General features: G+C 44.8%; 1 protein-coding gene and 1 long non-coding RNA gene across 5 annotated transcripts; one reads left to right on the top strand and one right to left on the bottom strand.

Annotated features, from left to right (window-relative positions):
- Positions 1–11,526: 11,526 nt before the first annotated feature.
- Positions 11,527–40,231, top strand: LOC146181934 (uncharacterized). The gene is made up of 3 exons (XR_014700030.1): positions 11,527–11,626; positions 24,745–24,793; positions 40,055–40,231. It is a non-coding gene; the product is annotated as an uncharacterized LOC146181934 (long non-coding RNA).
- A 4,034-nt stretch (positions 40,232–44,265) lies between these two features.
- Positions 44,266–58,205, bottom strand: LOC146181933 (uncharacterized). 4 transcript variants are annotated; one of them, XR_014700311.1, is made up of 4 exons: positions 57,635–57,653; positions 48,769–48,810; positions 48,221–48,269; positions 44,266–44,449 (listed from the first exon to the last, which is right to left on the bottom strand). XR_014700311.1 is itself a non-coding variant. In XM_084576933.1 (4 exons), exons 1-4 carry the CDS (start codon positions 58,101–58,103, stop codon positions 44,282–44,284), a joined length of 315 nt encoding a protein of 104 aa, XP_084433059.1. In that variant the 5' UTR covers positions 58,104–58,205; the 3' UTR covers positions 44,266–44,281. The 4 variants fall into 4 exon arrangements, 2 of the variants coding, with proteins under 2 accessions (XP_084433059.1, XP_084433060.1); XR_014700310.1 differs by lacking the exon at positions 57,635–57,653 and adding an exon at positions 56,382–56,454; XM_084576933.1 differs by lacking the exon at positions 57,635–57,653 and adding an exon at positions 58,048–58,205.
- Between the last annotated feature and the right edge of the window lie 13,884 nt (positions 58,206–72,089).

The following is a 72,089-nucleotide window of genomic DNA, read 5'->3' as shown; positions in this document are numbered from 1 at the left end:
CACGCCATTCCATGTAAAGTTCGCTGAATCGGTGGCGCAAGCGACAACGTTGTACTCAATGACCAAATTTAGGATGCGCTGCTATCGCTGTCTTCGTCGTCCAAGGTTTGAGCCTTTACTGTCATTCTTCTGTGAACGGCACATTTCTGCTAGATGGCCTTGTTGCCCACTATGAAAGCTCTGGCGCTTTTTAAAGCGGCAAGCTGTGGACTTGTGCCCGTAGTTTCCACAACATCGACATTGTTTCTGTGCACCAAAGGCCTGCTTCTTTATATTAGGCTTAATGCGTTGAATGATCCTGTTTACCTTCCCTTCTTTGGGGTTACATGTCATGCACTGGAGTCGACTTCCGCACTTTCTGTAGCTAATGCGTGAGCCTCAGTTTCTTGTAAAGTAGGGTCTCTGTTCGCCAGCAGCGGCTTTTGTACGTTCCTCGACCTGACGCCGCATACAATACGATCTCTGATCATTCCGTCCAATATCGATGAGAAACTGCAGTTATGCGCTATTTGTCTTATGGAAAATATAAATTACTGCACCGACTCCTCCGACTGGTTGAAAACCTTATAACTCTCCGAGATTTCATGGGGCTTTGGGTCGTAGTAACTGTTTAAGGTATTTAATACGTCCTCATATAGCTCAGCAAATTTGGCTTTAACGGTGCAACTTTGCGCTTTCAGTACGTGAAATAAACGAAATGAAATGAAACTTTTCCGCGTAGCACTGCGACGGTCTTTGTGCCTAGAGATGCAATGAGCAAGGCCCTTTTTTGATTATCTTCACTGATGCTATTGGCCTCAAAATAAGCTTCCACTTTGACGAGGTAATGTTGCCACTTATCTTTCTCACTGTCTAACTCCGGTAGCTTACGGCTCATTGCTGGGGCCGGGCTTGTATCCTTCCCGCTGTCATGTGCTGGGTCTTCCTTCAGGTCTGTACACGTCACCACTGTTACACGTGCTTCCAACCGGCCACAGCGCCAGTAAACAACCACCGCAGACAGCGTCGCCCGGCGAATGACACGTTTTTTATTCTCGGCTTGAGAATAAGCGTCTGATTAGGAAAGCATTGGAGAGAAAGAAAGGTAAAGCGAGAGGAGGAAAAAGGCGCCCCGCATGCGCCGGCAGCCAGGGGTCGGTTATCAATGCCAGCCTTCGCCGAGTCGAACTTGACTATCAGCAAAAACATTCACTGATCACGTGTTAAACACAGAGGGGTGTGCTATATAGCGACTCTGTGAAGAAGCATTTTGTGTATACACGTCTATGCGAATTCGGTGCAGGCAATTGCGATGGCACCTGTCCAGTCTTTGAGCCAATCGAAATACACCAGTAGGGCCAGTTTTGTGCCAAGGGTTGCATTGATGTTCCGGAGCACATCAAGGAGAACGCTTGCACAGTCAGCATTCAGCAGGCACCAGTCTGGCTGAATCCCTTCTTATGAATGAAAAGGGATTTCGCCCTTATGTATCTCCATGCGCAGTTTCCGGAACGTCAACGGCGTGGTCATTGCCTGCGATGCCTCGATGAGCAGCTCACCACTGCAGCCCACACTCTCAGCCTTCAGCTAGTAGCCTATTTACTTCTTTAACACGAATTTCTCTTAAGAAATGTACCAAAACCGCCTTTTTTTACGAGGCAGTCTTTTTTCAATGTGCTTCATGATTATGAAAATAACTCACATAAGTGGGTTCTGGATAGAATTTGCGCCAACATTAAGAAAAATAAATGGCCTTGAGTGTGACTTTTGCGCAATGCAAACAAGTGAAGAGTTTTAGAACGTTCTGAAATTTGAAGTATTTTTGACAAAAATAAACTGAGCACTGAAGAATGCACATACATTGCTTTGTTCTACACAACTAATATTTCGTAATTAGATCTCAGACGCTTCAGGACATGAAGTATTGCCATTTATAGCCACACATTCGGAAGGATTTAGCGAAAGCTTGCTTCTGAGGCTCCGAACAATGCATCATACTTTCGAAAGATGACTTTTAGGATCAAATTCTGCGCGAAAAGTTCTAGATTTTCTTATTTCCAATTTATCCAAATCAAGGTAAAGGTTATTTTATCCACGCTTAGCAACACGGATATAATTCCTAAAAAGCCTCTTCCTTGCTCCTTTTCTGCTGTATGACGGAACGCTTGGCAGCGTTAAGATTCAGCGTCAACAGCTGAGTATTTGGCAGGTGGATGACTTTATTGCTCGTTGTTTGTGTTCGCATTGCTGCTACAATGAATTATTCGTAATTAAAGCATGAGAGATGCAGTTGCTCTACGATGCCAGCAAAAACGCCGATTTATGTAGCGAAATTCATGCCACTGGTAGCTGAGGAAACTTTGGTAGAATTGAGCAATGATTAATTCATAAACATATTTTGCTCGAGAGATTAATTGAATGGCATAGAAAAGTTTAAACACCGTTCACGGCTCGAATGGATCTACTGGTAGGTTCATTTTACTGGACCATTCAAAGAGCGCCCGTTGCGTAGAAAATGCAAGAACGCGAGTTTATTTTAACGTAAACAGTCGTTGTTGTTTTGCCGTCTTAGTTTTACTATTTTGCTTGAAGAATAAATTCTGGAAGAAACATAAATGTTTTATCGTTTTTTTTATGCAGTTTTTGAGCCCGCTTTACATCGGCGCCTTCGGAGCCTTTTTCAGTCTAACAGAAAGGTAAAATATCACTGGCCACGAGAGAGTCACGAAGCAAAGATAATTTTCAGAAGAATTTTAGAAAGAGCCATGAGCTCGTAGCCACTCACCCGTGCTCTTCTTTAGTTCTTTTTATTGCAAGACTTTCCATGGGGCATAGAATGGGGCTACCTTTAACCTAAACTAAGTCGTGTAGTGTATTGTGTTCAACGAAACGGAGATAACTCCGGCTATTAATGTTGTCCATTAGCACCATGTGCAACTCTTCTTTTCTTGTAGGCGACAGTCCAATCTCTTGTAGTCGTCTTTTTTTTCTCTCTCTTTGGTTGGAGGTGCTGGTGAAGCTATGCGCATGGTGCACAGAGGAGCTACCCGAAGGTAAATAAACTCCCTTCTCCCCAATCAGGGCCTGCTTTATCCCTTGGGATGCAGCGGCTTTCAGCCAGCTGGAACAGCTTTACCTGTTTTCCAGGGTCTGCCTGAGGAATAGTGCCTTCCAGTGATTGGAGGCTCGTATGAAGATATGAACTGAGGCCAGTAGGAACTGTTGGCACTTCCACGTCATATGATTAGGTAACCTTTGCTATCACAAATTTTGAATCGTATAGAATCGAAATTTTCGAATAGAAGCCATGTAATTGGGGATTCGGAGATGTATGAGTTCGAAGCTTGCAGCAAGGTTTGGCCTGGCATTTAGAGGTGTTAACATATAAACATGGCTTTGCAACTGCGCATACGTACATACATACATACATACATACATACATACATACATACATACATACATACATACATACATACATACATACATACATACATACATACATACATACATACATACATACATACATACATACATACATACATACATACATACATACATACATACATACATACATACATACATACATACATACATACATATCAAACTATTTGCCTCTGTATATAGCAAAAACTCTTAAAAAGCTGCGGTCAAGCTTTAGATTACGCACTATCGTAATCGTAGCTTAAACGTTTTTTCGTCAGTGTTACCAGCCTGTTTTTTTTAGTGTCATGCGGTCCGAGGGCGGTCATAGGAGATACATGTGGAGAAGACTATGCGTGCATCGCAAGTGCTCGTGAAACCCTCCACTACCACGTGCTAAGATATGGCAATCATCTTTACTTTGGAACTAGAAGAAAGGCTACTAACAAGTGCTCATCAATTGCTGGGTGTTCTCATTTTCATCATACAGTCACCAGTCGGGACAACCACCACGAGAATTATATCAGTTCCATTTTTGGGGGAGGATTGGCGGAGGCAAACCAATCCTTATGGAAAATAGGGAATATGACGAAACGTGTCATATTCAAGCCCTCGTCGTCGGCGTCCTGCGTATGCTTTCCCGTCCTCAATGAAGCTATTTGAGTCGTTCTCGCAACTGCTGCTTCCGCTCCACTTCTACGCCCATCATTCGTCACATTGAGGAGCGTCACAACGTGCCGCCCTGCTGGTATCTTTGGTATTATGGCACTGCGGCGGGATGCTGCACACGACCTTTGAACGGCAGGGAAACGTTCCGAGGAGTCACTAATGGCGACGAGCAGTTCTGCAAACAATCAAGGTCGCCTCGTCTACATTAACGACACCACCAATGTTCTCATGCTTCTGGCTGATGCCAGCGCTGAGTTCAGCGTACTCCCTGCCAATGCTGTGGTCAGTACTGTGTCATCTGCAACCCAGTTTACAGGAAACGATCACTCCTCTTAAACATGGTTTGACGGCGGACGCCGAGTTGGCGCAATTTCTCTCATCTGTTTGACGCTGTGCGCAACAAGGTCTGCAAATTATCTACCGGTTCAGTTCTGCCTGGCTGAAACTCACTTTTCCCTGCTTCGCCTTTACCATCCAACTTACCATCTCGCCGCCTAGGACCCAGCATAAAAAAAGATACAACAGAACGGTGTCAAAAATACGACAAAATATTCCGTAGTTCTGACTCAGCGTCAGACTTTCTTGATTTTCTCTATTTAGTGTTCTTCTGTAGTCTGTAGTTCAGCAGTACTTTCCTGTTGTAACACAAAAATTTTCGATCTTAATAAATACATTTCTGCAAATCACAACAGGTTCACTGTCCAAACCCGTACAAAAATTCATTGTGAGAACCGAAAATCTACGGCAGTTCTTTCCTACTGGGTAAGACCTGCTGAGAGAGTTTCCTTCTTTGACAGACGCCTCCGACTAGACAAAACCTAATATGTAGGATGTTGTCCTCCAAATTAATACTGCTTGTAGTCAATCAGCTCATACCGCAGCCCATCACCTCCATCCTGAATAGCTCATTACCCGCCATTAGTTAAAGTACATGCATGGTAGAGATTGGCGTCTCTCGGCCATATTTCAACTGTTGAGCGGTACCTCTGAGCATAGGCCCTAAGACAAACGGCTACTGGTGCCCCTGTGGTCAATTCCATACCCTCAAAATTACCTGCCATCATTACCCTTACCCCTTACTGAACATTCAGGACTTTACGAAGAACGTAAAGGCTGGGTCATATTTTCGAATATGAATTTTCAATAGTGTACCATTAGATTCAAGCTGCTCTCCATGATGTACACAACACGGCCATACATTTGGGTAGTTTTGGACGTACCTCGCCTTGAAACACTGCACTGCATGATCCTTCGTTTTATGAGACCCGGCGTAGTATCCTCGAAAAAAAATCGCATATCACTAGAGGTGGAAAAGCTGTTATTGCCATTTTATTAACGTGCAAGTTTGGAGAGCTGCTTCTTGCGGAAATAAAGTTCTGTTCTCCATTTTTTTTTTCAATAATCCTACGTAACCTTTACTTTTACAAAACCATCAAAACGTGTTTTCTTACAGGAGCTAATTTAGTAAGAAATCGAAAACGTGATTTCCGGAGAAACGCGGCGCAAAAATGTTCTATTTGAGCCTTACATACGGACATGATGCGTTACATTTTTCACACTGAAACTTCTATTTCTTACTAAGGTTACGCTCTGAATTTCATGTAACATTTGGAGCTCTAGACAGCTAGGTGGCTCTTAACGGTTTATCAAAATCGTCCGTAAATTCAAAGACAGTAAAAAAGGAAAAATTTGCTTCCAATTTTTAAAACATCCTCATCTTATATTTATATAATATCCCTTTCAAGTATCCTCAGTACCTAAGAAATATTACGGACCGGAAAGTGATGCGTTATATTGAATAAATTTTAAATATTATGTAGGGGTGTGTTTATTGAGATGTATATAGCCGCTCAGGAGGAACTCGCAGCGGAGTGTCAGGCGTGGCGAATCAGCAAGGCAGCGACCGACTTCTTCGTCTTCGAGCGCGCCAGCACGCGATGCATGGAAGTGGCTATGAAGACGAAGATTACCACACTGCAATTATTCTTATGAAACCGACGGCTTATCCTGATAATTGTCAGTATTCAACCCAATATTCTAGCACCACCCGATAATATGTCGCCCCCAAATCGTTTTCTCTATATTATCTGTGGCCTGCTCTTTATTCCTGGAAACACTGGAGCCTCTATATCAGTCCGTTTTTGTATATGTTATTATTTTGAAATCGGCCAGAATTCAGAAATATAAAACATGCTCAAGATTGATTCTAAAATTCAAATACTTAGCTCTGGTTTAGCTCTGTTTAAACCTGGATGGACTTCTTTTGCCTGCTACATTATTCCCTTATCACTCCCTATCAGTGTAGGGCGCTACATTACTGGGGACGCCTAAGTTCAGCCATAAAGGGTATGAGGCAAGAGTGTACATGCGCTACCAGCCCACATATAAAGTCCCGCCTTAACCAAGCTGTATGGACGTGCCTGAATGAGCTTAGGGTACCGTGAATGCAAAGGGTTCTGACAGGCTGATTCTGATATTACCCTCCCATATGAAAGGAGCGACCCGAGTTGGCAGCTCTTCCTCGCGGCATAGGGGTGACGTGAATCCAAATGTCATAGATTGATTCTAATGTCCCCATCCCACATGAAAGGAGAGGCCCAACTTGGCGTTCTTTCGGGCGCCCACCGACACTGACACTGAAGGCTCGAGCTGGCTGGTGTAGTGACGCTTCCGATTCAAGACCGTAACTTCGGTGTTTATCCAAATTTCTGGAAAGAATCCTTAGTACTCTATAAGCATCTGTCACTAAAAGGTATTGCAATATGCAAACTTAAAGTATAAAATAAATATAAAACTAAACGAATTTTTAAAGTTGCAGTTTTATTTTGCTTCCCCTTGTGGAGTAAACGTCAAAACTTCAATTTATTATTTGCTAAATTCACTTATATTTTAACGTGTAAAATATCCGAATCCTTCGATGCTTGTGATTCATTTGCTGCTTGCTGATAGGGTTGAAGATGGATTAAAATAGAATAAGTTCGCTATTTTTGCATTTTCATGGGAGAATACAAGTGAAGGCTGAACCTTTTGTAGCGAAAGCTACACTACGCCAGGTTTTCAAGCCGTCGGCGTGGCACCGTGGAAGACGAAGAAGAAGGCAAAGACAAAGAAGAAGAATGCTCGGTCACCCACAACTAATACTTTCGCTCTACATTCGGTTCAGTAGCGTTGAATTCATGTCATGTTTTCTCTATACATACTTTTTATTGCGACGTGCAGTGGTATTCAATACAGTTCAATGTATTCTTTCATTTTTCAGTTATTACAAAAATTAGAGATACTATATCTTTGAATACCTTTTTTCTAAATGTGCACATAAGTACAGACATAAGCAAAGCGCTTTACAGCACGATCGTTTCGGTGGAATTTTATATCTCCTTATAGAAACAGCACGAATGAGCAGAGATGACGAGTATTCTTGTCAACAGAGCAACAGAGCTATCTCGCCCAGAAAAAATGCAAGCAAACATAGAGCGAACCCACCGTCGACCTAACCAGCAAATCTTAAACGGCAGTTCAGGTGCTCCGCGGGTTCACTCCATTTTTGCTCCCTCATTCGTATTGTTCGTTTGTAATGCCGCTATCATGTTGAGCTACTATCATTGACTGCTATCAAACTATTATGCTGCAAAGCGCTTTGCTTATGTTTGCACTAAAGTGTAAATTACAAAATCATCTCAAATTATAATATTGTTATTTATTGCAAAAAAGAAGAGATTAAATAATATAATTAAATACCACGCAGCTCGGAATAAAAGATTACTGAAGATAGAGAAAAACATTGGCCTCCACTTGCGTTCTGCCATATAATTGCCAAAAATAACAAATTGAATTTGCACCAAATTTAAGCTATCTTCGACCTACGGCACTAAAGATAATTCTGCTCAGATCGGCCAATGGTAACTTGAACTGATAGGCGGAGGCAGCTGCAGTTTCTTCCAACGAACAAACAGGAGTTTCTTTTGTAGAAGCGTTTTCTTAGGTGCGAGCAAAGAAAGGATTAAAGCCATCTGCCAAAGCTGTAGGGCTTTTTGGGAAGAAGTCTGTTGTTGGCGCGTTACGTACGCTTCTACCCTGAAACTAGATGACTAGCAACCATGTTTTCGCTGGGGTTTTCGTGCATTGACTAAAACGATGCTGGAAATGCTCTCATTTTGCAAGTCTAATGAAAGCTACAGCATTGTTCTTGACGCTCTATAGCGCACGTAGTGCGACGTTTTTTGGCGAGCGTTTCCAGCGTTTCCAAAGTGTCTCTCTGGTTGCTATTGCTCTCATAATATTGCCATTAGGTCAACTATAGTTATTTCGGCGTAGTTTAGTAGTCGCCCTAATTGAAAATCTTTCAAATTCTTTTACTTTCTCGCACAACTCACAAGCGTCTTGCGCTGACATCAACACGAAAAGCTCTGAACAATCAAAACCATAAACTAAAGTACTTCATTTCATAACGTCAAACCTTCAGAATACTTGCCTTTGGATCAACTTCAAACTTGATGACAAAGAGGTAATAAAGATGATGATAAACGACAAAAAACAAAATAGTGATCAGTCAAGCGTTGTGCAAAGACACATGAGGACCAGTAATAAGTAAGAGCCCATACTGCTTTGTGACCGATGCAGGATTGCACTAAAAGTTCTCTTGCCATGCCTTCTCTAGTTGGAACACCTATTATATTTTCTATGCCGTTTGAAGACAACAGGGCTAAGTAGTCTGTAAATGTTCTGTTCGCTTGGCATAAATATTTATATTCAAGTCGCCCACTACAAATATTTCACCGACAGCATTAAACCGCTTAACGACTTCTGGCTGTTTTAAAAAGCCATTTACACTGTTCGCTGGAGAGTAATAGAAAGCTAGCAATGACAAATCCCCAACTCATGACCTACTTCAATAGCTATTCATTCCGCATAGGTACGAGAAATGTCAATGAGCCTTACGTCACATTTAATTGCGAAAGCAATACTACGCCAGGTCTAAAAGCTCGTCGCTTGTGTCGTGTCCGTGTGCGTGGTCCCCTGGCAGGAACTGCCGCCGTGGGTCTCGTTTCACATGGGATGGTTATGTCAGAATCAGCCTGCCAGGCCCTTGGCATTCAGGTTACCCCTATAGGCCACTAAGGCACGTTCATATGGGTTGGTTAAAGCGGGGCTTTATATGTGGGCTGAGGAAGAAGAAAAAGAGAAGAAGAACGCTCGGTCACCCACAGCTAATGCGTTCGCTCCATATCCTGTCAAGCAACGTTGAACACTTCTGATTTTTTTCTTTCACAAAGATAGCAATACCACCATCCCTTTGAAGTTGTCGCGTCAGCATGTGCAAGCTGTAGTAGGGAAGTAAAAATGCCAATTGAAGCCTCGGATGTGTTGATTTCCATGAGGACAAAAACGTCAACAGCTTGAATTGAAGAAATGACAAGCATTTTAAATTCACCCCGTGTTTGCGGTTAACCGCCAGGCTTCTGTCTCAGTTAGAACCAAGAAATCGACTAAAGCTATCAAAATCTGGTAGCACAGAACAAGCGTTTATCATTAGGCTACACATGAGGCTGCGTTTGAAGACTGCCAAATCGACATACAGTATAGAAAAATTAAGGCCGCTGCATGCTACTCCACAGATCATCTGGAAGTCTCCGTCGCTATCAAGCAAAAAATATGAAATATGTGTATATTCAATATCTTTCATTACTAAATATACATGACCACAACAAACTGAGCCAGTGAAACGTACCTCTCGCAACGTATGTTCTGGCATGGCTGAGCTAAACCAGTGCCAGTCTTTATCACCATAATCGGGACGAATCTGCTAGCCAAAAGAAGAGGAAGACATTTGACCCTAAAAACATTCAGCAGCACATACGTAAGGCGGCGGCCAGATTTTCGAACCCCGGACAAATGCGAATAATCTTAAACTACAAGGTTCCTGGGAAAGTTGTAGATCTTTCCTTTTCAGGCGTGTGGCTGTGCTTAGATGAATGTAATGTGTAATAATTCTCTTATCATTATGCTCAGTTGGTTGTGTGACTGCCTTGTACAGGGGGTGGTCCCTGTTTCGGTGGTCCTGGGTTCTTCGATCATGAAAAAAGTGAACCTTCTTTGTTTGAAAGGAATTATGAGACTGTCCTAAAGGCGAGTGGAATTCCTGCTTGAAAATAGATAGCAGAAGCCTAACAGCGTCCTCATGAGTCGTCTCCGGATACATTCACTGTAATTATGTAATCGTATGATATGTGAATACGAACTATTACTAAACTATTTGTCTTTGAAAATAAAATGTTCGTGTCTATATTTTTTGGAGAACTCAGCCTAACACGCTTAGGAATCTGTATTGCAGGGGTGTCTTTTATCAGCACAATGCTCAAAATTTACGCTTACCTAAGGGCTATGTCATAGAAGGTTCTCGCTAACGCTGATTTGTCCTGGCCAAAAAACTACCGCCTTTTTGTAATATGCAATGTTCTGCATGTCTGATATCTGTGCGAGGTAGCTTATCGTTTTCATAAATATAAGCCGTTCTAAATAAATCGTAAAGAGCAAGTTTTCAAGTGATGCTCTCTTTCGCTATAACCGAATTAAAAAGTAGAGCTGGTTTTATACCTCAGACGGGTATGCATAAAGAAATCAAACTATAAACTATTTGCAAATGTTTTGTCTTTTCTACTTTCCCTTTATCAACCTTTATGATATCCCCGCAAGAGGAGTGAGGTCATCATTCACGATCGTAAAAACGCATAAGAAGGAGAAATATATGGCAAGAAAAGATTCAGGAAAAGGAAGAGAGGACATTTGCTATACGCCGCTAAGGTCGCGACGCCAAAGCGATAGCGATTCCCATTAGCAATTTGTGCTTATTACCATACTCATTACCATACCATCATGCGATATTACATGATATCAAAGACCACACGAGGCAGCTTTAAAGAACCGCTTTACCCGAGCAGTGCGAAAGCCCCTGCATGGCCTGGAGCCAGCGTGTTTAACTCGCAATCCAAGGATTCTGCAGGGCCGCAATGCGGTCTCAAATTCCTGTCCGAAATGTTATGCTTGAGTTACAGCTCCTGCAAAACTGGCCATTTCATAAGGTTTTATGGCATTACATAACCAGAGTACACGTCACAGCTGTCCATGTCACCTGTCAAGTATACGCTGTTCAGCAATGCCAGTGATATGCAACAATGCTAAGGCGACAAAGCTGATGACGGATTTTAGCGAAGATGGGGCTATGAACGTATTTACTTTAAATTCAACGTCTGACACTTCAGTGCCATCTGCGCGCCACTTCGATGGTGCTATACCGCCATTTCAGAATTTTTTTCGGTGCTTTTCAATGGTGTTCTTTTCAATTAAATTTGAGGCATCAATTAAAATTGTATGCTTTAGCGAGAAACTGAGCACATGACATGGAATATAATTTCAAGGAGCATCATCTTTAGTATAAATGTCAAAGCCCCAGCCTCAGTCCCTAAAGGTCCTGTTGATTGCCGGATGAGTAGCGAGCTCCTGAGATGAAGTCTACAGTTCTGTACCTGTGTTTCCTCTGTGCATTGGTTGTTATCTCTGAGTAAGAATGAATCGTTTTTTTAGTATATATAGCGCCCTTCAATTTTTGTTAAGAGTAGAGACAAGCGAAACCAGCATAACCTTAAAAATATGAATCCGAAGACCTCTAAACGTCGCAGTGCCTTGAAACCTCAAACCTAGTATATCTGTAAGCAAGCATTTCCCAAAAAGGAGGTATTATCATTGATGAACTCTAATATAGTTATTAAAGAGGAAGAACCTGTGTGTTCGGTTTCTTTTATACTTCTTTAGGACGCACAAACGTTTCTGCAGAAACGGCAGGATGGTTACGAGAAGCCTAGATCAGGTTGCAACGCAGCATCAGGTATCAGATTTCGTGGATTTTTCTTCTTTTGGGTGTTTATTCATAGTTCTGGTAAAACATATTTAGCGCCCAGTATGCGGCCAACCTCATCTTAAAGTCACTTTGTATGCATTGACCTTGATGGTTGGTTGTTCCTGCTATGCATCAGCTACGCCATTTTGAGTTTGTAGTCTAAGTTGCCGACATCACTATAAATGTTCTTGATGAGAACCGGAACTCAGCTTGAAACCTTTATAGGTGGATTTATATAGTTAATTGCGGAATAGTAAAAAATACCACAGTTTAACGATTTAGTCTACAGAGCGGAAACCTTATGGTTGGCTAGCATTGTCGCTTGCCAAAGCAGCAGCTTGAGTTTCTTGGTTATTCATCTTCAGATAACAGCGCGTTGCGTGTTCTTGCTCTTGTGTCTCGTCTGTGTTTTTTGCGCTGTTACCTGAAGAGCATTGTCAATGTCATCTTGACCACTGCTGTTCTCTGCGGTGAGCACGGCGGTAGTCTTCATCAGTAAACCGGAACGAGTACGAATTCGCATCCGTGCAGGTCGTCTCATGCAGGAGCAACGCGTTCTTGTTCTTCCAATACTAACGTCGCCATCTTCACGCGTCCCCGGAGACCGGAAGACACAGTATCACATTTTCGGGGTTTCGTATAACTTTTCAAGAATAGATAAAGCCGCTAAAGACGACGTCCAAAATATCGCATGGAATTACGGAATGAAGTACACGCAGCTTACCGATTTAATAAACTAGTTAGCGAGATAGCAGCTGACCAAGTGAGCGGCGAAGTTTGTCTTTGGGCTCGAGCCGGATTCTGAATATACCGGCAGGGAAGATTTATTTGTGTGTTTATTTTTTGCTGCGAAATATGGGACATATGTAGACCGGAATATGCTGAAAAAACTGTTAGTGGCTCAGCTGCTAGAAACGCGGACACGGCACGTAATTTTGCTACGTAAGTCAACGACTGACGCTGACATGAGCGTGTCGCTGCTGTGCGAGCCTGGATGCTGCAGAACGCCGTACAACAGTATTCCACATTAATTAAAAATGCAACGTTGAGTCCAATCGGCGCTATGTCAGGAGGAGCGCGCAGTTAGAGGCACTGTTGAAGGGCAGAGCTTCCAGTTTAAGGTCGAAGATGGCGCTAAAATGCTTGTGTGCATTCCAGACAGTAGACGCCAAATGATAGTCCGGGCAGTGACTGTTTGGCGGTTCGTATGATGTCATAATATTATGCATGGCAATGGACGTGTTGCAGGACGATTTCAAAGAGGGTGAGATGTGAATGAAACCGGCATGCTTGGATCTCGGTTCGGACAAGGTATTTCCAACCAACGCAGTTGCGTGCGTGCGGCTTTGGTCAAATCTATATCGCGTTTTGTTCAGTTCAGTGCAGTCAGTCGTTCAGTCGTTCAGTTGTGTCCGACTCTTCGTGACCCTATGGACCATGTCACGCCACGCTTTCCGGTCTCTCACTATCTTCCTAACATCACATAAATTCATCTGCAGTGCCTCGAGGATGCCATCTAACCAACGCGTTCGCTGCCTACCCCTTCTCCGGCGACCCTCAACCTTTCCCAAAATCAAATATTTCTCCAGCGACTCCTCTCTTCTCATCAGATGACCAAAGTAGCTGAGCTTTAACTGTTCTGTTCAGGGCCACTTTATTCGTGTGTGAAAGCCCTGCTATTTGCAATTCAGTCAGCTCACATACCCCTTTGTCGTCGTGAGACTCCATGTCCCGGACGAATCAGCAGGCGCCACCAATTTGGGTTTTTGCATTGTGACCGGAGGATGCGATCACAGTCCAGCCTTCCGTGATCCTTCGATACTAAATTTGACACGCTGGCCCAAGGCTACGCAGTATGTTCGCACGGCTTGGTTAGGGTGTTGGGCGCTTTATATCGTTACGAGGAGCACTCCGACCTAGTCGCAACAGTTAGCCACCAGGGACAAACACTGATAACAAACAGAGCCTAGCTTCCGCGTCGTGCCGTCGTTGTTCACTACTCTAGCACATCGTCGTCTCCGAGACTGCGTAGCACTACAATACCCTCCCCCCCCCCCCCCCGTCTCCCGTGGAACAAGCACAGTCCTGATGCGTATATACCCAGGTGAGCTAGGGAATAAAGGGTTTAAGACGGGTGACATGCACGACTTCGGGGTGAGGGATTGTGGAAGGAGTGTTGGGGTGCAAGGCATAATCCCGCAGTGACCGCGGTGAGTTGCTGAAAGACGCGGTAAAGGCCCGCGTAGAGAAGCAGAAGTGTCATGCACGTGCCCACGCGTCCTTCCAGGAGCCAGAGGAACATGAGGGGGCCAAAACGGTAGTGGGCGTTACGGGGCTGAAGGTCGTTCTGGGGCTTTTAAAAGTACTGATAGACGTCAAGCCGATCTCGAGCAATATGACGGGCGGCATCAGAGTGGGCGATGACATCAAAGGCGTAACTGAAGAAGGAATCGTCAAGAGGCAGAAAAGTTCGAAAAGGAAGTAAATGTCGCGGCGGAAACGTAGATAGTTGCAGGTGAATTTTATGAAACGCAAAGAGATGTTTCAGTCAAGATGCGATGGTCGTCAGAAACATGCATCGACAGCATGTCGATCACTGTGCGATTAAGGGGCTCAGTAAGACCGTTACTTTACCGTTACGGTAGGCCGTTGGGAACAATTGTGACGCGTAGCGCATGGGCGCTGGTGATGAGCAACTTGAGAAAGGAAGCAGCGATCGCAATCGGTGAGCAGTTGAAGACGAGCGCCATGAAACAAGATGACGTCATGCAGAAGAAAGTTTGCAAAGTCAGAGGCACAGCTGGTTGGGATAACTCTGGTTATGGCATACCGTGTGGCGTAATTGGTCGCCACGGCAATCCATTTGTTCCATGAAGTCGACATGGGAAATGTCCAAAGTAGGTCGAGACAAGCTCGAGAAAAGGGCTAAATCGGAACGGCGAGTGGTTGCAGGGTCCTTCTAGGCTGATGTGAGGGTGTATTCTGGCGCTGCCACACCTCACAAGCGGCGACGTAGGTAGGAACATAGCGGTAAAGGCCAGACCAGTAGAATCGCCATCAAACATTGTCGTATGGGCGTGACACTCCCAGGTGCCCTTCTCTTGTGGCGTCATGAACCTGCGTAAGAACAGTAAGTGTCAGGACGATAAGAAAAATATCTGCACCATCTGGGCGCACGTTGCGTTGGTATATCTCGTTACGTAGCACAAACACACTGATGGGCGAATAGAAGCTGTCGTTGTACAGATTATCAATAATGGGGCGCTAGCAAGGATCACGACTCTTTTCGACGCCGATGTGGAGAAATTCTGAGATTGGCAAAAAAAAACATTCATCACAGTATAGTCAGGCAGTTTGGGAGGATCAACGGGTCAACGGGGGGGGGGGGGGGGAGGGGCTCAGGACAAGCAGTCCGCGTCTTTATGAGAACGGCTTGACTTCCAGACAACCGTAAACATGTATTCTTGTAATTGATTGTGCCAATACCATGGCCATTAGTGTCGGTGCACAGTTCTGCAGGGGGAGACTGGTCGAAGTGCGCCAGAACAGCGGGAGCGGTGAGGGTGCTAATAAGTGTTGTGAATGCATGAACTTGCTCACGGCTCCACGAGAAATTCACCTTTATCTGCATAATGGAGTTAAGGGGACGTGCTATGCAGCGAAGTTGCGAATGAAGCGGCGGAAGTAGGATCAGGGGCCTAGAAAACATCGCATATCACTTGTGTTACGTAGAGTACGGAACTCGCACACTGTGCGAACTCTATCAGGGTCGGGATGCACACCAGTTGCATCAACGAAATGGCTAAGAATTTTGATACTGCGATGGTCGAAGGTGCATGTTTGGCATTCAGTTGAAGACCGGCGCGGGGGAAGAGGGCCAGAAACGTCGGTGAGGATGGCTTGTGAATGTTGGAGAGAAATGGACAACATCACATCAGTAGCATAAACACGTCGTTCATTTTAAATCATGGAGGATCAAGCCCGTAATGGGCTGGACGGTCACAGGAGCTTTAGAGAGGCCAAACCTTGATTTGGTATAGCCCATCCAGGGTGACAAATGCTGTTTTCTCGCGAACCCGTTCGTGAACAGCTATCAGCCAATAGCTGGAACGCATGTCGTTGGAAGATAGATAGCTGGCACAATGCAAGCATTGAAGGGCATCGGCAATTATTGGGAGAAGTTAACGTCTTTTTTACTTATCTGATGGAGGTGGCGGTGGCTGACACAGTATCTCCAAGTTTGATTTTTCGTTTTGACTAAAACGACAGGGGGCCTAGGGATTGCAAAAAGGCTCAGTAATATTGTTCGCCAGCATTTTGTCGACTTCCATCTGTGTCACGTGGTGCCATAGGTCAGCAAAATCACGTGTGCTCACTGAGGCTCACTCTGAAAAATTTGGTCTGTCTGCGGGCTCACTCTCACTCAGGCTCATAAGGCCCGGACTCCCTCACACTCATGAACTCAAACTCATGGAAGCTGGCGACTCACTCGGGCTCACTCAGACTCATGAACTCAAACTCAGGCAGGATGACGATTCACTCGGGCTCACTCAGACTCATAACTAATCTGGGCTCACTCACTCATCTCGACTCACTCCGTTTTGACTCACACCTCATCTGCACTCACTCACTTCGACTCATAACTCATCTGAACTCAGACTCATCATGGACGCACTTATTTCAACTCACGACGCATCTGAACTCACTCATCTCGACTCACTCATGTTTGACTCACGACTCAACTCACTTCGACTCACGACTCATCTGAACTCAGACTCATCTGGACTCACTCATTTTAACTCACGACCCATTTGAACTCACTCATTTCGACTCATCGGGACTCACTCATCATAGACTCACTCATGTCCACTCTCGACAAGCAACGAGTGATGGTCCTAAAGCTTGTATAGGTAGGCGGAAGGCAGTACAGAGAAAAACGCGAGAAATAAATAGAAATCAGTCGGGCTAAGAACGAAGCCTACACATATCCTTTAGTACCGTAATGGGATATCAAATCGTATCAAAGACCACCCGAGATAGACATAAAGCACCGCTTTAACCAAGCAGTGTAAAAATCTGCATAGCCGGGAAGCAGCGTATTTATATCCTTGTCCATAGTCTGTGGAGGAGTAGATTTCGGTTGCAACGGTGAATATTTAATTCCAGCGCCTTGCAAATCAACATTTCAACCCATATCCTGACCACACACAACCCGAATACAAGTTAGCCAATGGTCACATAACTTGCCGAAGGCATGGTCGACAACGGCGAAAATATATTTTTGGGATAACTGAGATATTAATGACATCGATTGAAATTCAATGTGTGACCTTTCATAGACATCTGCGTTCGACTTCCAAAGTGCTGCATAAGGATTCGAGAATGTTTTCGGCCTTGCTTTTCTTTCTACGGTCTTATCCCATAGCTTTGCGCCACCAATAACAAATTAATAATTCAGCGAGAAACAAAATATTTGACATGGGTAAGAATTCTAATCATAAATCTCATAAATTTATGATTAGAATAAGCATAAGCAAAAACTTCAGCACAAACGACAAAGTGCTAGTTGCAGCCAAAAAAGGTCCTCTTTACGACAGGAGTTTCTGAGATGAAGTCGACAATTTTGTCTCTATGTTTTCTTTGGGCAGTGATTGTTATCTCTCAGTAAGCAAAACCTATTTCCTTAAATATGTACAGCGCAATTTAATGTAGGATGATAGTAGAGATACGAGCAACTAAGCAAATCATAAATATGAATGACAGGGATTCTCTAAGCTTGAAGCGCCCTGCTCAGCACACCTAACAGCTCTGTAAGCAAGCAGCTCTCGGAAAGGGAGCATTAGAATTTATAAACTCACCTCTAGAATATAAAAGTGCAGAACCTGTCACTTGGTATACTTGCATGTCCCTTAGAATTCATAAAAGTTTCTTCGGAAACTGCAGAGTTCAGATGTTGTCAGAAAAAGCAACAGACTAGGTTACAATACGCGATAATTTTCGCAACTCTGTGGTTTTGTCCTGTTTCAGCTAACTGTTTCAGCTAGGTGTTCCTTCCGAGATCTCGCTAATATATTTATCACAGAGGATGCGCCAATAAGGTGTTAAAATCGTTGTTGTTCAATTTTCCTGGTTAAATCTTTCTTTCTGTTATGAGGCATATACGGCTCTTCGAGGCATTAGACTAATTTACTGACACCCCTAAAAAGCATACTTGATGAGATCAGTAGCTGCATTGAAAAAAATTTACAAATAGCTCCATATAACTATAGAGTAGAATATTGCGCTGTACCTCTGCTTTCACTGCGCGTGTGCGTGCGTGTGTGTGTGTGTGTGTATTGTGGGGCTTAACGTCCCAGTGCAACTCAGGCTATGAGAGATGCCGTAGTGGAGGACTCCGGAAATTTCGACCACCTGGGGTTCTTTTTTAAGGTGCACTGACATCGCACAGCACACGGGCACCTTGCTTTTCGCCTCAATCGAAAAGCTGCCGCCGAGGCCGGGATTCGATCCTGTTCCTTGGCAACAGTAGTCGAGCGCCGTAACCACTGCGCCACCCCGTGTGCGTGTGTGTGCGTGTGTGTGTGTGTGTGTGTGTGTGTGTGTGTGTGTGTGCGTGTGCGTGTGCGTGTGCGTGTGCGTGTGTGTGTGTGTGTGTGTGTGTGTGTGTGTGTGTGTGTGTGTGTGTGTGTGTGTGTGTGTGTGTGTGTGTGTGTGTGTGTGTGTGTGTGTGTGTGTGTGTGTGTGTGTGTGTGTGTGTGTGTGTGTGTGTGTGTGTGTGTGTGTGTGTGTGTGTGTGTGTGTGTGTGTGTGTGTGTGTGTGTGTGTGTGTGTGTGTGTGTGTGTGTGTGTGTGTGTGTGTGTGTGTGTGTGTGTGTGTGTGTGTGTGTGTGTGTGTGTGTGTGTGTGTGTGTGTGTGTGTGTGTGTGTGTGTGTGTGTGTGTGTGTGTGTGTGTGTGTGTGTGTGTGTGTGTGTGTGTGTGTGTGTGTGTGTGTGTGTGTGTGTGTGTGTGTGTGTGTGTGTGTGTGTGTGTGTGTGTGTGTGTGTGTGTGTGTGTGTGTGTGTGTGTGTGTGTGTGTGTGTGTGTGTGTGTGTGTGTGTGTGTGTGTGTGTGTGTGTGTGTGTGTGTGTGTGTGTGTGTGTGTGTGTGTGTGTGTGTGTGTGTGTGTGTGTGTGTGTGTGTGTGTGTGTGTGTGTGTGTGTGTGTGTCCGTTTATGCGTACACCCCTCGAACATCTATTAGGGACACTTCAGATGGAAAAGCCAAAGAGGAAACAGAGAATGGAAACAAAAGCAAAATCATAATGTAGTTACTAATTACATTTCAGAATTTTATAACGGACCAAAAGTCGTTTTGTCTCCTAGCTAGTGATTTTATTATTTTAATCAATTGTATTTTCTCGTCATCTTCAAATGTTATTGGGTGGACATTAGAGAGGGGGGGCTTCATTGCGCTCTTGTTAAGGAACTTCTATCTTGGCCTATGATGCGTCCCAAATCAACAGATTTCCTAAGCAAAGTTCGGCTTCTGCTTCTCAAAGTTATATGCATGTATAAGTAAAAAATTCCTTTCTTTGACTCCACCGTATTGGTTTCCTGTTCCAGATGCCAACCAAAAGGTCAATACCCAAAAAAGCTTGGACAATGGTAATGCCATACTTGAAAGACGTTTGCACGAGCTTGTTCGATTGATTGTGCACGTATGACAGAAGAGCTATTTCATTTCTTTTATTGTTTACTTGAGTCATGCCGTAAAAAATGTGAATTGATAAATTGGGTTGTAGGAAAGAATGGATTTAGTATCTATTAAGCATCGACAGGGACACATGACCTCACTTTAAGAAAAAGGAAAAAGGTGGTATTCAGAAGAGAGAGAGAAAGGTGTACCATAGAGAAGCGATTCCTATTAATTTTGACCTCTTGGGGATCCTTAACATGCACTGACATGGCACAGCACATAGACGTCGTTTCGTTGCACCTCCATCGAAACACGATCGCTGCGGTAGGGTTATACAAGCCGAGCGTCTTACACACTGAGCCAAGACGCCAAGTTTCGCTGTACTAATCTGAGCTATGAGTTTTCGGATTATACATATTGCACGCGGGGACGAGTTGGTAGATAAACCAGTGCACAAGAAAGCGCGCGGTCCTTGTGATGGCATTCTGTGCTTTCGGGTAGCTTGCTGAAAACTTATCTTAGGCATACTTGTATAGTGACTCTGTTTTGAAATGTAAACATGATGTTATGGGAAGTACACGGATATAACCGCAAGAGTTCACTGCCGGGCACACACCATCAAAACTAACCCAGCCTAGCTTCTGCATTGTCTGTTTCATTACACCACACCAGCACGCCGTCGTCGTCTCGATACTGCACATCGTAACAGTACTCCCCCCCCACACACACACACACAAGAAGCACAGTCCTGGTGCTTACTATGAAGTTGAAATATATTGATACGGTTTCCGAGGAGCGACATGCACGACTTCTGTGTGAGTTGTGGTGGAAGGATTGGTTTGGTGCAGAGGGGTTGGTCTCGTAGATTCACATCGCCATGGTGCAGCAAGACGCGGTAAGGGCGGGCAACATCCGCCCGAGCGATGGCATTTGAAGCGTAACTGCAGGAAGCGTCATCAAGGGGCAGCGAAGTGTCAATGGAAAGTAAAGGGTCGCACCGAAAATTAGATAGAAGGAACAACCTCCGGCGCTATCATGCCGCGAAGTATTACAGGTGAACGTTACGAATTGTGAAGATACGCTAAAACACAATGGTGGTCGGACACATACATTGACAGCGTGTCGGTCAGTATACGATTAAGGCGCTCAGTAAGCAAGTTCTTCTGTGGATGGTAGGGCGTTGGGAACTTATGACGCATATAGCCCATGAGAGGAAAAGATCATAAACCACTTGAAAAAGGAAGCAGCGACCGCGATCGCGGAGCACTTGACGAGGAGCGCCATGACGCAAGAGTACGTCACGTAGAAGAAAGCCTGCATCGTCGGAGGTACAGCTGGTGGAGAAAGCTCTAGGTATAGCATACCGGGTGGCGTAATCAGTCGCAACGGCAATGCATTTGTTCCCTGAAGTCAAATTCGGAAAAGGCCCAAGTAGGTCAATGCCCACATGAGAAAACGGCTTAGTCAGCACTGCGATTGGATCCAGGGGCCCACTAGGTTGAAGCGAAGCTGCCGTGTGATGCTGAGACAGCTTACACGCGGCGATGTAGCGAAGGTGAGAGCGGTAGAGGCGAGACCAAAAAATCATCGTCGCACGCACTATGTTTTTTGTGCGTGCCACTGCCAGGTGGCCTGCTGTAGAGGCGTCATGAAGTTTAGTGAGAACAGTGGAGCGCAGATGAAGCCAGACGACCAGCAAAAGGTACGTGCCGTCTGGCCGCATATTGCGTCGGTATAATGCCTCCTTATGTAGCACAAATATGCTGACGGACGAATCGTAGCTGTTGCGCCACTGGTCAATAAAGGGGCACAGTGCAGGATCGCGACGCTATTCGGAGCCGATATTAATAAAGTACGAGGTGGAAAAAAACATAGCCGTCGGTAGTATGGTGGGACACATCGGGAGGATCCACGTAATGGTCGCACAAGCAGTCATTTTCTTGGTGTAAATGTCCTGACGTGTGAACCACAGTAAATGTGTATTCTTATATGCTTAAGGCCCAGCGATATAAGCGGCTGGTGGGGTCGTTGGGCGAGGATAGCCAACACAAAGCGTGATGGTGTGTCATTACGCAGACAGAGCACCCCAACAAGAAGGGCGCAATTTAGTCAACATTAAAAACCTGCAAGGCATTCCCGCTCGGTAATTGAATAATTGCGCTCAGAAGGAGATAACAGGCGGCTATCAAAGGCAGTTATACGGGAGAAGTCATGCTGGTATTGTACAAGGATCACGCCAATACAATCGCCGCTAGGGCGGGTGCGCAGTTCTGTGAGTGCGGAAAGGTCGAAGTGCGCCAAGGACAAGTGGAGCTTTGAGGGCAAAAGCAGGGGTTGTGAAGACATAAGCTGGTCGCGGCCCTATGCGAAATGTGCGTTTTACTGCAAACGAGAGGTAAGGGGACGAGCGATGTCTGCGATGCTCCGAAGGCACCTTCCGGCGGTAGACAAAAAATTTCGATGGATCAGAGACGGGTTTGATATCGATGCTTTCGTTGCAGAACGGCAGGTCTAAGCGAATAAGGCGAGTTGAGCAATCGATCAGGGTCGCTTGGCCAGTTAAAAAATTCTAGGGGGCCCTTCGATCACTAAACTGCTATGAGGCGAAATTTTATATCGCGCGGTGGTAAGAAGCCATCCACTACGAAACCTCTTCCTCTCTGTTTTCACTGCCACCTTCGGAATTACGCGATACCATAAGCTATCAGCAAACACATAAAGCCCGCTTTAACCGAACCGAATGCACGTGCCTGCGTGACCTAGGGATAACGGGAATGCAAGGGTCTTGGCTGGCTGAGTCTTATATCACCTTCCCATATGAAAGGCGAGGACCGAGTTGGCAGCTCCTGCCAAACGTAATATCAGGAAGCCCTAAGTCCAGTTAATGCTTGGCCATGCCAGCTGGCAGCTATCACCTCCCATGTAAAGATTTTTTTACGGACAGACAAGATAAGCGAGCATGAGCCATTAAAGGCTAACGTCTTAGAATTCGATGCCTAGTATGGCAATGTGAGGGGCAGCTGTCGATGATGGTGAAACGCACAAGGGTAGTGTGGACGCAAATTGTCATGCGCGCAGTGCACAGTCTCACGACGGCAGCGACAGTTCCATCAGGCACACGAACGACTGACCTGCGGGTGTGACAAACCTGCGGGTGTGACAACCTTCTTGAGACAACGTCGAAGCGAAGAGCGGAGGACAGAAATCAGAGCACTAGCGTCAATAAGGGGCACTGATAGGAAAACTGTCCGCACAGATATCTAAAAGGTTGCTGCGATGAGCAGTGGTCAGCAGGCGGCTTTTATGACAAGGCCTTCAATGCAGCGTTACCTCCGCGCGCTGCCTTGGTTAGTTTTCCGAGAGAGAGCCATGGGAACGGGGTGACGGTGAACAGTGAGGTTGGCACGGTGGGTCTGGGCAGACGGCGGGCGACTTTAGGTGTGCGGGGCCAAAACGTTGAAGTCACGGGAGGGCGTGTCACGCAGAGTTTTTATTAGTGCGCAATTTGCGCTGAAATCATGATAGTAGGGAGCTCGAAGTGGCGCTACGTCACGGTTTCGGCAATTACGAGAATTGTGACCGACCAGTAGGAAGGTAAAACGCATAAGGGCGGTTGTTTAATGTGCGCCATTGTGCCATGTGACGGTACGGGCAACGGGTCGCGGGCGGGAAGGTCGCAGTAGGAGCCGCAGCAGCTACGACTGGAACATTAGGTGCGAGCGAAGGCTGTTCGAAAGGCTGGCCAGAGTTGAAGACCACGTTTGCGTTGAGGCCGTTATTAGCAAATACTTGGCGAACGACTACTTGGATATAGGCTGTAGTAGCATCTGTCGGCCGAGGGATGATTGCAACGGGCGTCATAGCTTCTAGCTCTCGGCAAACAATGCTGTTCAAATAGAACGAACGAGACGACTGCTGCAGTGTTGGGAGATTTTCGTACGAGGATGTTGCAGCTGTGTTTGGCAAGCTGTGAGAGCGGGGAGCAGTAAGGTGGGGCTTTGGTTGCTCGAACTGCTTGGAGGACTGTGTCGACCGTCGTATAGTCAGCAAAGGATTATAGTAAAATCATTGTCTGCGATTCCCTTTAACATGTGGCCCAACTCGTCGGACTCAGACATGACACTGTGCATTTTGCGGTTTAGGGCTAGGACGTCTTGATTACATGAGAAATATTCGGTCGAAGACTGGGCTCGGGATACCAGGTCTTTTTAGCGCCGAGCTAGCGGGCGATCGGCGTGCCACATAGATCCCGGAGTTTCTCCTTGCATATATGCCAGGATGTGGGATCGTATTCGTGCGATGCAAACCAGACGCACGCCGTAGCCGTCAGATAAAAAATGACATTCGCAAGCAGGAGGGTAACGTCCCGATGGTTATGCTTTCTGCCGCGCACGCACGCCAGCCTGCGAAGTCGACGTAATCGCTGCCTACGAAGGTGCTTGGATCAGAAGGCTGCACAATGGCGACGGTGGGAGCTAGTTGTGCCGCTAAAGAAGATGTCGAGTCGGACGGCATAATGCTAGCACCAAGCTGGCGGTCACTATGGACATCCAGACTTGCTTACTTAAGGACCCGAGCAATCTTCCACCAAATGGTAATGTAAGTAGTACATGGAGGTAACCGCCACCGTTCACTGTTAGGGACACGCCACCAGAAATAACCCAGCCTGGCTTCAGCCTTGTCTTCTTCACCACACCACACCAGCATGACGTCGTCGTCTCGATAAGGGTGTCAGTGGGAAATTTGAAAGGGCAATTTTTGATGCACGCGAAAAGCAAGGCGCCCGTGTGCTGTGCGATGTCAGTGCACGTTAAAGAACCCCAGGTGGTCGAAATTTCCGGAGCCCTGCACTACGGTGTCCCTCATAGCCTGTGTCGCTTTGGGACGTTAAACCCCACAAACCAAACCAAACCAATTTTTTTCCTATTCAATTTATACTGTTCATTTGAAATAGAAGGCAGTTCACAGAAAGGGAAAGGTGCCGCTGCGGTTTTGGTTTATTGGGGTAATGTTCTGTCGGACATCCTTTCCGTGAGAGTTTAACAACATGTATTAATATGAATCAACTGTTGTAATATTTGCTAAAATAATCCATATTATTCTCAGGATCAACCGCCAGAATAGGCGCCACAGGAATCGTTATTGCCAGCCTTGGGTAAGCGTCATTCATGTCTTTGTATATTTCGAAAGAAACTTAGAGTGCCTGAACTGAAAATTGACCGTGCCGCTACTAAAACGTGCAGGACGCATTTCATAGGACGCATTTTTAATTCGGAAGATCAATAATTTTCATACAGGCAGGAAATGATTTCTTAAGTTTTACTTTGCAGTATGTCCGGATCACCCAGATTGCATATGTTGCGACCCTTCATTTCCGTACATTGAGAAGCGATTTAAGGTTCCTAAGAGTGCCTCTGCCCGAGCCTTTAACACATTTTAGAGTTTACAATGAAGTGATGAAGAATAAAATAGTAATAAGAGACACTTTAATGACAGCAAGAGATGTCCGACTGGTAGCTAGCCTGGCATGCGGATACTGGTGATCGGGAATTGTGCGGGGAACTTATGATCCGCCTATAAGCGTATGATGTAATATCGTAGTGTACCCCCGGCTACTTTAGCAAGCCGTGTGCCTCGGTCAGCATAGCCTAGTTGTAATGTGAATACAAGGGTCCTAGTAGTCTGATTCTAGTTTCCCTATACCATGCTAAAGCAGAGCTGCAAGTTTCACTGCCTGCCAAGCGTAACGTCCAGCCAGTACGCGCCATGTCAGCTACCAGCTACCATCTGCTAGAAGCATGGTCGTGATCTTTGCCCACAACGGCAAGGCCGGTGCAGGTGACAGTGTCGACGCCGCGTTCTCGGAAAACGCGGCCTTTATTGCTGTGGCTTTAAAAAGGAGGAAAAATAAAACAACGATGAAACAAAAATCAATACGACATAACGCCTAAGAAACAGACGCACATACATAGGGTGACATCTATCTAGGTTTTATGACAATAGAAAGTCACAAGTGGCGTCGATTCTATGAAAGTATTTGTGTCGGCGTTCCGGATCGCACGAAGAGAGCGCTGGTGAAGCCAGGATCCAGCCACCACAAGTCCAGCTGCATCTTTTCATAAGAACCGAATGGGATTGTACACTGATGTAGCGCCATGCACTCTATTCGTGGCGTCGTCAGCGTCGTTGCCCGCAATGCTCCGAATAGCACCTAACCACTGCCCCGCCTGGGTGGCGCAATGGTTACGGCACTCGACTACTGTTCCCAAGGACGCGGGATCAAACCCCGGCCTCGGCAGCCGCTTTTCGATGGAGGCGAAAAGCAAGGTGCCCATGTGCTGTGCGATGTCAGTGCACGTTAAAGAACCCCAGGTGGTCGAAATTTCCGGAGTCCTCCACTACGGCGTCTCTCATAGCCTGAGTCGCTTTGGGACGTTAAACCCCACAAACCAAACCAAACCAGCACCTAACCACTGTGGAACATCCCCGGAGACCGAACTCGCATGCTTCAGTGCGAGTTCGTGAGAAGCCAATTTAAGTCGATGTGTGTAGTTCCTGAATCCATTGTGAATTTAATGACTGCAGTGGGACAGAAAGCAAAGATAACTCATTCTACAGGCGGCTGTACAGAATATACGTAATAGCTACTCGCAGAACAACTGGCTCAGTTGCCATAGCCGACGCGCGGTGACTGAGTGTGCCTGAGTTTGTGGTCTGCGTGTATGGTATCCTGATGCCAATGACTGAGGATGCAGGCATGACAGAGCCAGCAGGTTAGATGAGGCAATGCCCACTGTACTTACCAGACATGTACTCAAGGACCACCCATTTACGTACAGGTCCAGAACTGTGGAGTTCACTCGTAATGCCGTTTATGTAGTTTATATTCGCAATTAAGTGAATCTGCACGGTGGTAAATATTAGGTGACTGCGCACTGCTTTTGCGACTGGCGGTTGGAGATCGCAGTCGTATTGTGTTCTGCAAAGGGGTGAAAAGATTCATATGCCACAAACCGCAGCTGGAGACGAACCATGTCCTGCGGAAATAGTATGCCCTTTGCTAAAGCAGACTCGTGGAGGTGGTTTTCAAAATTACGAGGCAGACTATTATGGCTTTAGCTTGTATAGTGTTAAGCAATATAGTGTTGGCTTGCGAGAGGCTCCGTGAGCAAGATATAGCTATAGTAAACAAATGAGCACATTTTGATCTATAACCTGATAAACGTGTGGTAATCATAAGAGGGATATTCAAAAATCATATCAAGAATTTCTGATGGCGTATTTCGAGACAGAGCGAAAAAGCTCCCGCCATGAAAGTAACATTTTTGCGTACTTTGAAGACGAAAGGAGACGACGCTTGTTTAAGAATAAGGCTTTACAGCTCTTGCTGTCTTTAGTCACGCGTACATGACTCCCCTGTCTTGTCTGGAGCACCACACAGAGGTATCATTTGCATAGGGGAGATTTCAATGGTATGTAGCATGCCAACAAGAACCTCCAGTAAAACAAGATATATTCACTCCCTGAGCGAAGCAACGAGATACATGATACAGGGATGTGCCACCTTTTACCCTTGACATGTAATTGAATCTCTCATAGAGATTACCACACAACCATTTAGAGATTTGTCAACTGATACCAACTGATTGCAAGAATGAATGAATCGCCTCATGTTTGACTTTATCAAAGCTTGATTCTCGTGAAAGGGGACGCCAATGAATATCGACCGCTTACCTGCTATGCGTCTTACACATTTGGCAAGAGCAATAATGTTGTCAACACAGCTATGACTCTTTCTGAAGCTTGTCATTGTTGGAAGGAAATTGCCATCTTTGTGACGTCCAGTTAAGACGCGAATAGACAATTCGTTTCATTCGTCTCCGCACGCAAGACAGTGGAATACCACGGTAGGATTTCAAGTCCATTGATGATGTGCCGCTTTAAGCACAGTAATAACAAAGTGGATACTTCCAGTAGCGCACAAGACGGTCTACCGCACAGGAGTTATAAACGGCAATCAACCCTGCCTTGGCTATACTTCGCGGTTGAGGCAAGGAAGGAACGCGGCCAAGTGCCGGACAGGATATTTCGTTAGTGATTTCCTAGGCAGCTTGATGCACTTCCTTAATAATTCTAGGAGGGCGATAGGAGAGAAGCTTGGAGCAACTCTGGCAGCGCAGTGGCTTCTATTGGAGCAATGATATTTGAGCAGAAGGCCTCCGGTGCTTCAAGTGAAGAATTAGTGTTTACATCCACGCACCCGAGAGAATGCAGTGACGAAGGCGGGCTTCCGATGCTCCACACAATGCTTCGCACCTTCGAAAGAGGCTTTCCAGGACCTATTTTCGAGCAAAATGGTCTACATTCCCTTCCTGCTGGTTTCTCCAAATGCCGCTGAAGTTGTTTTTCTGCACGACTAGCAACGCGAATATCATTCTTGGAAACCTTGTGAGCCTGTTTTTCTGCTGTACGGTGTATTGATCGATGTTCTGCGTAATCAGCATCAAAAGGTGGGTAAGCCTCTGGTAGGTTCAGGATATTAGTGCTAAGTGCATGATCTCGTTCTACTGCAGCAAGGAAACATTTGGATTTCGGTGCGACAGATGCAGTTGATTTACAGTGCCAGTGCTATCTTGCAGTAAATTTCATACCACTGGGAACATGCAATAGTGCGACTAACCTAAACTTAGGTAGGTATATATGTGATCGTTACCCTGAAACTCAATTTCCTCAGACAAGGTTATTGAAGCCGACAGATTGGCTGAGATCTTAGAGACGCCAAGGGCGCTGGGCAATTCTGCTTGGTAGGGAGTTGTTTCGCCGCGCATTCGAGAATTGTGAAATTATTGTGCAGAGCAGTCAAATAGTTGCCGAACTCTGGCGGTTGATATAATGCAACCCCCAAGCAGGATGACTTGAGCTGAAACCTGCCGTTACGATATCTGGCGCGCGGGTTGTGCGCTAAATATCTTGCAGGCGGTGAACATCAAAACATACACGATAATGTATGTATCCAAAGATTCCAGTACACTGCACTTTCAAGCATTTGACAATAATTCCAATGTACTCATAAAGTTGATTCGGTGGCTCGGAATGAGGGATGAAGGTGATATTTTGCGGACAACCAGAATAGCCTTACGGAGGTTCATGCTAGTTGTTGATTGCACTGCTGTGTAGACCTGAAAGACGGAGTGCAGTGGTTAGTTAAGCTTCTTATTAGACAGTTATAGGGAATGATGCTTGAAAACAGCGTCGAAAATCATAGACGCTAACGAACTATGCATGTATTTCAATAAAAGATGGTGCCCATGATTCGAATCATTTGCATGCTAGGTCGAACCGCCAGTCGGTTGATTACTAGCGCGATTGTGCAAGAATAGGTATGAGAAAATCAAGAATTTTTAAAGATGGCCTTCAGAAACGAGGACGAGATCGGTGTAAAAAAAGCGGGATCAACCTGAAAAAGCGGATACATTGGACACCTGGAGCATTCAGAGTTTGGGTGAAGAGGTCTTTTCAACGGCAGTTCTATGATACACCACGCCTGAGGCTGCCCAGCAGCAGTTTCATACGTTCTCGGTACAGAAGGCTGCGAAACGTCTAGCCGCAAATAAAAAAAAGAGCGCTCAGTCACGTCATCAATGCACAAGTACCTTTTTTTCCCCGGACAGTGTAGGTGATTTCGTTCTAGCCGATGAGTTTCTTTGTTGCGGCTTCTCAGGTATTTCGTTTTCCACAAATAATTCAGTTTTGCTGACCTAATTACGGCCGGTATTGTTGGAGCGCTTATACGTATAAATGAGTTTCTTGTTCTGTTAGGCTGTGCTGTGGGAATATTTTATCTCATGTTGATTACAGTTAGGAAAAAGGAGCCTGTCACCTGGGCATGTAGTTTAGTCGTGGTGCCAGCTGCCACAGCAAAGGCGGTTGAAGGCAAGTCAGCAAGTAGCCGCATGGCCGAAGCGCTTCAATCTGCTGAATTGCCATGGTTATAGAATATACTCAAACACACGGTGTCGTAAAAACCCAAGCATAACGTATTCCGACGCAGATTTTTTCCCAAATATAATGCGCACATATTCTGACTTTCCTTCAAGGTGGACAGATTTTACTAGGGCACTACATGACAACGGTGTTTTAGATATCTCTTTAAGAAAGATCCAGGGGGGAACCATTGATGACACCGACTATGGTGTTGCTTGATCGGGGTTAGTAGGAATATAACACAATTCTTGCTTCTACTCTGGTTTGAATGAGGAGCTCAGTCGCGACCACGATGCAGGTATCAACTTAAAAAGATGCAGGCAGTCGTTAATGCGAATTTGAAGGACGCCATCTTCAGCCATAAATTTTATTCCTTATCTCATTTCCAACGAATTGAACCGAGTAATACGATGTCTAAAATCAGCTGGTTAAATGAAAACCGAACGATTGAACTTAGATGCTTTAGAAATGTTGGATGCGTCGAGCCTCAAAAGCGGCCGCCTCGAGAGACACTTTGACGCCACATAAACAAATATCGCATGTTTTTCAGCAGACTTCGTAGTAGAGTTACGTGATGGTAGATGAAGACTTTCGGCTATCTGAAAAGTCATCCTGATCTGTAGGTGGCGGCTTTTTCCTGCTTGCGATGCTAGGATCAGGGGCGTGTTGTAGGAGAGCATCAGCAGAGGAGAATCCTCAGTTTGGTGATGATGGTTAGCGACCGCGTCTCTACGGTTGAGGCGATAGGTAAAGCTTGCAGATCCGGCGCGGTTGCTGAAGTTAGGCCTGGCATTTCTCTGAGAGGCCACTGATGTGGTCCAAAGAAACAAGCCAAAATCTTGCAATGCAGGTAATTACAGTAAATATGAAATGTCAATCAAATAACCACAATTATTCTTCAAGATTCTGATATTATGCGAAAGCGATGTGGCGCAGGTTCTAATCTTCGGTCGCCTAGCTCTTGAATACTCGGCTGAAAAGAGACATACATTAAACCCCTATTTTAATTCTGGTTTAACTCACGTGCTCTGCCGCAGAATCCTCGGCCCCCCTATTTTAATTCTGGTTTACCTCACGTGCTCTGCCGCAGAATCCTCGGCCGCACTTCTACGCCATCATCTTGATAAAATGCGCGGCGGCAAAGGAAGCACCGCAGCATTGCTATCCATAACATTGCTATGCAGCTAGTGCTATGCCTCTGCTCCCCAAGCAAGAAGTCTTATTTTTACTCAGGTTATTAGTCTGCGGATAGTGCATTCACACTGAAGATCTGAGGAACTATCGGAGTTGTCGAGATGGTTTACGAAATAGGTTGGAGAGAAATGATCGCGAATCAGTGATTTGAATAGGGAATGAGGGTGGGCAATAGACGATACATGGCAAATTTACTTTTGAAACGAAATTAACTTACATTACTAAATATCTTGCTGAAGATTTCAAAACCGTATTTAACCCACGCTATGAATTACTGCTCTCAAAACGTAATAATATTATATTACAATTAGTGCTACAGAGCAATTTAATTACTTTTGAATTACTTGTAAACCAAAATAAAACCTCTCTCCAAACATGACGCACACATTATGTCGTCCTTTTGTTCAACTTCGGTCCCAGACAGCTATTGCCAGCCTCTTTGCTATAGTACCCGCTATCACCTAGTTAAGACAACGGCAAGAAAACTATAGAATAGAAGCATGGTCAAAGGTTCATTACTTTCATTGTACTTCAATCAAAAACAAGCGGTGAAGCCAGCGTTTTTCTGTCCCGGAGTTGTCTTCACCGTTTGTCACCTATTAAGCAACCATAGTTCTGCATAAAAAAAGTAACCAAATTTCTATAAAGAAAGGTGTTAGGCAAGGAGACACGATCTCCCCAGTACTATTCACAGCTTGCTTAGAGGAAGTATTCAGAAACTTGGAATGGGAGCAGTAGGGATAAGGGTAGGTGGAGAATACCTCAGTAATCTGCGATTCCCTGATGGCATTGCCTATAGCTAAGAAACTCAAGGAATGAACTACAAATCATTGATGACCTTGACAGGATAAGCAGAAATGGAAGCATGAAAATAAATATGTAGAGGATCAAGGTAATGTTCAAAAACCTCAGGAAGGAACAGACGCTAGGTAGCGTAGCATAGTATTCGAATATGTCTACATAGGACAGGCAGTAACAAAAGATCCGGACCATGAAGCGAAATAATCGGGAAAATATATTTGGGATGAGGCGCATTTGACAAGTACTCGTAGGTTATGACTTACCGGTGTCTATCAAGAGGGAAGTATACAACATTTGCATCTTACCTGTACTCACCTATCGGGCTGAAATGTGTAGGCAAACGAAACGGGTTCTAAATAAGTTGAGGACAACGCAGAGTGCTATGGAACGAAAATTGATACGGATAACGTTAAGAGATATGGAACGTGTAGAGTGGATAAGGGACATAACTCATGTTCTTGACATTCTATTGGAAATCAAGAAGTAGGCATGGGCATAACCTGTATTGTCTAGAGGATACAACCGATGGTCGCTTAAGGCAACATGCTTTATTCCAAGAGAAGGAAAGCATACAAGGAGGCAACAGGAAGTTAGGTGGGCAGATGAGGTTAGGAGAGAGAGAGAGAGAAAAAACTTTATATAATGCAAAAAAAAAAGAATAATAATGAACAGCTCCCGCGGTTGGGTCCTCATTCCAGGACTCCTGCGGCCTTTGCTGCCTGGCTGGCACATTCAATCAACCAAAGCTTCCTCCCCGCGGCTCTCGTCGTCAGAGTCTGTTCCCTCTTCCTCGTCGGGAAAACTGAGTACGGCGACGCTTGGAGGTGGCGTTGCCGAAGTTGGCCGGAACAAAGAGCCTCCATGTATGTACGTTACACCGTAGTGCAACGAACGATTGCATCCTTGTGGACACAAACGGACCTACATTGTCCAATAACGTTAAGATAATAACCGACGGTCACGAAGTTGCCGCGCTCGTTGACACCGGTGCTGATTATTTGGTATTTAGTGCAGAATTTTGCCACCGACAGCGAAAAGTGACTACCACGTGGGATAGCCCTCCAGTACCAACCACGGGGGGTCGCCTGGCGTACCCTACAGGAAAATGAACCGCCCGCACCGAAATTCATGGTGAGACCTGCCCTGCGAAATTCGTGATCTTATAGAGCATTGCTCTAAAGCTGTTATTTTGAGAATGGACTTTCTTCGCTAGTATGGCGAAGTGAACGACGTGGGAAGAACAAATTGACATTCCAGACACGTTCTGTTTCGCCAAGGCCTCATCTAGCGAGCCGAGCTGTGCTTCGAGTAGACTCCGAACACGTAAATTTGCCGCCGCTGTCGACAATTTTTCTGCCTGTTAGAGCCGAGACATCTGTTCGGGGCGAAGGTGTCATGGAAGGAAATGTTGAAATGCTGCTTACGAGGGGAATCGGCGTTGCGAGAGGGATAGGAAACGTGAAAAAAGAGCGGGCCAACATCATCGTGACCAAGTTTAGGAATGAGCCACAACACCTGAGGAAAGAGACAGTTATGGCCTACATGGAAGAAATTAGTGACGTTCATGCGGCTGTTGCGTTTTCTGAGCAAGGCTTATCATCCAGACCACAACAAAAACAGGAATTGCAGCTAAACCTATATAAAAGGCTAGAGTTGTCCCAAACCGCGAGCTTCTCGAACTATTACATCGATACAACGATTGCTTTGCCACGACATCCAAGGTTCGCCAGACGCCTGTCGCAGAACACAGAATTATGGTAGATATCGCCACACATCCGATTTGCCAACCGCCATACCGGGTTTCCTTGAAAGAAAGAGAGACGATACAGGAGCAAGTGCGTGAAATGCTAAACGATGACGTCATCCAGTCTTCCAACAGTCTGTGGACTGCACCTGTGGTGCTGGTTAAAAAGAAAAACGAGCCGCTGCGATTCTGCGTAGATTACCAACGAATAAATAAAGTGACACAGAAGGATGTATACCCACTGCAACGAATCGACGACGCCCTAGCTCGGCTCCGTCCCGCCCACTATTTTTCGTCGATCATTTCAAGAGCGGATACTAGTAGATTGAAGTAGATGAGCGGGATCGGGAGAAAACTGCATTTATAACACCAGATGGCCTCTATAACTTTAGGGTGATGCCGTTTTGTTTATGTACTACCCTTGCAACATTCCAAGGAGTCATGGACACTGTTCTCGCCAGACTGAAGTGGCAGACCTGTCTTGTGTATTTAGATGATGTTGTTTCTTTTTTCGAGCACCTTTTTTCCAGGCTATACGGAAGGCAGGCCTCACACTCAAGCCTTCAAAATGCCGGTTCGCGTACAGCGAGTTAAAGTCTCTTGGGCATATTGTCAGCCACGCGGGCGTGAAGCCCGATCCTGAAAAAAACAGCAGCTGTAGGTAGCGTCGTTTCCACGACCGTCGAACAACAAGAGTCTGAGAAGGTTTCTTGGTTTGTGCGCCTACTTCAGACGTTTTGTCCACAACCTCGCCCAAATCGCCGCGCCCCTGATCCACCTTAAAAAAGATAGTATTGCCTTTGAATGGAATGAAGAGCAAGAGTCAGCAGTCAGGCAGATAAAACAAGCCCTTCAAACACCACCTATATTAGGCTACTTCGATTAAGCTGGCGACACTGAGCTCCGCACCGACGCCGGCAACAAAGGACTGGGGGCAGTACTTGTGCAATCGCAGGACGGTGTTGAGCGAGTTATTGCGTATGCTAGCGGAACCCTTTCCAAGGGAGAGTGTAATTACTCCACAACGGAAAAGGAGTGCGTCGCTGTCATCTGGGCAACAACAAAGTTCCGACCGTATATGTACGTCCGCCATTTTCGTGTGGTCATCGACCACCACTCAATACGTTGGTTGGCCAAGCTTAAGGATCCTGCTGGGTGGCTTGCTCTGTAGGAGTACGAAATCACTATTTTATATAAATTCTGCCGAAAGCATCATGACGCTGACTGCTTGTCTCGAGCCCCCCTTGGAGCCGGCGACAGGAGACGATGATGACGCTGACAGCTTTATTGCGGTCTTAAACACGGCAGATATGGCGGTTCAACAAAGACATGATCCACAGCATGGCCAGCTAATCGCGCATCTTGAAGGAGATGACGATGTGGTACCGCGTGTTTTCCTGCGTGGCCTGCCCACATTTAGAATTCGGAACGGCGTCCTATACAAAAAGAACTTCGAGAGCAGACAGATAAGGTTAAATTTCTAGGAGTCAAGTGTAGGGGGGACATCTAGTACAGGACCGGGTTATTTGGAGGAATATGGAAAAGTCCTTTGCCCATGCGTTTGGTATAGTCCGGCTCATGATGATGAGCCAAATCATTTACTGCTTCCGTGATCTAAGGAATTGACACCGGCACCATACTCTCAGTATTGTTTGCGCCATGGATATTTCTATCTACCTCTTCCCCGTCTCGTCTCAACGCTCCCTTGTCCCATCGGGACGAGCCTATCCATGCACCACTGTGCCGCTGACTTCTCAACAGGGTGCTCAACAAAGCACTCCCTACTAGTTTTGAACAGGACGCTGTTGCACCATCTGGCACCTAGGAGGTCTCATGACGCCTTATATCTTGTTGCTTGGGGAATGGTTGCGACAGCTTATATGATAACCGGACTAAATATACCGGCAACAGGTGACACCAAACGTAAAAGACTAGTAATTAGACTCAAATCTGTTTTTTTTTTTATAATGTTACGCTGCCCTACGCTTTCCGCGCGTCGTTTTTGCTTTCTCATCACTCTACCATATTTCTAGGATGGCAGTGGTGTACTTTAGGATAAGAAATTTAAAAAGTAATTAAGTTCTTCTAAAATAATCCTATATATTATAGTAATTGGAGAAAATAAGCAACAGTATTTTATTACTGCACTTTAATTATTGCCATGTCTGGACTACTGGATGCGTATTAGGTTTCCTTTAGCACAGTGTGTGAAAGTGAACTCGGCGCACAAGAGCATCAATAAAATGGCAGAGAGAGCATAGAAGGGTGGACGGCAGCACATGCCAAGAGCAACTCGCGTTGGATTTTAGCCATGCGCAGTGCTCTTTAATATTACCAATCGCAAGCTTATCATATGGCCCAAGCATAAAAAATATATCGGAATCAATTGCTCCAAATTTGGGTGTTGCGAATAGTGGCGAAGCCTGCCATGATTGAAGTATACTGTCTGAGTTGCAAACTTTTAGATTGGTTGTAAATGCCCAACCGCCTGCTCAATAAAATCAAAGACACACTAAAAAAATAATTACACATAAGTTACAGAAATAATTTGCTCTAAAAGAATAAAAAAAAAGAAGAAACACTGTTTAGCAGTGTACAGCGGCGCTTTTAGATGACACTACGACCCATAAGCTCATGAAAATTCATACCAAGATTACTCACTTTTGAAGCGGAGTTTCATAACTGGTAAAATCAAAAACCACTGGTAATGTGGTCTAGAGAAATCACGCTACCTATCCGCTAATCAGTGACCGCGCATTTTTTCTCCCAACTGCAACCTGCCGGATATATTCTCTCGGTTTGCTCAAAACCAATACCGACAACGCCTACCGCGCTTATTTTCTGAAGAACTAGGTATCTAACGCTTTGATCTAACAATATCAACGGAGAAGCAACGTTGATCTAACAATATCATTAGAAACGTTGATCTAACAATATCACTTTTTAAACGACAAAAACTTAGGGTAGATGAAAACAATAAAATCACGGTCCCGAAAACAAAATTACAGCCTAGCGTCTTATCCATTGAGACACCGGGGCAAGTTTGGCGTACCCAACTGGGTTGTTGGTTTTCTTATTGTTTCCAGAAAGTGGGGACGAGTTGATAGCTGTGCCAGTGTACAAGACAGTGTGCGGTTGTTGCGATCTCATTCTGTGCTTTCGGAAGTTTAGTAATAACTTATAAAAATGTGAACATAGGATTTCAGTGGCCCATTTGAAAGGCAGTACTGTTGTGTTCACTCAATATTGTATTTTAACTTAAGAGACACTTCACGTAGGGTGATGGGAATCCCAGCGGTTTAGGTTTATTAGGAAACTTGCTGAATGATCGCATTTCTCTGTGAGTTGAATAACGTCTTAATATGAAGACATTGTCGCAATGTTAACTAAAATAATTCATTTTTTCCTCAAAAAACAACTGACAGTGAATTAACTGCAAATCAACCATGTCGCTTGTAATAGCGGTAGTTTGTGGAGGTTTACAGATGGCATAAGATTAGAGAAATGAAGAATTTGCAAAAAGGCAAAAACTCACCAATTAATATGTCCTAATTTACACATTTCGCGAGTGCTTAGTAAATGGTTCCCGAACATTTAGGTTACTGTATGTTACGTCTCTTCACTTTCGCACAAATAGAAAGAATGTAACGCACCAAAACAAAGGCCTCCGTCGAAACCATTATTGCATTTCAGGGACTACAGACGCATCCATGATGCAGCGATGACGAATATAACAATAACAGTCACTTTAATGTAGCAAGAAATGTCCACCTGGTAATTTCCTTGGCATGCTGCTCTTGGTGATCGTGAATTATGGCAGGACATAAAAGACGGAACTGAAGGAGAGCACAGGCACAAAAGCTCAGCCTTGAAGGGTATTACGCAATAGCGTATGCTACCACCCCCCTTATAAAATTTCGGCTACTTTAACCAAGCCGTGTAAGCGGGCCCGAGTGTCCTAGGGGCAATAAGGCTCCAATGACCCTAGCATTTTGATTCAGGTATCACCATTTCATTTTAAAGCAGACGCCACAATTGGCAGGTCCTGTCAACCGTAACGCAAGGCAACTCTCCGTTCTGTCGGTGCGTGGCCATGTCAGCTGCCAGCTACTGCCGGCCAGTGCCATGCTCGTGATGTTCCCTCACAACGCCAGTTCAGCTTCCGGAGCCATCGGCAGACGCGGGGTATTTAGGAAACAGTGCCTTTATCGGTATTGTGTTAAAAAGTGAAGAAAATCAAAACAAGGATGAAACACAAATCAATCAGACATAACGCCGCACAAACGAGCCCACACACAGATGATGACGCCTCTAGATTGTACGGCAATCGACAGTTGCAAGTAGCGTCAATTCTATAAAAATGTCCGTTTTGATGTTCCGGATCGCATCAAGAGAGCATTGGCGAAGCCAGAATTCAGTCACCACATGCCTGGCTGCATCTCAACGTAAAATCGAATGATGTATCGCCATGCACTGTGTTCTTGCTGACATCGCCGTGGTCATTTCCAACGATGCCTCGATGGCTCAGCGACACCACTGTAGAAAAAAGCGATGGCTCAACTCGCAGGCAAAGCTAATTTAAGTCAATGACGTGCTGTTCCTGAATACGTGGTGTATTTAACGACTGCTGTGCAGTGCGAGAGAAAGTAAACTCACGCTGCAGGTGGCTGTTGCAGAATATACGTAGTGGCTGCTTGCAGAACGGCTGTCTCAGTAGCCTTAGCCGAAGCGCGGTCACTGAGCGCTGCCGAGATTGTGGTCTGCGTGTATGGTATCCAGAAGCCAATGGCTGAGGAGCCAAGCATGAAAGAGGCATCAGTGTCTATTAGGTAGCGTCCACTGTAGTAACCAAACATCTAATTTGCGTGCAGGTCCGGTATTGTGGGTTATACTCTCAATGCCATATATATAACCTGAATTTGCATGAAGTAAACCACCACGGTAGTGCAGGTGACATGACTGCGCACTGGTATTGCGAAGGGATTGGAGACTGCAGTCATACTGTTCTCTGCAAGTGGGTAGATATATACCAGGCAGCAGACATCCCACTGTTGGCATTATCTTGATAACGTCCGACTCTACACAATGCCGCAAATTTGCCAACACCGTACTAACCCTGGGCCCAAGGTGTATGCTGCCTGGGGAGGTTCACACGAGACAAACCGTAGCTCGGCACCAAGCAGGTCCTGTGGTAACAGTCTGCTCTCGGCCTCAGAAGACTGTGGACGTGTTTCCTAGCGAACCCCACACTAGGCTACCCGTGCGCGAATTTAGCGGTACCTTAAAAAGAGCGGCTGGGCGCATGCTCCGCTACCATGGCACCCAGTTGCGCTGCTCTAGAGGTGTTCCGCTGCTGCGCTCGCTAGAGGGAGGAGGATGGTGGTAATGGCTTCCCAGCAGACGCGCGCACTGTCATGGAGAGAACGAGAAGGGTATTTACTGCACTAACCGAGTGGAGAAGAAAACCGTCTGCTAGCATCGCATGTGCAAGGCATGAAAGTGGATTCTGCCTATGACACCGGTGAACATTCATGTGTTCAACGAAACGCAGATCGAGTTCAATGCAACCCTCGGTCGCTCGCAGCAGAAATTTTCGCTCCGCATACGTTTCAGCAGCATCAAACAATACTAACTTTTCAGAAGATAGAGGCGAGACAGACTCTTAAAGCTTTAGATTGCACAGTTTCAACAACATCGTGTTGGCTTGCGAGAGGCTCTCGCGAGCACACTGAATATAGCGCAGAACGCTTTCATAAAATTCTCCATATAAGCGTATAGTAAAATTTCTAGAACAAACGCTTCGTCTAGCTTAGCGAATTGGAAAGATGGATATATAAGAAAAAATTGTGATATATAAGCTGGTGAACATGTAATGGCCACGAGAGGGAACTTGTCAATGATGACACCTAGAATTGTTTTGCTGGTAGCATATTGTTCTAGCTGCACATGCTAGCAAGTTTCAGCACATAGTGAGAAAAATTCCACCGTGAAACTAAAATTGTGGCGTGGTTCTCTGAAGATATAACAAGAAAAAGCTTGTTTAAGAATAATGCAATGCAGCATCTTGCTGTCTTAAGTCGGGCATACACAATTTGCGTGTTTTTTCAGGAGTACCACGAACAGATATCATCTGTGTATAGGGAGATTTCAACGGTAGTTAGAACACGGACAAGAAAGTCTAGTCCAACAAGACTTGAAAGACCTTGTGCTTAAATTCCCTGAACACTACAAGATGCATGATACAGGGATGTGCCACCTTGGACCCTTGACGTGCAGTTCAAATTGTCATGAAGATTACCACACAGCAATTTATACATTTCTCCACAAGTATCAGTTGATCATCAGGCTAAACGAATCGGCTCATGTATGACGTTATCCAAAGTTTGCTTCTCGTCAAGGAGCACTGCAATGGTTATAGACCACTCAGATTTGCGGTGCCTGGCACAACTGACAAAAGCGATAACGTTGTCAACAAAGCTTGTGTGCAGTTCTGGTTGGCTCGCGAGAACACTAGAGTGCTTTCTGAGTGCACATACATAGATGCAAGCATCTTTCAAGTTATTTGCTTCTATATATGATAAAATGGCTTAAATATATAGCTGCTCTCAAATTTTGTATTGGAAAGTATTGTATCCTACTTAGATTTCTTGTTCTGTTACCATTGCTGTTTTGTTTATCTTTTTGTTCCTGTAGTGCGGTCAGAGAGCGGCCATAGGAGACAAATGTGGGAAAAACTGTGCATGCGTCGCAAACGCTCCGGAAAAACCTCGGCGACCACTTGCTTGCATATGGTCACCAGCTTGGACTGTGAAAAGAGAAGAGGTGATACGGAAAAGGACTAAACTGAATCAATAAAGTATGGTTTGAGCAAACCAGGTGACGTTTCGTTTTTTAAATCAATCATTAATAATATGCAGTTGTGAAGCCACAAAAAGAAGATTAGTCTAACACTGTCTCAAAGATGAATGCGCTTCACCGCTCGCAGTGAGGACATTAGAAGGGTTTAGGAACTGCATAGTCGAACATCGTCCCATCTCTCTCCGAGTCGGTCTGCTGGAAACATACAGGCACTGAAAATGAACTGAAAATCAAAATAAACACTTGGCACCAAGTATGGAGATAATTTTAGTAGGAATTTAGTAGGAAATATTAAAAGTTACAATTTTTTGTTAATAACCTCGTCGCGAGCAAGGCCTCGTAGTAGGATCCGAAAATTTATTAAATGCATCGGCCGATGCGCCTGCTTTCCCATTTGGTTCAGCTTACGAAATGGATGACGCATAACACCATATGTACTATAAAAAATGACAAACATCACAAAAATACCACACAATGCAGGAAAGGTAGGTAGAGACAAAAATAGTTCGACGTTATATTTCAGAGCCTGTCGAATGACACACAACCAAACATGTCTTACACATTACAATGTTCACAGTTACGCTCGCGGCGCATTCCGCAAGAATACATTGAATTTTGTTATATATACACATTTTAAGCCGTCTTGGGTAATGCGGGCTAGAACACTGCTTTGAGTTTAAATGCATACCCCTTCGCAGCAACGTCAAGAACTCCTCATTAAGACCTTGTCAGCAAAATTCCAGCATAACTCCAAATCTTTCCTCCTCAGCCTTACCTTGCTTAGAAAGTTAGAACATTTTCTGAGTAAAAATATGCTGTAAGTCTAAATAAACTGAAAATAATATAGGTCATACAGTTACCTGCCTCGCATTCATTTCACGACGAAAGTGTACTTAACATTCCTTAAGGTATTTCTAGCCACAATGCACATTTGTTTACATATAAAAATTGCTTCGCTATAACCCGCGTTCTTTAGAGTTTGGGTCCTTTTGGGACGTTAAGCCCTATAAGGCAACCAACTGTAGTAGTCTATGTTATCGAATGGTAAGTGTGCTACTGTGTAAGAATATTTACTGGTATTCATATTTCACATATCAGTAACGTTTATTTCATGCCTATGACACTTTTTTCACGTTGTTGACGTTTATTAACAACTGCACCGTTGTTAAAATACACGATCTGTACCTTAAAGCAGGAGAAATGTAAAGCTGAAAAGTCAAATCTAAACACACGTACTGTTTCGTAGGAGGGGGATGATTGTTATGTGCCTTTTGTACGTATTTTCACAAATATTCAAAGAGAGGTCGCTCAGCTAAGACCTTAAGTCAGTGCTCATAGAACACATCTGTGCCAGCTTCTTTCTCTGCCACCTGGAAAACCATGTGGCAGTATGATGCTAATGTTGCCCCACGGCACACAGCACTAGTTGCCGCTTACTGAAATACTCTGAAAATTTGCACCAGAAATATTTTTCATCGTAATACAACTTATGTCTAAACCGTGTCAACAGGCGAAATGGGAGAAAGTGGTAAAGGAACGAAATTACTAACAAATTTAATTTGCTTTTCCGAGCCTCGCGTGCTGAATTTTGTTGCCCCGCATGCAATGCACTTAATACACAACACGGAAAAACTACTAACCATAAAAAAATTGCAAGCTTTGCTCCATCACCCAAAGTTACTCTTTGCTTTGTAAAAGATTGACAGGCGGCTACGCGTTTCATTCGAGAAAAAATTAAGGAAAGGTTTAAGATGGCTAAGCGTAGACAGATCGAAAGCGCGCGACTCCTTCCTGGGTGTCTTCGGACCTCAAAGACACTACAGCCGGGTCCAGACAACGCGAATGTGTCAAGGGCATTTTGAAGGCAGATGCTCCAGGCGACGAGACAGGTGGGCAACAGTGGTGGTGGAGGGAAAGAGTAGGCAGGGGAATGAGAGGCTCTGTAGCATTGTGTCAGGCAATGCTCTATATTTCTGGAGATATGTATTGGTACGAATGAAGTTATGCCAGGTGTGTGAAGAAGAGGAAACAGATGTGCGATATGTTGAAGAAGCGAAGCAACAGCAGAAGAATTAGGCGCCGCCCGCTCCGAGCACAATTCGTTGTGAAAAAGCGGGAGGCGAGAAGGTCGCGCTCCTCTCGGCCCACGGCTGATGGTCGGCTGAAGGTGAAACTGTGGCGTACACGAAACGCGCCAAAGCCAGCCTAGTGAAGCTTTAGCTTCAAAATATTTAATTCATGGACGGCAACAACATATCGACTACCAGCAAGACGTTCATAGCTTGTTAGTAACAATAAGAACAAAGGCACTCGTGCAATGCATGTTTTCAAAAGCGAAGAAGGTGGAATTATCAGCGTACCACTTAGAGCGCATTCCCCGTGTCACTGCGCGTGTGGAATGCGTGGTTTGACTGGAGTATACGATCCTGTCTTCGACGCATAAGCTTTTCGTTTTTCAGTTTTTTTTTGTGTGTTCCCTTTTTTTTGCCGTCTTAAAAATTTGCGGAACGTAATGTTCAACAAATTTAACTAGTCCTTCCAAGTTGACCACGACCAGAAGGCCATAAATAAAGCTTCAAAACACTTGACACTCAACGCGACACAACGCAAAAACTAATCACTAAGCAAAGCAAAACAAGAGCGTCAGGCGCTGGTGCCTTCTTTTCCAACTGCGCATCGACGGGCGACTATAAACATGTTCGCACTATGGATGAGCGAGTAGCCATGACCCTCACGAACGCACTAGGCGGCACGCTGAGCTATACTGCTTGAAATGCAGCGTGGTTTGGCAAGAAAAAAAAACATGTCTAACTTTGCCGTTGCGTGAAATGGCCGGTGATTAACGAACTGAACCAAAACAGTCGTTTGGCAACAAGACGTCCGCGCCAGCGCCTGTTCACAAACTGAAGACACTGGTTTGCGTGGTCAGCCTAAACGAATTTAATGCAGCATAGTTATGCCAAAAAAAAAAAAAAAAACCAACATTCCACACCTTGCGCTGCTCATGAGACGCTTTATAAGGCGAATGCCTCTAATGCCTCATTGTTGTCAACAAAAGATTGCCATCAGAGGTGTCCCGCTTTACAAAGCGAGAGTTAAAAATAAATTAATAAACCTTGTCTCCACCGGGAATCGAGTCTCCATCCCTGGGATCCCCAGCCCAGCGCTTTACCAACTGCGCCATGCCCCGGATGTTTTTTTCTTTATTGCCTGGTTTTGTCACACGACATAACACGAAAGGAAACTCGTATAAAAACGTGAAAAAAAGGCACACAAGCCTATGTAAATCAATGAATGTCATGACTAGCTAGCGTTAGACTGGCCTCGTCGCTTTAAAACTCCCGAAGCGACAGCAAAGGCTCTACCATTGATAGCCATTCGGGAGGTTCTACAGCCACTTTTTCAATAGCAATAAACCACTCCGCACTCTATTGAAAATATATTCGAGCATGTCTGGCATCCCTGCCATTCTGGAGCGCCATGTACAGCGAAGGCCCACAAGCATAATTACGTCAAATGGAACTCCATTCTCATTGTCTATGCTTTAAAATCGAATGCCGGGCGAGTCTAGTGGAAAATCCTTTTTATGGTACGTTGTTATATATCTAAAAAGCTACCCCTTCCCCCAGTGTAAACAAATATGATCTATTGTTCCCGGCTGCTTACAGAATAAACATTGTGCTCCCCACGGTCGTGCCCTTACAAATTTCGACTCCGGCAGTGGGGCCTCTTTTATGATCAAATGTGTAGCAAATAATTCTGGCCCTCTTTATTTTGCTCATTATTTCATTGCGAACATCGCCTCACTTGTAAACAAAAGGCAACGTCGATTTTCGTGGGTCGTGACTGCGTTTTCATTTCAGCATTTCCAATCAGCAAGAAGAGGCTCCGTTAGACCTTCTGGTTCGGATAAATTTCTAAATATGTATTGTGAGCACTAATGTTTGCATCATTGTTCATGCCCTGTTTCAATAATCCGCTTTTTGTGTCTTCAACACTGTCTATTCAAGCTCTTCTCAATAGGTGGAAGTACACCGGAACGCATCTTTCTTCAGAATCACTTTATTGAGGCTGGAGTCTCCTAGGCATATTCTGCCGTAACTGCTCGCGGTATATGGCCGTAGCTGGTGACCATATGCAAGCAAGGGGTCGTGGAACTTTCCAAGCGTTCTCCACACAGATGCAGTCTGGGCCGCCGCAAGTATCTCCTAGTTTGTCTCTCAGACCGCACTACGGGAAATAAAGAATATAATAATTGTAACAGAAGAGCCGTAAAAAATAAAATTTCATTTATGTTCAACCCAATATTATATCTAAGGCAAATGCAGAAAGCGATGGCTGTCTTTAACATCTTTCATGGTCCTTTAAATTCACCTTGCATTGTTGTATTCCTAGGAAATGGTTGCTTTTTGTAATGAACGATCAACGTGTACCAGACTGTGCGTCTATTCGAGCCGAGCATGATGTGTTTACGTTTATGAGGTTGACAAATATAGCTTTATCGATTATTATTTTAGTCCTACCAAACAATTTCCTTGTCAACAAAATGTAAGGACACCGAGAATATATGCTAATAATTCAAGAACAAACAAGAGAAGTTAAACATTTAAATAAGGCTTCAGTTTCGAAAGAATTCCTTGTTTATACTTTTCATTGATGTAAACATATATACGTAGAGTTTTTGCTTAATTTATTGTTCTGCTGTGCCTACATATTCACATTATTTTTCTACTGTGAAAAGCAAGTTATACAAGAAGCATTCTTTTAACTTAACTTTCACTGTTCAGTATTCGCGCACTGCGCCATATTGAAACATGCCGTTTAATCGTTGGGTCAGGAGTAATGCGTCTAAATTATTTTTGTCATTTATGTAAATGGTCTTCAACCAAACATTAGCTGCTTATTATCCTCACGCCTCTTTGCACTTGCTTTCTCTCATTGTATAATAACACCACAGCGCTCCGTTCACAACAGAATCGGGGCGCGATAAACATGACCCAAGCAGATGGTGATAGCTAGTAGATGACATCACGGGGCGCTGACTGGTGGGTAGGATATGTGACATCAAGTAACGAATGGCAAGAGCTGCCACATAAACTGATTCATTGCGATGAGAATTGTGCCCATTTATACATTCGGACGCGGAATGAGACTAGTTTCTCCAATGACACACAAGGCCATTAGTACTGCTTTGTATTCATGTCTTTTGTATCCATGTCGCGTGATCGTTCACACAATGTGATAGCTTTGGCGGACACGCTAATGAGGTGTATATGAGGATACATACAAATATTATAGAATTAGCGCGACAGCGAGTGGCCATGTGTATACGCGCGAGCAGGGATCTGCAAGGACTTCCACAGAAGTGACTCATTAACGATGTCGCTTCATAACCTTACAGGCAAAATGTGTCTGTCCCGAAATTTGTTTGGTGTATTTTCAATATCCTGATCTAGTTTATTTCCTTGTTCTAACTTTGTGGAATGTATCATTTTCTATCGCTTTTATGACTGCTCGTTTGGAAACACTGCGTCGCAATCCACGTAACCTTCTGGATGCTAGCACCAGCCCACTTAAGCTCTATTTTCCATTTTCAGCCTTTTCAGCTCATTCAAGAAAAGTTTTTACCCTCCTGCCGACAAAGTTTGCAATTCCTGGTCCTTCTGAATTTAGTCTCTGTTGAATCTTGTACTTACATTGTTAAGCCTCCTTCTGCTTTCAACTCAAAATCTCTGAAAATTCTACTAGTTCGACTGTATGTTGCATACCGTAGTAATGTTCTCACCCCAGCTCATAAATGCTTTCCATAGTTTTTAATCATTCAATTATTTAACAAATAAATCTCACCTTTAAGGTTATGATGCTAACTTACAGGCTTGAAAGACACCTCGATGTCCTAACAAGGGACTACAGAAAACCGTAAAAAAAAAAACGATTATTTTTCGCAACAATGTTTTCTAAAAAAATGTAAAAACATAGTTGCGAAAAATAATAGTTTTTTTACGGTTTCTGTAGCCCCTAGTTAGGACATCAAGGTGTCTTTCAAGCCTGTAAGTTTGCATCATAACCTTAAAGGCGCGATTTATTTGTTAAATAAATGAATTGTTAAAAACTATGGACGAATATTATGAGCTAGAGTGAGAACATTACTACGGGGTGCAACATATAGTCGAACAAGTAGAATTGTCAGAGACTTAAGCTTTTCTTTTAAGTGTATGACACGAATGCGCCAATGGCCTTCGTCTGCTGCTCTCCTCGTGGATTTCATGCAGGTTCATCCAGTCACGTACTCGTTTAATTTCTAATTCCAACATGTGTGGACACTTAAGTTCGGTCTTTAAGAATATGACGCGAGAGTTTTATTAGCTCCGGTTTCTCCGATCTCTTTTCGGATCTCCGCTCGCTCACGTGTCATTTAATACTCAAGAAATCACTAATCTTTTATTTTGATATCTCTTTATCCCACCCATATTCCAGAGCCTACAGTGGTAAGATGCCATATCATGTGGAAGACAGCCTGGCATAGATAAACAGCACCGCTTTAACCGAACTGTAGGAGCAGCACCAGCCACCCGTCCATTTCACGTGGTCTCATGACGTCACGCAGCCCGAAGACCAGTCAATGCACCGACATGTCCCTAGGAGGCACAAACCATTGGCCCAACATTGGTACTATGTTGGCAGTGTACTGGCCTACGTCGAACCGTACATTACGAACACAATACCAGCATGGTAATATTCGCTTATGGTAGCGCGAAGAGAAAGTCTCGACCCGCCCTCCAAGGATCTTGGCCAGGGGATGGACGGTCTCCGGTTACGAGTTTCACGGGCGAGCTGGTTCGCTAGCTCATTGCCATCAATCCCCGAGTGTCGAGGCATCCATCGGAGGGAGGCGGGGCAGGGCTGCTGTGCAACAAATGCGGCCTCGAGCTCCGTGGATACAAGATGTGTGAAACTTTTAGATTTGATGGCACAAATAGCAGCCTGGGAGTCAGTGTATAGCATGCTTCTCGCTTAGACAGCAAGCTCTACCCCGACCCTCATCCTAATCTTTCCGTTCGGGAGGCTCATATCCTTCGGCTAATACAGCTGAACACACTCATAACCCCTGCACGGCTATATCTCTAGAAATTCTGTCGTGATCCATCATGCCCCAACTGTCCTTCCCTTTATGCCAAATTTTCACAGTGCCTATTTTCGTGTCCGGTTGCATTGCAATCGGGATTCTTTCCCACCTCCTCCCATACTATCTGGACCTGGGTGGACTGGCTTGATGCTGAGGGTGAAGAAGAACAGCGCCTGCTCGTCCAGCAGGCCATCAATGTATTAGGCGCCTAAGTTGTGCGCCTCAATAAAGTCTTCTACTACTGCTACTACCACAATACCAGAGTCCTTCAATGAGCACTGAGACAGCTGTTAACATACGGAAGCTCGTTGTGTCGCAGTACGGTGCTGGCAGGACATTTTGTTCTATATAGCCAAAACTAGCAAATATTACCATACCGAACACCGGTGAACGCCTAAGCCTTGATTGTTATTACGATAACTTCAGATCTCTGGTTTCAGGCATATACAAAAGGCGAGACATGAATGGGGCTGTTTCAACGGGCATACCATGCTTAATGTCACCTGCATAAGTGGCTGCATATTGTAGACGCTCTCGTAGCCTGAGAATTATAGCCATGCATCGAGTGGTGGCCTATTTCTTGACACTTCGTACCTTTGTTTGCCTATATGCTACATATTTCTGTGTTGACGCCCAACAAGTAGTAACCTTGGCGGTGGCGAGTTCATCGTATGGTCATGACACGCTTTATTGTAAAATATAAAATTAATCATTTCCCCCCTCTTTGGGTAATAATTCCCACTCGAACCGCTGTAGCCGATTGTGCCATCTCATAGCTGCACAAACAACTGTCTTTGCGAAGACAAGGTCGATGTAGAGTTTGGGCGCTGCGCTTATAAAATTTTAAAAGTGATAAAGCATCGAATGATGCTTACCCAAAGCCTGCAACGCCGGTGCTTCTCCCGGTTATTCATGTTATAGACCCTGGATATAAAAATGAATTGCATCAGAAAACGTTATCGCACCTCCAACTAAATGAGATATGGCATTTAACGTGCTGCAAATTGTCGGTCTACAGCGCGCCCTCTGGCTAATCAAAACTGCCGTGACACACTTTGGCATATCCCACTTTTCATTAATATGAACACTCCTGAGGTAGCAAAAATGTTCTTGGCCTTTCTTATGTTCCACTAACTTCACATGTTTACATCTTGAAACATAGTTCAAGTGATATTCTGCCTAATTATGTGCCTAGTAACCTAACATAAAGCACACAGCCTGTTGACAACGACTGGACAACGTTTGGCGAACTGGGAAATGTGGTATTGCCTCCCCAGAGTTTATAAAAGCTTATCATAAAACTGTAATTCCCACTTGGCACGGCAAACTGAATTTAAGAAGCTAAAGAACAAAAAAATGGTATTTCACGCTTCCTGCACAGATCCAACCAGATTGAGCAGGCAGCACGCGAATAAGTCCTTACCATCTTGATAGTGTCGCTGGATGTTGACTTGGAGGTTGTCCTCTGCAAAAGGGAGCGAACACATAGATGTTCAGGAACAAAATGATACCTGCATCTTACCACAGGTACATCTTTTTTAGGAGTGCGAGCTAAGTGCTATATATGAGATTGCGCAAACATTATAGGAAATCTGGCTTCATAACTCCTGTGCGATGATAGAAGTTTTTAAAACCATTGAATAAGTGCCCTGTCACTAATGGAAAATGTAAGCATGAATTTTTCAAGACCTCATACGAACGGCAATAAGGAAAAAAAAAAGGAAAGAGGTGGCCTTGTGGAAGTGCACCCGCCTCACTTTCGGGAATTGCCGGGTTCAATCCTTGGTACCGCCGGGTACCCATCGGTTTCCAATGGGTACAAACTTTCCTCAGGCCTTGTGCGCTGCCTCTGGGATGAAATGCTTGCAAAAAGGGCCATGAACCAAAAAATTGGTTCCCAAAAAATGTTCGTTGTGCACTGCCACAAGAACATTCAAAACACTTCCAAATAAGAACGTCGCTTTGGTTTCGTTCACTCTCTCCTATTTTCATAAGTTACGACCCTCTTTCTAAACTTTCCTTTTGACACGATGCTTATACTTATATACTTACATATATATATATATCGGCGATCGGCTGGGGCGCGTACTGGAAGCTTGAGTTAGCTTCAGCGGACACGAGATTGCGTTTCGCAACGCGATCGCCTTGCACCACCGGTCACCGTCTGCGGTCTTACAAACAGCCCCAATAAACCCCTTATCTGAAGTAAATGCTGAAGTGGCGCAAAAAAAACAAACAAACAGGGACAGAATAGGAAGATACGACCGACAGGACTGGCGACAGGCAGCGCCAGTCTTCTGTCCCTGTTTTTTGCACTGCTTCTACTGTTACTTAAGATGAACCACTCCGCTGGTTCCCTCCGAAGTTTCCCTCAGGATAGCTGGCGCTCGATGGGAGAGCAGTCACACCTGGTAAAGCGAATGATCAGAGGCATTGGGGTCGAAACGTCCTCAACCTATTCTCAAACTTTCAATGGGTGTACGGGAGGCCTTCTCGGTTGAGGCCTCCCGCTGCGATGAGAGTGCCAAGTGGGCCACTTTTGGTAAGCAGAACTGGCGCTGTGGGATGAACCCACACTAAAGCTTTGGTTACACACCTCGTCGTTTGGTGGTAAGTTCCTGGTACGACTCGTACACGATCGCCATGGAGCTAGGCAGCCGTACGATACCCATGGCGACACCGAAATTTCCCCAACTGCGTTGTGATCGTTCCCGTGTATATGACCTCTTCCTTCAACATGACGGTTCTCCTTGCGCCTTCTCGCGTGTTCACTTCTCGCGGCCACCTTCTCCTTCCTTTTGTTGTCGTCGACATTAACTGCAGTGCCACCGACGTGACTCATCCGCTACAATCCTATTGCTCCTATGACTCATCCTATGACATCCGCTACGGTCCTACTACGGTCATCCGCTACGGTCCTATTACTTCGTGACGAATAAATTGGCCACCGACGTGACTCATCCGCTACAATCCTATTGCTCCTATGACTCATCCTATGACATCCGCTACGGTCCTATTACGGTCATCCGCTACGGTCCTATTACTTCGTGACGAATAAATTGGCCACCGACGTGACTCATCCGCTACAATCCTATTGCTCCTATGACTCATCCTATGACATCCGCTACGGTCCTATTACGGTCATCCGCTACGGTCCTATTACTTCGTGACGAATAAATTGGCCACCGACGTGACTCATCCGCTACAATCCTATTGCTCCTATGACTCATCCTATGACATCCGCTACGGTCCTATTACGGTCATCCGCTACGGTCCTATTACTTCGTGACGAATAAATTGGCCACCGACGTGACTCATCCGCTACAATCCTATTGCTCCTATGACTCATCCTATGACATCCGCTACGGTCCTATTACGGTCATCCGCTACGGTCCTATTACTTCGTGACGAATAAATTGGCCACCGACGTGACTCATCCGCTACAATCCTATTGCTCCTATGACTCATCCTATGACATCCGCTACGGTCCTACTACGGTCATCCGCTACGGTCCTATTACTTCGTGACGAATAAAATGGCCGTGTTGAAGCTGCTGACCTCATCTCGCCATTTCATGTTGATGTCGATTCCTCACAAAGTGCCAAAGTAGCCTCCTTCACGCCAATTAACGCTCCTTCCGATCTACCGTGTTTGGACCTTCCTCAATCTTCCGTGGACAGTGACCTCGATCCGACTCGCCGCGAGCAATTGCTAGCTGTCATCAACCAGTTTCTTTTTCTTCGTTTGATGTTTAAATGACTTCCTTGGGCAGTGCTACCGCTTTTGTTCTTCAGATCGACACTGGCAATCATGCTCCTCTTCGCCAGTGCCCTTACCATGTGTCGCCTTCGGAGCGCCGCGCCATTACTGAGCTGGTCGACGGCATGCTACAAGGCAGTGTAATTCAGTCTTCTAGTCCGTGGTCACCTCCCGTGGTACTCGTGAAAAAGTAGGATTGATCCATAAGAGTTTGAGTTGACCAGCGCCGTTTTAACAAAATTACTCTGACAGACGTATACCTCTTACCCCGCATTGACGACGCCATCGATTGTTTATAAGAAGCCGAGTTCTCGTACCCTGATCTGGGTTCCGGCTTTGGCAAGTCCCAATGTCTAAATCTGAACAACCCAAGACAGCCTTTTATACCTCTGTTAGGCTATATTAGTTCACCGTTGATGCCGTTCAGCCTTTGCAACGCTCCGGCTACGTATAAGCGCGTAAGTGGAACATTTGCCTTTGTTTTGTGCATGATGTCGTCGTTTTCTCACGCGATTTTCCGATGCACCTCGTGCGCATACACAAGATACTGAGCTGTCTCACGGGTACCGGTCTCCAACTTAACTTCAGGAAATGTCGCTTTGGTGCCCGCAACGTGACAATACTTTTTCATGTCGTGTCCAAAGACGGCGCCCTGCCCGATCCGGAAAAGCTACGTTAATTGACTTCCCCAAACGGATTTGTGTTAAAGAGCTGTCAGAAAAGCAGCGCAAAAAAACACAAGAACAAGGACGAGATGACAAGGACGCGCAGCTTTGTTCACTTGTGCTGCTATTTTCGCCCGTCTGTCCGCAATTTTGCAACCCTGATTGCACCGCTTACGAAATCGCTGCATCGCCCCACCGACTTGTGTAACTGGACCCTAACCTGCGATGGTGCTTTCACAACGCTCTGACGTCTACTCACTTTAAAACCAATTCACCGCCATTATGAATCCTCCAGCGGCATCAGCCTCGGTTCCATCCTCGCCCAAACGAAAACCCAGCTTTTCCGAGTATGTGGTTGCTAACGTTAGCCAGGAGCTATCCAAATCTGAATGTAAGTACACCGTCACAGAAAACGAGTGCCTTGCAATTGCGTCGGACGTGACGAAGTTTAGCCCCTACTTATATGACCACCGCTTCAATGTCACCACCGACCACCGACCCCATGCCTTCTGCTGGTTAGCCTTTGTCTTCGAGACTTCGACATTGATGTAATTTACTGATCGGGACGCAAACTTCTCGCCGCTGACGCCTTGTCGCGCTCGCCCCTGCCCTCTCCGGCACCATTGGAGTCAATAGGCGAATTCCTAGTTGCAAAGCTCATTTCCCAAGACCTGCCTTCGGAACAACGCCAGGATCCCTATATATTTGCTCCTCGACGTCCTCACCAGTTCCTCTACGTTTTCGTTGCCGCGAGTACTTCGTCGCCAAGCATCCTATTTTACGATCCTGGGCTTTCTTCTGCATCGAATCAGATATTACCCGGATGGCCACAAATGGCTTTGATTAATGCTCGCCATCTTCATTCAGATATTTGTGCCCATCACCATGCCGACCTGCAAAGAGCACATGCTTGCTTGCTGTAAACTTACGATCATCTCCACCAGTGGGACTATACTTGCGGAGAATGTAATTCTTCACCGGTATATTCGCTCGTTCGCTGCTTGTCACCAGCGAGAGCCAACTCCGCGCCCCTCCCCCGTCCCCTTACAGCCACTGTCTTGCCCTGCTCGACCCATCGATCGTGTCGGTCCCAACTGGTATGGGCTCCTTCAGTCATTGAACTCAGGCAACCGCTAGATAATCGTCGCCTTGGACCATGTTTAGGCAACAGCGCAAAAGGACAGAGACAAGTGGAAGGAGGTACACAACGACGAACATCGTCGTTGTGTACCTCCTTCCACTTGTCTCTGTCCTTTTGCGCTGTTGCCTAAACATGGATGATCACCAACTAGCCCAAACCTCCGTTCTGCCTTGGACCAACTCACTCGCTACGCAGAGACTGCAGCCATGCCTGTGGCTAGTGCTTGCGACCTCGCTTCCTTCATCTTCCATCACTTCGTCCTGTGTCATGGTGCTCCTCGCGAATTTCTCAGCGGCTATGGCAGCGTCTTCTAATCACAAGTGGCCGACGATCTGTTGGATGCTTGCCACACAGTACCCGAACCACCACTGCTTACAACCCGCAAACGAACGGCAGCACAGAACTATATAAACGGACTTTTGACGACATGCTAGCCATGTTAGTTTATTCTGATGTCTATAATGATGATCAGGTGCTTCCACACGCCGCGTATGCCTATAACACTGCGTCTCATGGCAATGACTGGAATTTTCCCACTCTTTCTGTTATACGGTCGCGAACCTTTTTGTCTGCTATATACCATAGTTCCCTACCATCCAGGCAGCTCAGAGTACACGTCTCTTTCTGCTGTTGCCCGTAATGCTGAGCAGTGTCGAAAGCTGGCTCGCTCATCCACGTGCGGCGTCCTTCACCGACATTAGAGCGATCATGGTAAACCCGCTTCAGCGTTTCTTACCATCACTCATTTGGCTGTCTGTACCAGCTTATTCTAATTTTTTCGGCAAAGTATCATAGCGCTTATTGTGTATTTCAGCGTACATCTCCAGTAAACTATATTGTGCAGCCGGCAACGCCTTCTTCGGGCCACCGTCGCCGCGAGCCAGTTGTTCACGTCAGTCGCCTGTAATAGTAATACAATCTCCTGGTGGTCTTCTGGCCTTGTGTCTCCAGAATGGCTCCCTCTTTCGCCGGAGCGATTTTAAAGGCGAAGATGACACTGCGCCGAAACAAACAACAATAAAGACATCTGGGTTCTTCGCCGATCAGCTATGGCGCGCATAGGCAGTTCGAGCCGCCTTGGTCGAACCCGCGATTGCGCTTCGTAACGCGATCGCCTTGCGGCACCGGTCGTCGTCTCCAGGGCTCCGAACAGCCCTAATAAACCCCATCTTCAATATGTAATACACACACACACACACACACACACACACACACACACACACACACACACACACACACACACACACACACACACACACACACACACACACACACACACACACACACACACACACACACACACACACACACACACACACACACACACACACACACACACACACACACACACACACACACACACACACACACACACACACACACACACACACACACACACACACACACACACACACACACACACACACACACACACACACACATATATATATATATATATATATATATATATATATATATGCAGATAAATGATGGGGTAATGAGGGTGCTCGTTATAATACATGAAGGAAAGAAGCCAACAGTCGGCGAGGCCAAGGAAAGCATTGGGGATTGTACATTGTCTTTTTTTGTTAAGTTTCACTTCGATAATCACATAAATTAGTAATGTAATCTGTTTATTGGAAACAGAATTAAACACAAAGTAGAAGAAAAGAACAACGTGCCGATGGTGGGAACCGAACCCACGGCCTCCGAATATCGCGTCCGGTGCTCTTCCAACTGAGCTACATCGGCCGCTGTCCCCCCTGCTACTTTCTTGGGTATTTATACACGAACCTTGAGAGTGTTCACACACACACACACACACATATATATATATATATATATATATATATATATATATATATATATATATATATATATATATATATATATATATATATATATATATATATATATATATATATATGAAGGAAAGAAGCTGTGAACACTCTCAAGGTACTAGTACTAGCATTATTTTATTTGGGTCGCGGCCTGCTCTTCCTCAAATACTAATGCACGTGCAGGGTTGCACGTGTTTTCTTAAGGCAAAGAAATGTGCCCAGAAATGGCGAATACGTGAGCCGAAAAATTCCGGGAGAGGCTTACATGATAATTGACGCTGCTGGTTGTATAAGGTGGTATGTACACACACAACAGTGAAAGCATTTTGGAAAAGCCCAGCCAAAAAGAAACAATGAAAAGCAAAGGTTCAAATTCGGCTTGGGGAACCAGCAAAGACGTAACTGTATTCTTGTCCACTTGTGAGCGCCAAAGCCAACGCGGGCATTAACCCTGAGTGGCACGCCTCCACTCCATGAAAAAAACACAATGGTAAAGAACATCCAATGCGTCTGCAGACGATGCCAAATGCGTTGCAAAAAACTAGGTTAAGCTCACAGCCACATAAAGGCTCGTTGTAAGACAATATCTAAATATATAGAAACGAATAAAAGAGAGGTTAAAACAACCTGACAATGTTACAGGAGATGAACTACTATTAACAGCAGACACACGCTAGTTATTTATTGGAGTGCGCGAATCCATGCAATATTAAGCACCGGAGCGCAATGATGCCTTAAAGAGATCGAGAAAGAAAAGGGATAAGGACGAAAAAAGGATAACAAACATTTTAAAGGGCAACTCCGGCAGTTTTTCGACATTCTTGTATTGTGGTAAAAATCTTATTTTGGGTTTTCCTCTCCTCCGTGACTCATTCTACCAAATTTGAGCGTCATGCGATGATTCATTCGTCCGCAACTGGATTTTAAAGTGTGCAGTTCTCGTGGTCTTAGTTGATACGATACCTCCGAACAGCACTGCGTTTCTGACGTCACAAATATTATATACGCATTAATGCCCGCTCCCTGCGTGAGTATTAATTTTTGAGGCCTTTATTAGGCTACTTCGGTTATTTTATGTATTACGATGATTGCTAGATCTTATTTTCACCAACTGACACACGTGTGAATGTTTTTCAAATATTCTATGTAAAGTTACCGTTTTGTTAACTCGAGTGTTAGGTATATAATTTTTGTTTAATTCTAAAAATAGCTCTACTTAGAATTTCGAAGAACGTTTTTTTTTTTTTTTTAATGTCGGAGTCAGGACACATTAGGAAATGCAACTCCATCAATAACTCAAAACAAGGAACAATCCGCCGGACGTCCCTTAAAAATGTCGCACTATAGTCGAGTGTTCAGCACCGTAGAAGAGTGTTCAGCCAAAAAACGGTAAACGATATAATAAACGCCAGTTAGAATCCAAAGCCACATATTGAGATACAATAAGGCGCTCACATACGCCACTGAAGAAAGGTCTCCGCCATTTTTTGTAGCACAAATGTATACACCAAACATGTTGAGACATCCTATGTTTTCTCATCACGTCGCCCTACTCATCGAACAGAGATTGCACGGCCACGTCATCTGGCGTCTAGAATCTGGAATACGCACATGTCGAAATGCACCTTACCGTATAAGCTCCCTCCCACCGAACGGTGGAATCAGTACCTTTAAAATCGCCTCTGATATCGCTCTCCTCCTGTCACAGAACTCACCAGGGCCGCTGATGGATTTATAATTGAGTAGCAATTTATGCTGCGTTACGAAAATGAGCCATTTAGTCTCTGAAGCAGCCTGGCTCGTGCAGCCAAGACGCTTGTGTTAGTGCCAGCTGTTAGTCGGATGTAACAAGACCAAATGTCAGGGCCTAATCGCGAGGAGTAGCAATATACATGTATTCCCAGCAAAATCCAGTCAACACCTGCCGCTAAGTTCGCAAAGAAAAAATTTTTACTGTCATTAGCTTTCGAATTCCGGCAGAGGAAAAAAACGAATGCAAACTTCGCCCGTCCCTGCGTTAGTCGCTATCTCATTAACCAATTTATTCAAGCGGCAAATTGGTGGTATTTCACATCGTTACTACATGCTGCATTTTGTAGTCGTCGCCATCATCGTCTTTATCTCCTCTGACCGAGGCAGGCTAAAACAAGAATGTGTGGTACTATTTTTAATGTGCGGCTGCATTTATGTTTCAGCCTGCAGGTGGCACAACAATTCACAACCAACATCTGCACAACATGCGGAGAAGTCTCTGACATCATTCACACTATATGGGATTCCAAGAAACGCTTGGTACACTCAGCCAAACGGAGTGGGAGGCATAGCTGCCTCACGTGGGTCTCTGAGCAGCTGCTCACGAAGGCCTGGAAGGCAGACCAAGAAATTGGAATCCTGGCATAAGAAAAACTGCCCACTCAGTTCCGTGAACAATTTAAAGTTTACTATCTCTATCTCTCTCTATCTCAATAGAGCGCGTGAAAATGACGAAGTTGGTGTTGAATACGTTTGGTCTGCATGACGCACCTGTATGGAGGCTTACCCATGATCTCTAGGACTGCCTGATGTAGGACCACCCTCCTTACTGAAGACAGCAGCACCGGTCACGACGACGGGGATAGGGCGAGTCAAAGCTAGTCACTGAGCGGAACAAACCTTTGCTAAGCCGTAACAAGTGGTGGTACAACACAATCACCTGCTCTTAGCTACACGAAATCATCTGTAAAATTTCCGAACGTCTTTTGTTTTTATCAAGCAAGTTGTTCTTTTTGTTGTGTTGGTAAACTTGGCTGAAGTCACGAATGAGTCATAGGTTACGAATTACAGGGGAAAGGAGCCACAACGATCGTGCATAGAACAGTGATCAAGATGTTATTGATTGCTCACGTTCTTTGTGCTCATTATGCTTTCGAGACCTCGGATTACAAGCCTAAAATGAGAAAGGAGCAAGGGGCTGTGATAAGGCATCGCGCGTTGGAAGCTTTTCTGAGGCTTCTTGTAAAAAGTACAGCTGTTTTTGAAGTTTTCATAGAAGCCTTATTACATAAAAACCATAAAATATTTCGACGTGATACGTTCTTCAGCTTTAGTAACTAAATACGGGTTCATAAGGAATAAAATCCCTTGTAAATAATTTTTGCATCTACAGATTCTAGGTATTAGGTGTGGAGGCATTTTGCGATTTAGAAACAAAACTGCTTGGCATTCCTATTTTATAATTATCATTGTTTCCGTTATCTCTAGTGGTAACCAAAAATTCATGTGCGCTATATGTACTTAATAAAACAGTTCATGCTTACTCGCAGATAGCAGCCCACGCACAAAGGAAACATAGTGAGAGAATAGTCGACTTCATCTCTAGAGCTCCCTGCTCCACCGGGAATAAAGAGGACGTTCTGCAACAGTGATTAGCGTTTTGGAATTTATGCTGAAACGGACGTTAGTTGAAATTCTATTGCATGTAGGTTTTCCGTTCGCCACTTCATCACACAGTCCGTATTGGTGACGCAAACCCATTTTGTAAACCATCATCAATGCAAGTAGGAAAAAAAACGTTCTGAAATGCTGATTAAGAGCACTTTGTGAGGCACACAGATGTAATGAAAGGTCAGACATTGATTTTAAAGCACTGGCGTAGATAGCCCCGTCGTCCCGAAAGTACGGCGTTGCGTTGACGGGGTTGTGAAAGAAAAATGTTACACATCGCTCTGGCACTTGGTAATAGGCAGGTAAAAAGAAGATTGGCTAACTGGGCTTCCTGATGCATAACGTACGTCAAGAGACCGTATTAAATGGCAAAGTTCTAAGGCACTGTAGCTCAAGAATTGTATATGAGATAGGAGGCTTCTACTAGAATCTAGCCCTCCAAAATCGTTGGACTATGAGTTAAACACACTCCTCCCTAATGCAGGTACGTTCGTACTGCTTGGCTAGAACTGGGTTCTCCCTCATCTCGGATGGGCTTCAATCTCATGCGGTGTCGAATGACAGAATGGTGATGCGCATGTGTTGGATAACAATTGCACAAACGAAAATGTTACTTACTAGGCGGGCAGCAGTGCATGTACTCGGAAGATGATCAGGAAGGAGAGCCGACTAAAAGGAGCCATTAAGGGCAACTCCGGCTATTTCGTGATTCTCACAGATATCAAAAAACTTTCCTCCCGACGATTTACTGAGTGGTACGATTACGTATGCCAAAAAAAAAAACACATTTGAGGACTCCTAAATTTTCCCGCAAAGTAATATTAAAGATAGTAGCCCAGGACTCGTGACTCGCGCTGGCAAACACATTTTATAACGCCAACCCTGTGCTTGATGACGTCACAGTCGTGAAAGAACGTCGAGCAGACGACGGCGACAATTCGTTGGTCGTGCTGGGCGTGGCTTGTTCAGTGTTGGGCAGGTTATCCTGACACGCACGATATTAAATGGTGCTCCTGGGTGCAGGGGTTACGACGGCCCTACTGTGATACAGCCTGGCACACCGCAGACACGGTCGACAGCTTACTAAAAAACAGCATTGATCGTGGAATCATCTGCTAGCACGTTTTTCGACTAACACTTAATGCACTGATTGTACCAATGGGTGGTTTGTAGAGTCGTTTATTGGATGCACGAATTGTTCAAGAAAAAAAAACACAGTGATTTAACACCGATTTTCTAAGGACAAGGAGCTTCGCCACAAATGGAATCCTGCAATCCGGCACCTCGTCTTACCTTAGAACTAATGTGCGCTCAGAACATTTAACGCGGTGAACTACCAACACACAATGCTTCTGAATAAAAAGTTTGGCCTCGCGAGCATCTGGCGATGGTTGAAATTGTATACTGTAGAAGATCTTGCCACACATTTGACACAGTCTAAACTGCTTGTCGCATCCGTCGGTGCCGGCACGGCGGATGCTTATGCAAGGCACCCTCAGAAAGAAAGCATACTAAAATTTGTTAATGTCTTAAGTAATACGTGCTTCGATAAAATGATCTAAAAACAATAACCCTTGCTGAGGATCTCTATCTTCAACAAGATTCTGGTGACAACTCCGATCCAAGTAAACTCTTGCTCCCATCTGCCGGTGTGGCTCAGCTCATCCGATCTCTTATACTTCAGCTCCGCTGCTGAGGTGTCGCCGAAATTTTAGCATTATTTTTTCTTTGAGACAATTGGCTTGACAGTGAGGCTGTTCCACAAATAGGCCATTTACTATAGCGCGCGCTCATTAATTCTAAAGTGCCATCCTCTGCGGCTGCGATATGAAAGAGTTTAGGCCAAGCGGTGACTAGGGTGTAGCGCACGACCAGAGCGCCTCTGTCCGTCGCTATCATAAACGATTTCACAAACAAGCGGACAGCGCCGTTGCTTTAAGCTCGCGGCATCCAAGTGGGGCATCCGTTGCGAATTTGTCTACCTCCTTGATGCATGTGGGGCCGGTCATTGTTCCATGTACTGCTTAACATGTATTACGCCGAGCAAACGACGATCCTGCGATGGCGGGACGCGATGCTGCATGCACCGTCGGGCGAGTATTCGAAGACTGTCCCGTTGGGCAGCACATTAGACAATGCCTGTACTACATGTTTCTCTTGAAACTTCATTTAGTGTGTAAATTGTAGGTAGTGGAAACGGGCCAGCCCGTGTACTCTATATATTACACCCGTGCTCGGACGCCCATATTCCATGCCCTTCATTGAACAATTAACGCCAACACCGCCACTTAAAGGTCCACGGAAACGGCCCCCAAGAAACCACTGATAAACGTGTTCAATGTGTAGAACACATCCTTTTGAGCATTAACGCAAAGTATAACTCCTTGGAACAAAGCCAGCGATTTATTATTAATTTTTAAAAACAGTGTTTTTTGAAATTCGCGGGCAGAGGAAATGTCGCTTGGCGGTGTCGCATGGAACTATTTCCTAATCCCGTGACGTCACGGGTCGGTTGACTGGCAAGGCTTGCTAGAAGCTGCCATTCGCTGCGGTCACTGCAACCATGACGTCACGAACATACTTCCGGTAGCTGCGAAAGTCGTCTGCTCGTGCGCTGCTCGAACTCTGTGCGGGCTGTTACAACTCGCCGTCCTTATCGGTTAGGTGGCCATTGCCCATTAAGTGCAACAACCGAAGCGACGCAGGGATCGGCAGAACGAAGCTGCATTTACAAATATCTTATTTATATAACGTGGTTTCAGGAGTATCGGAGTGTCGTCCGACGAGGCGTCAACAGCACGGTCAAGCACCGCACGATGGCAGCACCTCCTTGACCGCCGTAAACATCGCCGCTGTGGGCTGTGGCCCCTCCTCCCGCATACCGTTCGCGAACCACACGGCGGATCGTTAGCACCGATGTCCGAAATAAAGCGTGCTAAAATTTGTTGGCGTCTGGAATACTGAGCCGAATATCAAGTATGAGGCCCTCGTGAGGATCGCTGACCAGCAGCAAATCGCTGGTAAGAGCGATAGCCGTGATACAAGCTAGTTTCTGCTCAAGCCAGCTGCCGCTGGTGCATTTCGGCTGATCCGATCTGCTCGTACTAGCTCTGCGATTAATGCGTCGGCAGAGTTAATCCTATAATTATTTTACTATGGCAGGATAGGAATCACTATAAGGCAGTTTCATAAGTAGACGATTTACGACAGCGTTGATCATGTTCCAAAGCGTCGACCGCCGCGGCTTCGAAGCGAAACAATAGGCCTAGCGACGACTAGGGACGGTCACGCACGGCGCCGGCGTTCGCCGCGCTCGCACGTTCCACCCCCGCGGTAATTGTGTAACGTACCTCAGCCTGCTCGCGGCATCCCGTGCTGCAAGCGTTGCAAACTCGGGTACTTTCATAGCTAAGGCCGCGTATTTTTTGGCGTTCTGCTCAGCAACAAGCCGTTCAAACGATACTGTAGGCACGACAAGGCTTCAGTACGCAGTCGCTGCGCTGTCGGCCGTAATCGAAGACGTCGGGCGGCACCATAATCTATACATCGATCTTTAAACGTGATACAGTGGGCAAATGAATAACTTAGTGAAGCAGACCCGCTCGTACGTTTCGCGCACTCGGGCGCCGACGAGTATAGCTTCCGTCAACAGACGCCGTCATAACCTCGGTTAACGACGCAAACCGAGGTCGTCAAGCTCGGTTTGCGGTAACCGCGGTTAGTGGTGCAACCATGGTTTGGTCCGCCGTGTAACATAGGATAACCACGGGTTCGCGGTTACACTAACCGTCGCTGCGCGAACTGGCGAACTCCTCAGGCGTGTGCGAGCGAGGACGGGTTGGCGCGAGTACGCCAGCGAGCGAGCGCGGGGCAACCGGAAGTTCGTCGAAGTGACGTATGTCTGGGCGGAGCTTTGAACTTGCTTGTATTCTTTGTTTTGTTATGGCTCCCTTCGGCGTACGAGTTGAGGGGGAAAATTGGAAGGGTCATTTTTAATCGCCGATATCTCTGGTGTTGCAGAAGCTAGATCGAAAATTTTTGCGGGAGAATGATGGGTGGTTCAATAACTATCAGTGTTATGGCGTTGTTTACCCTTCTTGGTGACCCCTTTCTGGGGACCTTTAACTTCGTAATGAACAATCGTCATCAACATGTTGGTTACAAATCATGCAAGTCATGAAAATGTATTGGAAAGCTGCTTTCGTTCACAGCGCAATCTTTTCGCGACACACTAAAGGCACATCAAACTTTTTTTTCGCCGCTCCAATTTTTATCCATCGCTTTGCCATTAAGCAAAAGTCCTTAGTTTTGGTTATGTAGCTGCGCTTAGAAAAAACGTCCCTAAATTGAACAAATGCTATTTGGTGGAAATGACATTAAGTTTTCTGTGTGGTAGAGGCTGCTGTGGGACAACAATCTCACTCGCAGAGACACGGGGTTTGGGTCGGTATCGAGGCAAGAATGGTAATTTGGACAAGCAGTAACAACAGGCATGCATTAGGCTGTAGGAGTGCATAAATGGCTCTAAAAAATTCTAGGCAGTGCTTCAGAAGGAAGTAATTTAGCTGCATTCATGATCGCTCGCTCGTTTTTCCCTCAGTGGCCATGCATGCTGACTACTGGTTATAGTTTAATTATTTCCCAATTGCAACTAAATGACGAGTCCTGCCTGTCATTTCCCGACGACATCAAAGACGATTTACCGACATTAAAGAGTACGTTTCACAATGTGCCGTACTTGATAGTGGTTGACATTCGCGCTCCCCGACAGAGCAGCAGCGGGTGCGTGGGGCTTAGCTGCAGGCTATTGTCTTCAGCCTGTGACGGCACACAAAGCGCAAAAAACAAAAAACAAAAACAAATTGCATACTGTAATGACCAAGCGTTCAGCAATATAAATCAACAGTTAACTCTGTACAATCGAAAAATCGTCAGAGTTGCCCTTTATTGCTTTCGCTATACATACCGTCAGGCATAAACATTGACTCCCCAAATTTTATTGCGTCTTTTCTTGCCATACATCATAGCATCAATCATACTTCAACGGTCGTGAATAATGAGGTCATGTTTGAGAATGCCATAAAAGTGGATATTGGAAGGCCCTGTATACCCACATTCAATATGTGGAAAGTTGAAGTGAAACAACATTTTACAAACAAATTATACGACTTGCATTCATTATGAATACCCTTCTAGAGGCGCGAAAGGTGCTGCACGTTTTTAATCGTCGAGAGAGAAGGAGAGTATCACTGGAATCCGCACTCTTCACGATTCCTTTAGAACGCCTTAAGTCTATGAAAATCGTACGTTACTCGACGCAGATATCAGATATGCCGAACACTGTGTATTTCACAAAGGTTTCAAGCTTTTTGTTGTGGCTGTCATTAAACAAAATCTTTACCGACAACCTTCTGCTGATTAGATCGATCGAAGAGGTGCTCAATGTTTGATCAATGCACTGATTAGTGCCAGCGCTGCAATGCAGTTTCCTTAATATATATACAGGAGTACTTTTTCAGTGAGAATCATTGGTTATGGTAATTATTCCTATGCCATAAGGTTACGCCATTAAAGTGGATATAGTCAGAGACCACTCGGTGGGACCGTGTTAGGTTTCCGCTATCTATTGCCACGAACGCATCCCATTGGTTTTAGACGTCTTAGCTACTCATTCCAAACATAAGACAGAATTCAACAAGATTTCGCAGTGGATCAGCAGAGTAAACCATTACTATCAATATGTTCCTAACAGTATGCCACTGTTCTCCAAAGACTCCTGAAAGTTAATATCGAAAGCGCACCTTTATAGTTTTTAGTGTCATTGTCCACTACTGGGTGTGACCTCAGGGCAAAGAAAAAGCAAAATTGTGAGAAGCATCGAAAGGTTACGCCCTCCCCATTAGTGTATTGATTATAGTTTCAGAATATTCCACTGTTTCCTTGCAACTTAATGTGAAGCCCATTAAAACTCTGCTATTAGCAGGCTACCTTCTAAGGCGAAAGCCTTTAATGGCTCATACTGCCGGCCACGATTCTGTCACACACTTCCGTCACACTAAGCTAATGTTACGTAACATCCGGTTAGGCGGCCATTTCAAAATTTGTAGCCAAAGTGCAAGATTTCTTGGGATTACACTTGTCGATCGTCCAGATGACGTCATCAAGAAGAAAGTCTTGTCTCCACCGGGAATCGAACCTCATTCCTCGGATACCCAGTCGAACACTTTAACCAACTACGTCACGCCCGGGATAGTGAAACGCACATCGTAATTCTCCACATCTATGAGGATGATAGTAACGATGATAATGACGGTGCATATAGTTGATAATGATAATGAGAGAAAGCATAATGCACCGCGTGCCGCAGCAGCGCTCCCGGTTTCGTTTTTATGCAGTGTAAATTTCACAGTGCTCTCGGAATATTTTTACTAGCCAGGCGTATGCCACAATATGAGCTGCAGCTGCTCTCCTGTAACAAACACGTTTATTTTTTTAAAAGCTTTGTAGGTGTGAGGACGCAGAACGTCATCAAATGTTCGCGAGGCTGCTAAATCGAGATGCTTCTTGGCATTTCAGCACGCGTGGAATTTAATAATTTCTGATGATTATACATAAAAAAGCACCTTAAGTAAAGGAGCTCCCAACACACTCCCGAGCTTAGCGGAGTCCTAAAGTGAACACTGCCTTCACTATGAGGTGTTGAATGCCTTAAGTGCGGCAGCACATTAAAGTACAGCGCACTGTGGCCGATGAAAATCTGGTACTACCTCTACTCGACAAAAATAAGTTGGGGTTTCATTCGTATTGAATCAGTTAAGACTTATGATAGCAGTTTACTTGTAGATAGATGCTTAATGGTTAGCTTGACGGTGTCACCCCACAGTAACGGTGGAGAGAAAAAGCTTGTGTTATAATTTTAATTAGAAATAGGAAAAATCTGGCGCCACACGGAAGACGCTTAGTGATGCCGTAAGGGGAAATGGCACACCAGAGGTGATAGGAAGGAGAGGACTTGCCAGAAGTGTATCGGTGTCTGTGCCATCGTCTCACTGGCCGCTTCGACGGCTTGACAACGGCTTGTGTTACAACTACCGCGGCAACTGGTGAGGCACAAACAATATCTTTGTTTTGCTTTGACGACCGAATAAATGCTTTCCCGCTAACAAACCATATTCATAGCAACCAAGAGTTCACAGGGAAACCTCGAGCCTTGCTTTTGGCGCATGATGGACTGAGTTTTCTACGTGCCATAAAACGCAACACATGATAGAGAAACAACCAGAATAAAGCCCTGTTTCTATATACATTGTTATTATTGAACTTACAACATTGGTCTTGATAGTTCGATACTAATGCGTTCAGTCACAAAAGTGAACATAAACAGATACCAATGCAGTCTTCCAATGGGTGCATCGCATTAGTCTCGTAACCACTGAAAAAGAAAGCGAGACATCCTACGTCGGCAGTTCTGACATTTTAGTCGCCCGTGAAAATGGGTCGAATTTACAACAGACGACTGGGATCTCTACCTTTTTGCTGTCGTTACGTCTACTGCAGCGTCATTCTTAGAAGCAAAGTTTACAGTTAAACATTTATTAGGACTTACTGGAAAGTAAAAGTGCGCCACATATTTAAACATTGTTGCCATTCACATGTAAGTAGGAGAATCAAATTCCTGAGTCACCAACTCAGTGAAAGCGCCGCTTCTGCTTATGGGGCATATTGTATCTTAGCTTTGGCATTTCTTCATAAAGAGAGGAAATTTAAGATGGATACGGCTGGAATTATCTCCTTTCAGTCTCCGAATCACGCCGCTCTGTTGGCTTTCTTTGCAGCCGTGACAAGTATTCATCCTCTAATCGACATTTTTATGTTTTTATGGTTAAATATTATTTATGAATAAAACATTTAAACACGCCACTTGCACCCATCGCATGAAAAGAGGAAGAGATGCTTCCTCGAGAAGATGCTTCTGAAATATCCTGCTTGGTTGGTGGAGGTCCCAAGACCTCCACCAACCAAGTAGTTAAGTTAGAAGTAGTTAAGTAGGTTAGTAGTTAAGAAAAATTACGAGGATGCTTCAGTCATATGCGACGTTAATTCGGCACCATTTGAGCTAGTGCTGCTCAGACGATTTCGGTCATTGTAAGGCAGCATGAAAATGATCGCTTCTTTAGTTTCCTTTTAACTTTTGCGCCCATAGCAGGTCGTGGATATCTAGCTTAGTGACTTGGGATTGTTCTCTCTATGCTAGACGCAGATGCAATTGATTATGGCTCTATGCTATGCTGATAAGCGGAGCTGTCCAGACACGTCTGAGCACAGGCAAAGGCAGCTGGCTTCATCCGCCGAGACAACTATACTGCTCTCGACCACGCGACATGACTAGTGCATATACCACCTGCCACAGGACCTTTCAAATTGGCATGTCATTGCACGTGTAGTGTCACCTACCCATCAAGGCAATGATTAATATGCCAGGCCACGTGACATTGTTACACCATCGAAATCCGGAGCAAAGAGGAATTTTATGACATCTCAAGGAATATAAATGAATTTTTGACACAGCTGCATACTACCGGAATTGACTGTCTGTCAGCGCTCGACAGATATCGCAATAACGTTACAAATATGCAATTAATCTATGCACATCTGGCACCGGAATGTTCGCTATAGAGCACCAATGAGATATTTTTGTTCCAGCTTCAAGACTTTGAGCACGCAGCATTAAATAAAAAATCGTATTACTAGGATTCCAGTTTTGCTAAGAGTGAGAATAAACTATGTCAGGGCGCGACATCGCTTTTTGTGTTCGTTGCCGGTGTGGAAAATATAACCAAAACGCTATTTATCCTCCGTTTTTCAGGCTAAAGGATGGTCTGTATATTTCTAAATCAAAAAGCCTCAAAGTGCTTTTCGACCAGATTACTCCTGTATTTCAGGTGTCGTAATTGAATGCTGGAGGGAACTATATATAATGGTTTATAATGACTACCGTCTTTCCAATCCCATGCAGAAAAGGCGCCCGAGATCGCATGTAGAGATTAGCAAATTAATATGCGCATTGTGATCTTCTAGCAGGATTATCGTGCATGATGGCAGGCTTTCTCTGTGACAGATATGTGGCAAAAAAAGAAAGATTGTAGAATAAGTATATGTCGTGCACCGTAATTTGTCGCGGTTTTAAACGCGACATTTTTATTTATGAATATATTGCAGCCTAAAATTATTTCCCAGAAATATGTAAGGCGAAGCTGTATAATCTGTGGCATAATATCGAACACTGCAAAATTATATCACAGAAATAACTCTGTTCAATATAAAAATGTGAGCACAAAACATCGCCAATGAGCTTTCGCATACATGGTATTATTCTATTATCATATTGCACGAATAGTCCTATTCCATATTACCAAGCTTTCCACTAGATGTTTCAGGCGACGACAGAGCGCCAATACGTCACAAAGAAGCGATAAGGGCTGACTGTAAGGGTGCGCTGCCTATTTACGCATTAGCTGCAGGACAAACGCTCCTACGTTCCGACAGGGAAGAAAAAAAATGGTACAGCCTTATATATTCTAGCAGGCAGTCTTAGTAAGCTAAGGCTCAATAATATCTTCATTTTTCTTTCGCACCTTTGATAGTAGCGGCCGTCGTAACAACGAGTTGCTTAAGGACACTCAAGCATACATAAACCGACTTCTGATAACCGCGGAAGTTTTATGCGGAAGTACGCAAAAAGCAACTTTTCGTGCCGGGAAGGAAGACATCCTGGGAGATACCCCCGACATATTTGCAGAATAAAAAATATATATGGCCAATGCCGAGTGTAAATGCAGGCTGTTGCCTGATCCAAACAAATTACATTAACCGGAGCCCCCGCGTCCTGCAAAATTTTATTCTTTGTTGCTTTTACGTTTCATAAAAAAAAGGAAAAAAATACTTAATCATTCTTCAAGATATATCTGCAATGCCTTACTTTATCAACTGTCCCTAAATATTGAACAGTATCGCTATCGGTCATTACGTGCTGCTGATCAGAAATTCTAAGTTAATAATAAACAGTCTTCATTAGAAGTGTGAACTAATAGTACTAAGCAGCAGGTTTAAGTTTTTGTGCCTATAAGCGATTATACATATATTATTGCTACTTACTACGGCTCCTTAGCGGCCCTTATTAACGAACCTAATTTTGAATTTGTGCTCCTTTAGTGTAATGTGTGGCTGCTCTCAACTACCGTATAATGCAGTTCCCAGGCAGCACAAATGAAAGGCCCAATATTGGTAAACAGATGGCAAAGTGTTGGCAAATGAGGCCCTTCAATGGACCCGTGTTTTCACTAGCTTCCCAATATAGGCGATTCCACTCTCTAGCATTTCCAAAGATTGCGCTGTTTGTCCTACGTTTTGCATATATGGGCATTGCCACTGTGTTACACTTCCAATAATGGCCCTGTTCACCCTCTGTTCTACCCATATGGACATCGTCACTGCGTTACACTTCCAATGATGGCCCTGTTTGTCCTCTTTTCTAACCATATGGGCATTGTCACTGCGTTACACTTTCAACGATAGCCCTGATTCTCCCTTACTCTGCTCATATTGTCAGTGCCACGCCTAAACACTGACCACAATGGCTCTTGTCTGCTGCTTCCCCTATATTACCTGGGAGATTTTTAAAATGGGGCAATGTACGAGCTATCACTTATTCTTTGATGTTCATTTTTTAAAGCGCAATAAGTGTGCCATATATATATGCACTTTCACATTTGCAGTTTCAGGAGAAAACATATATGAGGTGTAAGTTCTTTGGCAGTCACAATTTTTGAATTGGCGCATAATAACGAAAACGAAGAAAACCAGCCGGAGTGAAAACTAAGTTGTAAAATACTTATTCGGAAAGCTCTAGCGAATCAAGTAGTTAACGACTGCGGCGAGTATGGCTTAGACAAGCTCCTATTATTTGTCTTAGATGGGCTAGGTGCAGCATTTCCGAAATGGCGCTTGCCCGATTTCCATGAATTAAAGTTCGCTTTTCGTAAAGATTGAATGGCATTCTTCTTAAGGCGTTGTCTGCGGTTTGCTGGTAGGTCATATGGAAATCAGCCCGAACGTGGTCTAACATAAAACTGTTCGCTGTTGCTGTTCGTATTTCCCATGGCGGCGGCTGCCGCGACGCGCAAGTGTGTCTGTAGTCGAGGCTTACGTTCGGCCGTGGTTCTGTGCAAGCGAAAAGGCGTCACATCTGACACCTTACGACAGCTGCGGCGTAGTCGAGAAGCCGGCCAACAAAGTACCATTTGTGAGTACCACCCTCTGTTTACCTTCAGGCAATTTCGGAAATGAAATGTTCTGGGCGACTTGTTGATTGCTCAACGTGGTGTTTCATTTCAGTTTTTTTTAGGAGGAAAAGCGATGCGCATACTGATTCTAGGACAACTGTCATTGAGGAATATCTAACTTACGTAGCGCATAAAGTAATACTTCTGGAATGGTAAGAGCATTATTATTATTTGTTTTTGTTAAGACACGTCCAGAGGACCCTGACAACTTTATTAATTAGCGGTATCATGTGCAATGTGGTATCGCATCTTATGCGATCGTGGGAATATAGTTCATCTATCATTTGTGCAAGACAAGAGTCTTACTCGTTCGGTTTTGCAGTTCATCAAGACACTGAAGGCTTATCACATCCAAGCGATTGAGTGAACGCAGTCAGAAGGAGGTGGCGATGCGACGGAAATTTTAAATTTGCAGAAGTTTACTCTCAGTGAAAAAGCTTTAACTCCCGTTTGTCTGATGGGCGTTTTGTAAGAGTTTCGAATATCCCAAACGTACCTACAGTTGCGTGCACCTGGAGCGACATAGGCATACAATTTATTTTTTCTTTGTAAAAGTGGTCTCCTATTCCTGTATTCAGCGTATTTTACTTGGTTCTGCTGACATTTCGGATAGAAAATTTTATCCCATGTAATAATAAAGCATCGTTCAAAGTTGATACACAGCGTATACATCTGGGGAGAGGGCAGCAGGAATTGAAGGAGATTGCAGAGAATGAGAAGTGGTGGTGAGTAGCTTCACCGTGTCTACGGGAGATTAGGAAATGAGATTTTGAAGCTGTGCAGGGCACACTTGGCAAATTTGAATCTGAACTTCACTAATATTTGATTTCAGTATATCATCGAAAAATTAACTCTAACCACGTAACATATTTTCTGCACAGTTTTGCGCATTGTTTGTCAGACAGCGCACAATTGATTAAATGATGAATATGCTGTTGATCTAATTGCTAATGTGTTTAGATTAGGGTCTTGCAGTCGGCTAAGCTCAAGAAAACGCACGTCCGAGGAAGAAACCTAGCATCAGTGGTTTCTGCGTTCAGATGATAGTTGCTTATTGTTGCAGATGTGAATCACAAGTAATATTAGGCGACCTTTCACAAAGTATAGTTTATTGAAACGTCTTGACAATATGTCAGGAGTGTTTCAGAACGCAATGTCCATGAAGGGGTAATTATTGTATACAATCTATGACTACGTGACATCCTCTGTTTAATAACATGCACGCCTCCCTTTTTCTTTTTGTCATATACTAAACTTGATTTATTTTGTCTGCAGATGTGCAGCTACGAAATCTATTTTTTGGCCTTCGGTGCACAATTACCTTGTGCAGATACTATATGCGAAAAGCCAGCGGTGGACCTGGCGGTAACGAGTCAAGCAAGGGTGGCTCCCAGGAGCCTGCTATCCAGGGCCTGCTGAAAACGATACGTTCTTCCAGCATGCCTGTCTTCTCGCTTCTTGGCGCTACCAGCAAGTCTCTGTGATGGGTCAGCACGCTGCGCGTAATCAGATGACAAATACGGATGACAAACAGCACAATAATGATAAATGTCACACTTGGCTCTGTTCCATCTCGGGCATTATTCCATAACATAATCCGGGACATGACAGAGCACCATTGTCACAGAGAAGCTATAATGCTTGAAAATAAGCACGGACAGTCGCTTTCTACAAAAGATATAAGAAATTCTTCGACCTTACAACTGCGGATGAAAACATGACACATCCCTAAGTCAAAAAAGGTAGTCTGTGTAATCGAAGGCTCACTGATCTTTTCGTTCTTTTCGTTACGTTTGCAAATCGCGGTCCTCATAGCTTGACTCGCTTAAGGACGCCAGTACACGGATCAACTTCTGATAATGGCGACAGCTTGAACGCCATGTATACAGGAAAAAACTTTTGATGTCGGGCATGAACACATCCTGGGGCACACCTGAAATGTCTTGGCAGAATAAATAAATGTGAACGGTGCGCCGTTTTAATGAAATGTCGCCGTTCACCTGATCCGAAATTTTGCAACGGCAGATGCTCACGCATGGCGCAAGATTTTGCCATCTGTTGTTTTCCCTTATCGAGAAAAAACTTGGGAAATATTTAAGCGTTCAATAAAATTCGTTATCAACAAATAAATAACGTGCATGTAAAAATGCTAACCTCCTATGAGTAATGAGTTAATTATCCTAAATAATTTAATAGTCTCGCTGCACAGACGTTAAGCACCCATTATATGAAATTATTCCCCAATAATAAGCCATCTTGATTAGAGATGCGAACTAGTACTACTATGCAGAGGGGCTGGGCTGGGAGGCTAATTGGCTTTAGATGTATAATAGAGCTACTTGCGATGGCTGCATAGTGGTGTTAATAAGGGACATTATTTTTGCCAATTGCTCTTGTAAAGTATTATGTGGCTGCTGTCCGCAGTTCTAATTAGTGCACTCTTTTAGGGCCTTCATACTATCATTTTGAGCGAGCATTGCTCAGCATTAAAGAACTACCAAGCCCTGATCGCGATCAAAGTCTATACGGTTCATTTCCACCTGACCACCTTTTTTTCATTTCGGAGTAAGTGA

This window comes from Amblyomma maculatum, chromosome 8 (assembly GCF_055883805.1).
Source record: "Amblyomma maculatum isolate TAMU_Amacu chromosome 8, ASM5588380v1, whole genome shotgun sequence".
Lineage (NCBI taxonomy): Eukaryota > Metazoa > Arthropoda > Arachnida > Ixodida > Ixodidae > Amblyomma > Amblyomma maculatum.
The sequence above is the reverse complement of the archived record's forward strand: the minus strand, read 5'-3'. Positions and strand labels throughout refer to the sequence as shown.

Excerpts from the sequence above, each read along its gene's own strand:
- LOC146181933 (XM_084576933.1), bottom strand. The coding sequence starts at position 58,103 with ATGAAGTCGACTATTCTCTCACTATGTTTCCTTTGTGCGTGGGCTGCT. Across the intron at positions 48,270-48,768 it reads CCAGCGACACTATCAAGATG|GGTCTATAACATGAATAACC; the intron begins GTAAGGACTTAT and ends TTTTATATCCAG. Across the intron at positions 44,450-48,220 it reads ACCGGCGTTGCAGGCTTTGG|TGCGGTCTGAGAGACAAACT; the intron begins GTAAGCATCATT and ends TATTTCCCGTAG.